At 47.9% G+C, this 59,442-nt stretch overlaps 1 protein-coding gene across 2 annotated transcripts; it reads right to left on the bottom strand.

Moving 5' to 3' along the window:
- Positions 1-4,739: 4,739 nt before the first annotated feature.
- On the bottom strand, positions 4,740-48,936 carry lgi3 (leucine-rich repeat LGI family, member 3). Of its 2 annotated transcripts, XM_060856609.1 has the most exons (11): positions 48,657-48,936; positions 45,448-45,529; positions 44,997-45,153; positions 33,738-33,904; positions 21,632-21,703; positions 18,320-18,391; positions 18,133-18,204; positions 13,733-13,804; positions 12,433-12,602; positions 11,578-11,742; positions 4,740-7,681 (listed from the first exon to the last, which is right to left on the bottom strand). In XM_060856609.1, exons 4-11 carry the CDS (start codon positions 33,809-33,811, stop codon positions 6,864-6,866), a joined length of 1,515 nt encoding a protein of 504 aa, XP_060712592.1. In that variant the 5' UTR covers positions 33,812-33,904; positions 44,997-45,153; positions 45,448-45,529; positions 48,657-48,936; the 3' UTR covers positions 4,740-6,863. The 2 variants fall into 2 exon arrangements, with proteins under 2 accessions (XP_060712592.1, XP_060712593.1); XM_060856610.1 differs by lacking the exons at positions 33,738-33,904; positions 44,997-45,153; positions 45,448-45,529; positions 48,657-48,936 and adding an exon at positions 29,162-29,423.
- Positions 48,937-59,442: the final 10,506 nt, after the last annotated feature.

The raw sequence follows: 59,442 nt of genomic DNA, 5'->3' as shown, positions 1-59,442 counted from the left end.
GGATTTTGTCGTCCCACCGACCAATCAGAACCACACCGCCCACCAGCCAATCGTCTCCGTCCGCTGACCAATCAGACTCACCGCCCCACCCATTGACCATTCGGAACCACCGTTTCCGCCCCCTGTCCAATTGGAACCACCGTCCCCGCCCATCGACCAACCAGAAATAGCGTTCCCACCCTCCGGCCAATCAAAACCACGTTCACCGCCTATTGACCAATCGGAACTAGCGTTCCCACACTACGACCAATCAAAAACCACAGCACCCACCCAGCAACCAATCACATCCGCCTTCTCCACGACTGACCAATCAGATATACCGCCCTGCTTACCGACCGTTCTTCTCGGCCCACCGTGCCTAGTAACCAATCAGATCCATCCACATCCGCATCCTGACCAATCGGAACCGCGGTTCCCGCCCTCCGCCGGACAGAACCGAGGGAGCGGGGGCCGTGGCCGCTGTGCCTGCATTTCGCGGGCATGGCCAGCAGAGGGGGACATTGTGGTCCTCAGCACGGTGAAAGATCCTTCGGCCCATCCAATCAGTCCTGACAAACACCTCATGAACTGAACCTCATCCCACTGCCCAGCGCGTGGACGGTTGCGCCTGCATCCGAATGGTTTCATTTTATGAGGATTTTGGCGTCACGGCCCCGAGGTGCATCAATGGAGCGGTGGTGGAGAGGGTCATGAGCGTCGGCTTCAGAGGAGTGACAATGCCTGACCATCTGTCCTGGACTGTCCACCTACGTGCGATGGTCAAGAAGGCACAGCAACACCCCCTTCTTCCTCAGGGATATCCGGCAAGTCCATAAGGACCCTCACCAACGTTTACAGATGCACCGTAGGGAGCATTCTACCTGGGTGCATCACGGCCTGGTCTGCCCACCACTGGAAGAGACTCCAGACAGTCGTGTCCACAGCCCAGACTGTCACACATGCTAACCTCCCAGTCGTGGACTCCGTTGACATTTCCCATTGCCACGCAGAGGCTGCCAACATCATCAAAGACCCTTCCCAACCGAGTTACACTCTCTTCCAACCTCTTCCGTCAGGCAGAAGACACAGACCGCGTGCACCGACGGGACCAAGCTGTGACGAGACTGCTGAATGGGCCCCTCTCATTTCAAATGTGATATGGTGGTCTTGCTTTGTGCACTTCCTGTCAGAGTCTAGACTCGAGTGGCGCTGGAAAAGCACAGCAGGTCAGGCAGCATCCAAGGAGCAGGAAAATCGACGTTTCGGGCAAAATCCCTTCCTCAGGGATAGAGGCAGAGTGACTGCAGGGTGGAGAGATAAATTCAGTTTCCACCATCTGCAGTCCTTGATTTTACTCACTTCCTGTCAGCCTGTCTGCGTTGCTCTGTCTAAGCATCCGATGAACTGTATGTTATGATCTGCCTGCACTTTTGACTGTATTTAGGTATGTGACAATAAATCAAAACTCCCATCTTTAACAGGTACTAAGTTTCAGATTCCCACCACCCTCTGTCTGATTAAAAACTCCTCACACGCACTCTCAGCCTCTTGCCCATTCCCTTTAATCTCTATTCCCCGGTCATCGGTTCCCTCACTGAAGAGAAGTCTTCCTTCCTGACTGCCTTGTCTGTGCCCCTCATTATTTTATCCATCTCAATCACGAGCCCCCTCAGTCTCCTCTGGTCTCAGGAAAAGATCCCTAGCCTGTCCAAGCTCTCTTCACAACCGAAACTCTCCAGCCCAGACAACATCCTCTGCCCCCTCTCCCCGTGTAATCACATCCTCCGAGAATGTGGATTCCTGAACTGCACACGATACTCGACATGTACCCAAGCCAACATTTTATACAGTTCTGACCAAGCCTCCTATTCTGAAACTCTGTGCCACAGGCTAATAAAGTCAAATGTTCCTTTTGCCTTCTTAAGCACTGAGAGTCACGGGGTTGTACAGCACGGAAACAAACCCTTTGGTCCAACCCGTCCATGCCGGCCAAATGTCCCAATCTAATCTAATCTAACCTACTGTCACCCGACCCATATCCCTCCAAACCCTTCCTCTTCATATACCCGTCCAGATGCCTTTTAAATGTTCCAATTGTACCAGCCTCCACCACTTCCTCTGGCAGCTCATTCCATACACGTACCACCCTCTGTGAGAAAACGTTGCCCCTTAGTTCTCTTTTATATCTTTCCCCCCTCACCCTAAACCTATGCCCCTCTCGTTCTGGACTCCCCCACCCCAGGGAAAAAAAACCTTGTCAATTTACCCTATCCATGCCCCCTCATGATTTTATAAGACTCTATAAGGTCACCTCTCAGCCTCAGATGCTCCAGGGAAAACAGGACCAGCCTGTTCAGCCTCTCCCTGCAGCTCAAATCCTCCAACCCTGGCAACATCCTTGTAAATCCTTTCTGAACCCTTTCAGGTTTCACAACATCCTTCCTGTAGGAGCGAGATCAGAATTGCACGCAACATTCCAACAATAGCTGAACCAATGTCCTGTACAGCCGTAACATGACCTCCCAACTCCTGGACTCAATACTCTGACCAATAAAGGAAAGCATACCAAACGCCTTCTTCACTATCCTATCTACCTGCGACTCCACTTTCAAGGAGCTGTGAACCTGCACTCAAAGGTCTCTTTGTTCAGCAACACTCCCTAGGACCTTACCATTAAGTGTATAAGTCCTGCTGAGATTTGTTTTCCCAAAATGCAGCACCTCGCATTTATCTGAATCAAACTCCATCTGCCACTTCTCAGCCCATTGGCCCATCTGGTCAAGATCCCGTTGCAATCGGAGTCACTTAATCCACTTTTCCTGATACCATCAGGTCTCCTCTGAATCTTCAGTGATTCCCAGAATCCGACCGCTCATCATGTATTCTCTCTCGCCTTGTTTGCCTTGCCCAAGTGGATCAACTCAACTCAATTGATTTTTTTCTCCCTGACCAGCCCAAGTGACCACCCTCCCGTAATCTCAGGCGGTCTACCTCACTAATCACCAGCCCCACAATGTTTTTGTCTCGTCAGTGAACCTACTGATCAACCCTCAAGTTTAAATCAGTGACAGAAACCACAAAGCAGAAAAGGCGTCAATCCAGTTGGTCAGACTATGACCTCCAAATCCCCAAGCGCAGAATAATCCTGTCTCTCAGAATTGCTTCCAGCACTGAGGTTCAACTGCCTGTTGGTTGCTGGAATATCAGTTGCATGCTGGAGCAGCTGCATTGACATACCTCCCTTTCACGTGCAGCCAATGGCAACCCATTCTGCCAACCCTGAGGGAATGTCAGAGTATGTGGCGGCCATTTTGCATCCACCAAGAGCTGACAATGAGGTCAATCTACAGCGGCTTTGATTTCCACCTAATTTTGCTGCCTCTGTGTCTGTGCTGATTGAGTGATGATTATTGTACAAGTCAGGATTAAGTGTCTTGTTTTGCTTTGAGATGGCATGCTCAGCTGAGGGTGCGTCTCGATCAAAACACTCATCTGAAAGATGGCACCGCTGACGGAGTGGCACTCCCTCAGCACCTTTGAAACCCATGACCTTGACCACCTCAGAGGGCAGGTCGGCAGGGAGGTGCAAAAACCCAGCCCGTGCTGGTGACCCCTCGCCATCCTGAGTCCATCAACGTCGCTGGGTCAGAATCTTGGGACTCGCTCCATCAGGGCACGGAGCGGGGGGTCCCTCCACCACATGGACTGCAGCAGTTCAAAATGGCAGCTCACCCCCACCTTCTCAAGGGGGCAAGTTGGGGGTAACAGGGCAATAGAAGCATGGGCCCAGCCAGCAATGGCCACATTATTGAGAGTAAATCTGTAATAAAAGGATGCTGACTTGATTTGGCTTCAACCACCTTACTTTGTAATTAGATCTCATAACTTGATGTTTACTCCTTGAAATTGAGGTGGGACTGAGAGTTTGTTGGTAGAAAATCTGGCTTGTGGGTGTGACAATGTTGCCATTTTAAACGTTTATTTTGTCCTGGTTTTAAATGTTTATTTTGTCCTGGTTTTTTTGGAAGAGAGTTTCTGAGGCAGAGGCTCCTGAAGACGACGTAAGTCGGACCTTGGTTTTGTTCCAAAGCTGAAACAATAGGAGTATCTTGAACGGGTGTGGCGAGCTCTCTCACATCCAGATTTCTCGGTTTTGATGTTTTTTCAGTGACATCAGAAGTCTTTCGGGTATCAAAAGAGTTAGCTGCTTCAGTGAATGTCTCCTGGCTGCTAGTGTCCCTGAATTTTGATTTCTTTTTCCCTCCTGGATTGGAAAACTGCGTATGAGAATCCATGTCTGAATTTATTAATGGGTGTGTTTGTGTGATGTGACCATATCAGAACAGTTGATAGTTGCTGGATCTTTTATTCCGTTAAGTTTTCCCAGAGTTAAGTTATTTTAAATGCCTCTTTCTGTTGTTTGTGTTTTAACTATACAGTGTTGCAATAAATTGTGTTTTGACCTATCGCATCTGGAACACAGCACTTCACATTTCCTTTGAATGTCAGAAAACGTTAGGTTCGAGGCTACCTTCTTAAAATACTTGAAGGGGGTCTGCTCTGGTCTCTAACAGTGGGACTAAACTGGCCTTAGCATTCAAAGATTCAGGACAGGTTACAGCTCTTTCTGATATTGTATGATGAGGTTACAATCTGATCTGAATCCACGGTCACTGACGTAGTTCCGCACGGTTTCACGTCACAATCCCAAAATGGAGGACATTGAGTCAACAGACGTGCAACAGTTTTTGTTTTGCTTCTGTTTATTCCAAGAATACCACAACTATGAAACATGACACGGCTTCCCTCGAAAATACGCAACACTGAACATGTCCGTATCTGAACAGGTGAACCACAGCACTCACAACCTGCAGCTCCGAAACACAGAAATGAAAGCCAGGTTCTGAAGGAAAAACAGGAAACTTAAATCTTCTGTACCCAGCAACATCCTGGTAAATCTCTTCCGAACCCTCCCTCCCTGAATAATATCCTTCCCGGAACAGAACTGGACACAGTGCATCAGAAAAGGCCTCACCCACACCCTGTATCACTACAACATAACGTCCCAACTCCCATACTCAAAGGACAGACCAGGGTAGGCAAGCATTCTAAATGCCTTTTTAATCTTTGTGGTGGATGCAAACTTCAAAGAGTTATGTCCCTGAACCCCTTGAAATGTGAGCTCCAGTTCCCTCTCCACAGATGCTGCTGAGTTTCTCCAGCTATTTCTGGTTCCCCTTCTCAAACAGAGAACCTGCTTTCTTTTTTGGTCAGCACATCTCTCATTTGGATCGAACCTCACTCAGGACACGACTGAGAAGGATTCCTGAAAGACTTGGACGAGTTGGCACCTGGCGATAGAAGCCAACCTCTACAGAAGTTGGAAAACTCAGCTGGAAACAGTGAACAGGAGCATCAGTGAACAGGCCACGTCGCCCAGACTGAGTGAAGACAGCAAACTCTGAAAGCGAGTGACGTTTGTCAAGGATTTAAAACGCACAGGGAGAGGAAGCATTGAAATGAGACTGTGACAAGGCACGATTATCTCCAGGGTGAAAAGAAAAAGCGACAGCCCTTGTCAAAAGACACAAGAACAAGGCTCTGCATTTGCGTAACGCCGGTCACCGTCCTGGGGGGGCACTCGAACGGACTGCACGACGAGGCGAAATCCCTTTGGGAATGAGACGACCTGTGGGTTCAGCTACGCTTGCCAGAGGGAGGGAGAGACGCTCCGAAACATCCCCAGTCCCCCACGAGGAATCCCACCGCACAATTCCGTCTGCGGGTGAGCTGCGAGGGCGGGCAAGGGGTGGACAGGGAGCGGGGTCAGTGCCCTGGGTGACGGTTTCGCAGGGGCGATCCAATTCGGTCCCAGGGCAAGCAGTGATGAAGAGTGAACAAGCACCGCAGTGGTCGTGCGAATGTTGGCGGAGCTGGCTTTGAGACGTTTCGTCCCCTGTCCAGGTGAGATCTTGAGTGCTTTGACAGCTCTTGGGAAGCGCTGCTGGACAGTGTCTTCAGGAATTTATTCGGTTCTGTTCCTGCTGCGTCCGGCTGCAGTGCTCAGTCGACTGGGTCCAGGACAATTTCTGGAAACATGGCACTCATCCACAGACTTCACCAATAATCATAGAGACCTGGACCCAACATACCGGCCACAACACCCAGAAGCAGCACAATGGACAGTAGCTCAGTGGTTCACACTGCTGTCTCACAGCACTAAGGACCCGGTTCGATTCCGACCTCGGGATGACCGTCTGTGTGGAGTTTGCATGTTCTCCCCATGGGTTTCCTCTGGGCGTTCCGGCTTCCTCCTAAGAATGGGCAGGTCAGGGTGAATTGGCCATGCTGAACTGCCGATAGTGTTGGGTGCGTCAGTCGGAGGGGAACGGGTCTGGGTGGGTTACCCTTCGGAGGGGTCGGCCTGGACTGGTTGGGCCGAAGGGCCTGTTTCCACACTGTCGGGAGTCGAATGGAAGACACAATAAACAGGGGGCTCCGAAGCTCTGAAGACGTCACCCAGACTGGAGACAAAACATCCGCAACTCAACCTCCGAGCTCGGCAAATAAACCCACAAACGGCACTCGAGCCACAAGTCTGCACACAAACTCAGCCCTGGAGGTGAGGTGTGTGAGTACTGAGAAGGCTGGACTCTTTCTGGAGGCTTTGATTCGACTGGAAGACTCGACAAATTCTGATCTTTCGTCTGACAAAGTGAGGAGGTGACAAACTTGGTGAACCTGGCGACCTCTCGGACTGAGTGAGGCCAAAAAAAAAAAACCGACAGCCGTTGCGACTCAGGTTAGTGCGGGAAACCGTCAGGGACCTCTGCCCGGGAAAGGTGAACGGGGGGCGGCGGTGCCCGCTCCCTTGGCTGGCGCCGCTAAGCGCTGGTGTCGACCACCAGGTGCCTGTAGACGACGGTGTCCCCTTTGAAGCTGGGCGCCAGCACCAGGTGCAGGCTGTGGATGGGCACCGCCTGAAAGGCCCGGGGCGCGCGTACGCCCCAGTCCTGGAAGCGGCCGAAGCGCAGCTTCCCGGTGTCCCAGAGGTAGACGTGCGAGAAGGAGTAGTCGCTCCCCAGGGCCAGGTACTGCCAGTGGGCCACGCGGAAGGGCTGGGCCACCATGGAGCCCCTGGAGGGCAGGGCCTGGATCTCGGTGAAGCGCTGGCCCTCCCACTTGACCAGCGTGGAGTCGCCGATGAAGCGGACCAAGCAGAGGTAGAGGGCCCTGCCGGCCTGGAAGTGCTTCACGGCGTGCACCTCCGCCATGTCGGGGATTTTGGTCAGGTAGGTGAACCGCCGTTGTGACTTGCTCCACTGGTAGACGACCGGGGTCTGAGTGCTGCTGGCGAGGATCAGCTTGGGTTTGTCGTCCGTCTCGATGAACTCAGCGTCTGTGTCCCGGTGCCAGGGGTGGAGGGAGTGGTGGGAATAGAATCCCACCTTGTTCCACTTGTACACGGTGGTGGAGCCAGCCTTCGAGCTGTCGGCAATCACAAAGTACCATTCGCCGTCGATGGTGAAGCTCTCGATGTCGTTGGGCTTCTGGATCTTGGCGGTGTCGATGTCCTGGACCTTGACGAACGTCCCCCCGTAGCCGTCCCACCGGTAGATGTGGGAGCCTCGGAACAACTGGGCCAGGACGACGTACAGCTGCCCCTCGATCACCAGCGGTTTGCAGTAGACCGCAGCGTGAGCTGTGTGGGGGGGGGGGGAAACAAAAGGCCGGTTAGCCCGGGGTTGGGCCTGGGCTGAGAGCCAGACCCGAACACGGCACAGGAAGTGACGCAACGCCGTGTGATCTCGCTCACCAGGAGGATGGTTCGGAAATGAAATCAACACCAGCCTGCGGAGGGTGAAAACATTTGTCTGCAGTGCAGCAGTATTGTACAGAGTCACCGAGTGAGAGAGACGGACAGCAGGGAAACAGACCCTTCGGTCCAACCTGGCCATGCCGACCCAGATATCCCAACCCAATCTAGTCCCACCTGCCAGCACCCGGCCCTTATCCCTCCAAACCCTTCCTATTCATGTCCTCATCCAAATGCCTCTTAAATGTTGCAATTGTACCAGCCTCTGAAATATACAGTTAAGAAAAGGCATCTCTTTATCCTGATTTAATTCCTCATCTGTTCACGCTCTCTTAAGGCGTGCTGTCCTGTGCCAATGAGCGTCTCTCCTTCCACAGAATGCGAATGAAATGACTCCAAAGGCTCTGACCAATTTTGAGAGATGCGGTTGAGAAAGCACCGATCCGGGTGCGTCACAATGCGCGACGGCAACTGCTCTTCAACCACCCCACAGAGAATGGTGAACACAGCCCAGCCCATCTCGCCAACCAGCCTTCCATCCACTGGCTCCACCTGTACGTCCCACTGCCTCAGGAAAGCAGCCAACGTGGGGCGGCACGGTGGCTCAGTGGTTAGCACTGCTGCCTCACAGCACCAAGGTCCCGGGTTCAAATCCCACCTCAGGTAAGTGTCTGTGTGGAGTTTGCACATTCTCCCAGTGTCTGCGTGGGTTTCCTCTGGGTGCTCCGGTTTCCTCCCACAGTCCAAAGATGTGCAGGTCAGGGTGAATTGGCCATGCTAAATTGCCCGTAGTGTTAGATGCATTAGTCAGAGGGATATGGGTCTGCGTGGGTTACTCTTCGGAGGGTCGGTGTGGACTGGTTGGGCCGAAGGGTCTGTTTCAACACTGTAGGGGAACCTATTCTGAATATAATCAAAGACCCTTCCCACCTCATTGGGCAGAACTTATAAAAGTTTGCACACACACACTAAAAGGGTCAAGGATAGCTTCTTCCCCGGTGTTGTTAGACCTATGAAAGGACCTCTGAAATGTTAAATTTAATGTAGATCTCCCTCGCTGTGCACCTTCTCAGCAGCAGTAACATTGTCTTCCTCGCTCTGTACTGTTACCCTAATGCACTTTGTAAAGGATGGTCGACCCCTTACTGCACGCAGAAATAAAACGTTTCACTCCACCTCAGTACACGTGACAAGAATAAATCAAATCCAATCTTGCCCATCTGAAGAAAAGCAAAACAGTGCAGATGCAAGAGATCTGAACCCCTGTCCTGGGAGTGTTGGATGGGGGGGATACTGGAGATAGAGTTTTACTCTGTATCTAACCCCATGCTGTCCCTGCCCTGGGAGTGTTTCATTGGGGGAACAGTGTAGAGAGAGCTTTACTCTGTATCTAACCCCGTGCTGTCCCTGTCCTGGGAGTGTGTGACGGGGGACAGTGTAGAGGGAGCTTTATTCTGTATCTAACCCCATGCTGTCCCTGTCCTGGGAGTGTGTGACGGGGGACAGTGTAGAGGAAGCTTTACTCTGTATCTAACCCCATGCTGTCCCTGTCCTGGAAGTGTTTGATGGGGGACAGTGTAGAGAGAGCTTTACTCTGTATCTAACCCAATGCTGTCCCTGTCCTGGGCCTGTTTGATGGGGGACAGTGTAGAGGGAGCTTTACTCTGTATCTAACCCTGTGCTGTCCCTGTCCTGGGAGTGTTTGATGGGGGACAGTGTAGACAGAGCTTTACTCTGTATCTAACCCAATGCTGTCCCTGTCCTGGGACTGTTTGATGGGGGACAGTGTAGAGGGAGCTTTACTCTGTATCTAACCCCGTGCTGTCCCTGTCCTGGGAGTGTGTGACGGGGGACAGTGTAGAGGGAGCTTTATTCTGTATCTAACCCTGTGCTGTCCCTGTCTTGGGAGTGTTTGATGGGGGGACAGTGTAGAGAGAGCTTTACTCTGTATCTAACCCCGTGCTGTCCCTGTCCTGGGAGTGTTTGATGGGGGGGGACAGTGTAGAGAGAGCTTTACTTTGTATCTAACCCCGTGCTGTCCCTGTCCTGGGAGTGTTTGATGGGGGAGAGTGTAGAGAGAGCTTTACTCTGTATCTAACCCAATGCTGTCCCTGTCCTGGGACTGTTTGATGGGGGACAGTGTAGAGGGAAATTTACTCTGTATCTAACCCCGTGCTGTCCCTGTCCTGGGAGTGTTTGATGGGGGGGACAGTGTAGAGGGAGCCTTACTCTGTATCTCACCCTGTGCTGTCCCTGTCCTGGGAGTGTTTGATGGGGGGGACAGTGTAGAGGGAGCTTTACTCTGTATCTAACCCTGTGCTGTCCCTGTCCTGGGAGTGTTTGATGGGGGGGACAGTGTAGAGGGAGCTTTACTCTGTATCTAACCCTGTGCTGTCCCTGTCCTGGGAGTGTTTGATGGGGGGACAGTGTAGAGAGAGCTTTACTCTGTATCTAACCCTGTGCTGTCCCTGTCCTGGGAGTATTTGATGGGGGGACAGTGTAGAGAGAGCTTTACTCTGTATCTAACCCCGTGCTGTCCCTGTCCTGGGAGTGTTTGATGGGGGAGAGTGTAGAGAGAGCTTTACTCTGTATCTAACCCCATGATGTCCCTGTCCTGGGAGTGTTTGATGGGGGACAGTGTAGAGGGAGCTTTACTCTGTATCTAACCCTGTGCTGTCCCTGTCCTGGGAGTGTTTGATGGGGGACAGTGTAGAGGGAGATTTACTCTGTATCTAACCCCGTGCTGTCCCTGTCCTGGGAGTATTTGATGGGGGACAGTGTAGAGAGAGCTTTACTCTGTATCGAACCCCGTGCTGTCCCTGTCCTGGGAGTGTTTGATGGGGGACAGTGTAGAGGGAAATTTACTCTGTATCTAACCCCGTGCTGTCCCTGTCCTGGGAGTGTTTGATGGGACAGCGTAGAGAGAGCTTTACTCTGTATCTAACCCCATGATGTCCCTGTCCTGGGAGTGTTTGATGGGGGGGACAGTGTAGAGAGAGCTTTACTTTGTATATAACCCCGTGCTGTCCCTGTCCTGGGAGTGTTTGATGGGGGGGACAGTGTAGAGGGAGCTTTACTCTGTATCTAACCCCATGATGTCCCTGTCCTGGGAGTGTTTGATGGGGGGACAGTGTAGAGAGAGCTTTACTCTGTATCTAACCCCGTGCTGTCCCTGTCCTGGGAGTGTTTGATGGGGGGACAGTGTAGAGAGAGCTTTACTCTGTATCTAACCCTGTGCTGACCCTGTCCTGGGAGTATTTGATGGGGGGGACAGTGTAGAGTGAGCTTTACTCTGTATCTAACCCTGTGCTGTCCCTGTCCTGGGAGTGTTTGATGGGGGGACAGTGTAGAGGGAGCTTTACTCTGTATCTAACCCCGTGCTGTCCCTGTCCTTGGAGTGTTTGATGGGGGGACAGTGTAGAGAGAGCTTTACTTTGTATCGAACCCTGTGCTGTCCCTGTCCTGGGAATGTTTGGCTGCACAAACTCAGCAGGTCTGGCAGCCTCATGAGAAAGAGAGAGACAGAGAGAGAAACCCACACAGTTACTGCCATCATTCCGATGAGGATTGAGTGTCCAAGAAAAATGGTATTGGAGTCAAACTCTGTTCCTCTGTTTCTCACCAGAGATGCTGGGAATGTTCGGGATATCAGGAACAGCCCTTGCATGCAGCAAGTTCACCTTCTGGGAACTGACACCCCATCATCCTGGAGATATGAGACGAGGTGGACCGTCAATTCCAGTCCACCTTCAGACAACTCGGTGAAGATTCCTGAGGCTTACCGGAGATATTGGCCGAAGTCCGGAAGACCATCTCGACGTGATCCCACACAAAGAAACTGCAGTTCCCATTGTTGGCCTGGGCAAAGGTTACAAAGAGGTCATCGGCGTGAACGAAGGACTCAACGGACACGGCGTGGAAAGGCAGGGTTTGGTAAACGCTGAATTCTGGAAAGATAAATAAAAAATACCAGGCAAATGTTGGTTGCAACATGTGATCAGAGCGTTACAATCCGAGAGGTCACCGTTATGTACCAAGAGTATGGACACAGCTTCAGACTCAGATATAACTCTTCTACAGCAGCAGGAGAAGGTCTCTGACATTCAAATATAACAATCTCTCTACACTGTCCCCCATCAAACACACCCAGGACAGGGACAGTACGGGGTTAGATACAGAGTAAAGCTCTCTCTACACTGTTCCCCCATCAAACACTCCCAGGACAGGGACAGGACAGGGTTAGATACAGAGTAAAGCTCTCTCTACACTGTCCCCATCAAACACTCCCAGGACAGGGACAGCACGGGGTTAGATACAGACTAAAGCTCTCTCTACACTGTCCCCCATCAAACACTCCCAGGTTAGGGACAGCACCAGGTTAGATACAAAGTAAAGCTCCCTCTACCCTGTCCCCACCAAATGCTTGAGGTGATTTTGAAAGCCTTCGATGCTGGCTGTGAATGGTGCCTGTTTCTGCATTCCCAGATTGAATTCATCAGAATGGCAGCCACGTTGCTGAATGGTTTAATCTTTCAGTGTGGAATTGTTGACGGCTGGAAGGCCATGGGTGAGTGAGAGAGAGCAGGGAATGACCGCTGAGTCTGGGAGTGTTTGTGGGCAGTGTGTTCAGTTCCGACCTGTCCTGATGCAGTCAAAGTCCTTCAATGGCAGGTGGTTCACCCGGACGTTCTGGTATTTCATCGGGCTGGAACAGTACACTGGAGGGACTGACATGTTGGTCACCTGCAGCCATTCCATCAGCCATTTCACCTTACAATCACAATGGAAAGCATTCCCACGGAGATCCCTACAAAGGAGCAAGAAGCACACGTCACACTGTACACCGAGTTCCCCTCAGTCCGAGTGAAGGAGCAGCTCCCTGCAGTGATGGGGAAACATGCTGGCGTGACAGGCCGATGAAGGTGTCTGGTGGGACAATGAACTTCATGGTGAGAGGGCTGGAGGACAGGAGCAGGGACATCTCACTGCAATTGGACTGAGGAGAGATCACACCTGGAGTTGTGCGTGTGTGTGTGTGCACGTTTAAGTGCACGCATGTGTGTTCATCTGAGTGAATGTATGTATGTGTGTCTGTCTGTGTGTAAATGTATGTATGTGTGTGTGTTTGCACACACGCATGTGTGTTTGCGTGGGTGTGTGTATATTTTGTGTGTGTGTGCATCTGAACCTTGTGTGTGTGTCTGTGTTTGCACGCATGTGTATTTGTGTTTATGTACCTGAACCTTGCTCTGTGTGTGTGTGTGTACCTGAACCTTGCTCTGCGTGTGTGTGTGTACCTGAACCTTGCTCTGCGTGCGTGTGTGTGTGTGTGTGTGTGTGTGAACGTGTGAGTACCTGAACCTTGCTCTGTGTGTGTTTGTGTGCGTGTGTGCGTGCACACGCTGTGTTCGGAGTCTCCTGATCTGAGGAACGTTGATGGAGGGTTGGGAGCAAAGGCTTCCCCAGACTGATTCCTGGGATGGCAGGACCAAGGAATGGAGAAAGACTGGATTGGGGTTGGATAATAATCACTGAGAAGAATTGTCAGGGGTGAGGGTGGGGTGGATTCTCACAGGAACCCACTGAATTCGAACAGGGACAAGACAGGGTAAACGTCACCAGGGAGAGTCCAGAACCAGGGAGTCACAGTCGAAGGATATGGGGGAGGACAGAGATAAGGAGAAATGTCTTTGCCCAGAGAGTGGGGGAGCCTGTGGAATTCTCTACCCCAGGACATATCCCGGTGGACAGAATCCTGAATATTTCAAGACGGAGTTCTGTGAGGTATAGGGATCAAAGGGAGCTCGCGGGAACAGGGAACAATGTTCGACTATCAGCCCATGATCAGAAGGCTCAAAGGGGAGATCTCCTACATTGCTGTTTTATAAAGGGAAGGACCGGTGTAATTTTCAAACTATGCAGAGACAAACCACTCACAAATGTGTCAGAACATGAAGATCCCTGAAGATGTCTCTCGGAAGTACCAGCAGATTGTTGTTTCCCAGTGATCTGGAGACCGAGGAGGTAATTAGAACAATCGTTAAACGCTGCACAATGAAAAAGTCAGGAAACAAGCAGGGCTGTGTGAGGCCGGGACCCCATCACCAGGTCACGATTTATTTATTTACACGTGGAGAGTCCTCAACACTGATCCAGCTCCTCAGAGTGAGCAGAACCTCGGACCCTCCTGTTTGTATCTGTCAGCCAGGGCTCCCTGATGGGACCAGATGAACAGCCCCAATCAGGGAACTCAGATTCTATCAGATCCAGCCGGCTGACCTTGTTACAATCGCGACACCACAACGGCCGATTTAATGGTCTGGGGATTGAATCGAACACAAAGTTTAGAAACGGCATGGTCTTCAACCGTGGCAAACTATCACAGAGTCAAAATACAGACAGACACAAGGCACACAGACTACGTACACAGACAGGCACTGATAGATACACATACACACACACACAGACAAATACAGACACACACACACACAAGCACACAGAATCACACCAACACAGACCACACTCAGGCAGGCAATGACAGCTACACACACAAACACAGGTAGACACTGACAGAGACAGATACACATACACACACTATCACACAAACACACAAACTACAAGCAAAGGTAGGCATTGACAGATAAACACACAACCACAGGTAAACACTGGCAGACACAGTTAAACACACAAAACCAGACACATACAGTCGCATAAATACACAGACAATACATAAAGGTAAAGACTGACAGATAAACACACATACACATAGACACTGACAGAGACAGATATAGACACACATGCACGTGCGCACATACACACACACACATGCACAGAGACAGGCACAGAAACAGAGAGAGAGAGAGACACACACACAGATGCACATACACAGTCTCACACACACACCACACAAACACAGACATACAAACCCAGCCAGGCACTGACAGTTACACACACAGACACAGGTAGACATTGACAGAGACAGATACACATACACACCCTATCACACAAACAGTGAGACTATAAACAAAGGTAGACGTTGACAGACACACAAACACTGACAGAGACAGATACACACAAAACCACACACATGCAGTCACATAAACACACAGACAATACATAAAGGTAAACACTGACAGATAAACGCACACACACACATTGACACTGACAGAGACAGACACAGCCACACACATACAGAGTCTCAGAAATACACAGAGGCAGATATTGACAGTGACAGATACACACACAAATGCACACATGTGACCACACAAACACACATACATCCAGTCTCTCTCTCTATCTCACACACACACACACACACACACACACACACACACACACACAGTTATGAAACCAGTCAGCCATCTGGCCCAGCAATAAACACATCTCTGTCAACCCTGCGAAGTCCTCCTCACAACACTGGGAGAGCTGTCTCCCAGACCCATCAAGCAACAGCCTGACCGAGTCACACTCAGGAAACCACACTTTACAGACTATGTGGCAGATACCACCATAACCATCCCTGGATGTGTCCTGTCCCCAGGGGAAGTACTCAGGGTGATGAGAGTGCAGTGTGTACTCTGGCTGGGGGATTTCAGTGCCCATCACCAAGAGTGGCTTGGTAGCAGGACTGCTGACCGAGCTGGTCAGATCCTAAAGGACACGGTAACTTGCCTGGATCTGCAGCAGGGAACCACCACGAGGGGAAAAACATACCTGACCTCATCCTTGCCAATCTGCCAGTTGCAGATGTATCTGTCCATGTCAGTATCTGGAAGGGTGATCACTGTACTGTCTTTGTGGAGACAAAGTCTTGCCTTCACATTGAGAACGTCCTCCATCACTTTGTGTGGCATGACGACACAAAATACAGAGGCACAGGATTGAGGGTGATTTAGTGATTTGGATCAGAAGTTGGTGAACTGAAAGAAGACAGAGGGTGGTGGCTGAGGAGAAATATTTCTCCTGGAGTTCAGTTACTGGTGGTAGGATCTGTTTTGGGGCCACTGCTGTTGGTCATTTTTATAAATAACCTGGATGCGGGCAGAGAGGGGTGGGTTAGCAAATTTGCAGATGATACTAAGGTCAGTGGAGTTGTGGACAGTGCAGAAGGACGTTGCTGGTTACAGAGGGACATAGATAAGGTGCAGAGCTGGGCTGAGAGGTGGCAAATGGAGTTTAATGCGGAAAAGTGTGAGGTGGTTCACTTTGGAAGGGGCAACTGGAATGCAGAGTACTGGGCGAAGGGCAAGATTCTTGGTAGTGAAGATGAACAGAGAGATCTCGGTGTCCATTTGCACAGATCCCTGAAAGTTGCCACCCGGCTTGGCAGGTTTGTTAAGAAGGCATACAGTGTGTCAGCTTTTATTGGGAGAGGGATTGAGTTTCGGAACCATGAGTTCGTGCTGCAGCTGTACAAAACTCTGGTGCGACCACACTTGGAGTATTGCGGACAGTTCTGGTCACCGCATTGTGGGAAGGACGTGGAAGCTTTGGAAAGGGTTCAGAGGAGATTTACTGGGGTGTTGCCTGGCATGGAGGGAAGGTCTTATGAGGAAAGGCTGAGGGACCTGAGGCTGTTTTCGTTGGAGAGAAGAAGGTTGAGAGGTGACTTAATTGAGACATATCAGATAATCAGAGGGTTAGGTAGGGTGAGAGCCTTTTTCCTCAGATGGTAATGGCTAGCACAAGGGGACATAGCTTTAAATTGAGGGGTGATAGATATCGGGGTAGTTTCTTTATTCAGAGAGGAGTAGGAGCGTGGAACGCACCACATGCAACAGTGGTAGACTCACCAACTTTACAGGCATTTTAATAGTTGTTGGATAGACATTTGGATGAGAATGGAATGGTGGAGGTTAAGTGGGCTTCAGATTGGTTTCACAGGTCAGCGCAACATCGAGGGCCGAAGGGCCCACACTGCGCGGTAACGTTCCATCACTGTGCTGAAGGGGACAGACTTTGACTTGATCTAACAACTCAAAACTGGGAACCCATGAGCCACTGTGGGCCATCAACAGCAACAAAATGATACTCCAGGACAGTATCAGCAATCGCACGGCCTCGCATATCCCCCACTCAACCATTACCATCAAAGCCAGGAGATCAGCTCTGGTTCAAGAGGGAGTGCACGAGGGCATGCCAGGTTGGCATCCCTGAAAATGAGGTGCCAACCTGGTCAAGCGGCCAAACGGGACTCCGTGCTATGCCAAACAGCATAAGCAGCAAATGGTAGACAGAGCGAAGCAATCCCATAATTCTTGCACTCCAGAACTTGCTGCTCCCTGAGCCAAGCTCTTCCAGTCCACAACATTGGCATCTAACCGCCTGAGACAACACATCCATCCTTGGACAAGCCAAACAAAGACACGCACCACAATTCCTAGAAGCATGGCATTCCAACCGGAACTCTATCTACAACCACATCGAGATTGACTCCTTGAGAAAAGGAACAGGAAGTGACTTCGCCACAGGAAATAACATCACCACAGGAAATGACATCACCAACCCAAAGAAACCCAAACATATCAATAGAAAGCAGGAATCAGCAGCAGTGCTTCGCCTGAGGCCCACTGAAGATGTTACCCAGTTGGGTAACGAAACGTCTGGAAATGAACCTTCCAGCTCAGCGAGCAACCCTACATCCAAAACGTGGAACATTGTTCAGGTCTGTCCTGTACACAAAAATCAGGAGAAATGCATCTCAGCCACTTATCATCCCAACAGCCGACTCTCGAGCATCTTGAAAGAGATGGAAGGTGCCATCAGCATTCAATGGTGTTACCATCACTGAATCCCCCCACGAGCTACGTCCTGGTGGTAGCTGTTGACGAGCAACTGAACTGGACTTCTATTTAAATCCAATGGGGACAAGGGCAGGTCAGGGGCTGGGAATCCTCCAATGAGGAAGTCACCTCTTTCCTCCCCAAAGCCTATGCATCATCTTCAAGGTGGAAGTCAAGAATGTGATGGAATACACCCATGTGCCCTGCATAGGGCAGCTCCAACAACACTCAAGAAGCTCAACACCATCCAGGGACAAAGCAACCCCTGCTCGACTGTCCCCACACCCACAAGCACCCACTCCCTCCACCCCACCGGCGCTCAGTAACAGCAGTGGGTACCATCTACAGGACACACTGCAGCAACTCACCGAAGCTCCTTCGAAGGAGACAAAGACAGACACAGAGAAATGCACAAGACAGAAAGGGAAACAGAAACAGTGGAACAGTCACAGATCGATAACAGTCACAGAGGTCCAGATAGATCCAGAGACAGAGAAACAGACAAACAGACACACAGACAGACAGAAAAATAGAGACACTCAGACAGAAACTTACAGATGGTTGAGAGACCGGAGGCCTCGGAATGTGTATTTGGAGAGCGACTGGATGTTGTTATTCTCTATGAATCTGTGAACAGACAGAGAGCAGGTTGGGTGGGGGGGTGAGGGGGAGCGAAGAGTTCAGCGTCAATCCTTTTCCTTCAAGCTGAGTAGAACAATGTAGAATAAAGTCAGGGACTTACAGATACTGGAGATGAGATAAACCATTGAACGCATCATTTTGGATCATGCTGAAGGTGTTTGAATTCAACAAGCTGGGGGGAGAAAGGACAGAAGATCATCAGCTGGCTCTCGTGATCGTGGTCCGGTTTGAAAATCCTGCTGCTGGCCGGGAGGGGGAATCTGTTCTCTGAGGCACACCCTCTCCCGTCAATAAGTTGCAGCTCTAATCTTTTGCTGCCTCTGTTAAGGGAGACTGGAAGTGAGTGTTTTGAGTCTATGAAAGACGTTCAATGTTTTGCGATTGAGGCCAAGGAGAAGCCTTTTTCAAACAGTGAGCGCATGCGGTCCGGAATGCATTGCCTGAGAGGGCGGTGGAGGCAGGTTTGGTGGAAGCTTTCAGAAGGGAAAGGCGTGCCCAAATTATGGGGGGAAATGGCACGACGGTGCGGACATGATGGGCTGACATGCTGCAACATGTCTTCAGCTCAGTGACGTTTGTGTGTGGAATGAACTGCTGGAGGAGGTGTTGGATGCAGGTCCAGTGACAACATTTGGATGGGTGCAGGAAGGGGGACTAGTTTAGTTTGGAAACATGGTTGGACCAAAAGGTGTGTCTCCACGTTGTATGACTCGATCAATACCGTTTGGTTTCAAGAAAGCCAGGCATGCTCCCATACTGTTCCTGTCTGCTCAGTGGGAGGTGGAGACAGAATCGATTGCACATGTATGGAGGCTCAGTTTACCCACAATCCTCAGCATGTGTGAAAGTGCTCCATAACTGAACCTCTGCAGGAGCGCATGGGGACAGACTGGGTTGAAACCAGACAGGAGCTGCAAAACCCAAATGCAATGAGCATGGAAATCTCCCTCTGCAGGTCCTGCACGGTCTGGTAAGAACTCGACCGACTTTGATCTGTTTTCCAAACCTTCACGCACCAGGACACACAGGTCTCTCTCTCTCTCTCTGCATCTCAGAGCTCTGCAATCTCTTACCATTCACATGATATGCTTTGTATTCCCTCTTCCCGCCTAAGTAGACAATTTCATCTGTTCGACATGGTGGCTGACTTGTCACATCATCAGTCACTCAGCTCACTCATCTATCATTGAGGGAGCCTCCTTATTATCCTCTTCACAACTCAAGTTCCGACCTATTCTTGTCCTGTTGGCGAAATCTGTGACCAGCCCTTCATCGAAGTCGTTCATATCAATCGTAAATGGTTGCAGACTTTGTGCCACAGCATTCAATCGCAACTGAAAATGACTCATTAATCCCTGCTTTCAGCTTCCCGTTCGCAAAAAGAAAACTGACATTGGTTTCGATATTTCTGGCCAGCCCTCTGCTGTACTCAAAATTTTCCTCTGGTTGTTAAATTTTTTGGTGATATTTTAGAAAACCATTCTATCCAATCTTTCAACCTGCTGCCTAACTTTGCACCATGATCTACTTTTTGGAGCCCAGGAGATTTACAGCATGGGAACAGTTCCTTCAGCCCAACTTGACAATTAACTTTTCACAATTATTCTCGTCCCACTTGCCTGTGTTTGGTCCATATCGCTCCATATCTATCCCATCTATGTACCTGCCCAAATGTTCCAGAAATTACTGCTTCTGACACCCTATTCCAGACACTTACCACCCTCTATCTGCCCCTCTATGTCTTCCTGTATTTCTCCCCTCTCATCTTAAACCTGTGCCCTCTCGTTTTAGACCCTGGGGAAAATCTGTCGGCTACCTACCTTATCCTTCACCTCCCTTGGTTTTATGGACCTCTGTAAGGTCACCCCTCAGTTCCTACACTCCAGCGAACATAATCTCAGCCTATTCAGCCTCTCGCTAGAACTCAAACCTTCCGATCCAGGGAGCATCCGACAAAATCTTTTCTTTCGACGATATTATCGTCAACATTTCTGGCCAGCTGCAGATGGTGGAATGTTTCTCCTGAGTTGGGATGTCATGATGAAATATTCCTTGATGAGTCTGCAACTGCATCTCTATTGACCGATCCTTTAACCTCACTTGCAAATTCACTTCACCGGTTCTATCCTCATGTCCTTATAATTTGCCTTATTTATATTATGCTAAAAAGTGGCTTGGACTCATCCCTTTCTCCCTCAAACTGAAATTAAAATTCGGTCATGTTATGATCGCTCGTGCCTAAACCTGCCTCCACAGTGACTATTGAATGCTATCTTACTGCTCAAGACCAGATCTAATATATCTTGCCCTCTGAACAGCTCCTTGCTCTCAGAAACTACCCTGAAACTATTCGATGGAATCCTCATTTATCAGCCTTGTCCAGTTTATTTGGAGATGAAATCTCCAACGATTTTTTGCCATGCCTCATGGACAAGTCTCCAATATTTCTTGCTTTATGCCTGATCCAATTATGTGACGACTCAGTGGAGGTCTGCACATCACTCCCAAAAATGGGTCCTTCCATGTGTAATTTCTCATTGACCAAACTGTTTCCCACACTTTGAACAGAGATCATCCCTCTTTATTATGACACTGCTATCATTAACTCACACAGCCATTCCACCATTTTTTCCGAATTCCCTGTCAATCCTCAAGTAACAACATTCCAGCCTTTTTATATGAAGGTTGGAGCTGTACACTCCACCTCTCTGGATCGGAAGAGATGGTTAAAAGTGACAAAATCAAACCTGAAATCGGATGAAGCGCAAACCAACAGAAGCAATTTGCCCAACTTCCAGGTTGCAAATCACAGCATCACACTTTGCAATCATTATTACTAAAGATTTTTTAAAAAAAAGTTCAGGTATTGGGTAAATTAATCTGAATTGATGACTAATTTCCCTTGTTCGAAATCTGAGGGATGTGGACTTGGAAAGATCGTTTTCATTGAAAGGGTGTGTTCAAAACCAGGCAGCCATGATAATAGAATCTCAACAGTGTGTAAACGGGCTATTCGGCCCATCACGTCCACACTGACCCTCCAAAGAGCATCCCGCTCAGACCCATTCCCTCTCCCTATCCCTGTAACCCTGCCGTTATGGCTCACATAGCCAGCCAGGACACTCCAGGCAATTTTGCATGGACAATCCACCTAATCTGCGGAAACCTCTGGAACTGAAGGAAACCCACGCAGACATGGAGAGAATGTGCAAATTCCCACACAGACGGTCGCCTAAGGCTGGAATCGAACCCGGGTCCACGGTGCTGTTAAGACAGCAGTGTTAAACACTGAGCCAGTGTGAGGTATGCACAGAGAGATGGAGAAATGTAAGATTGCATTTCCAAAACACAAAGGTGAAAGGTTGGACAGACATCTAGTCCAAAAACAGAACTTTCCCCAGGCTGTACTCACAGGAATTGGAGAGCAGGGAGGTGAGCAAAGGCATATTCGGAAATACGGCTGAATTTTGCTTTTACGAAAGTTCTGCAAGACAAAAAAACATTGTTGAATCATTAATAGCTGAGTCCAAGTGCTTTTTCCAGACACAATATAATGGTATTCATGAAGCAGCAGCAAAAGAAAGGCTTTAAGTTTCAAATTATATCACTCTCATTGTTCGGCCTCATGTGCTGGGTTCAAGTCTTAGTCTTGGGATTCAACACATCAGCCAGTTAATACTGCAGTGTGGTATGTAGGGGTGCCACATTGTCAGGGATAGCATTCTGTTGTTAGAATATACTGGACCATTAATTACCCCTTCTGCAATATCACTGATAAAACCTACCTGGTCATCTGAGAGAGCACACTGCGAGATACAGACTAAAGCTTCATCGACACTGTTCCCCCATTAAACACCCCCAGGACATGGGCAGCATGGGGTGAGATACAGAGTAAAGCTCTCTCTGCACTGTCCCCCCCAATCACACACTCCCAGGACAGGGATAGCACGGGGTTAGATATAGAGTAAAGCTCTCTCTTCACTGTCCCCCATCAAACACTTCCAGGACAGGGACAGCACGGGGTTCGGTACAGAGTAAAGCTCCCTCCACACTGTTCCCCATCAAACACTCCCAGGACAGGGACAGCACAGGGTTAGATACAGAGTAAAGCTCTCTCTACACTGTCCCCCCCAATCACACACTCCCAGGACAGGGATAGCACGGGGTGAGATACAGAGTAAAGCTCTCTCTACACTGTCCCCCATCAAACACTCCCAGGATAGGGACAGCACAGAGTTAGATACAGAGTAAAGCTCTCTCTACACTGTCCCCCATCAAACACTCCCAGGATAGGGACAGCACAGGGTTAGATACAGAGTAAAGCTCTCTCTACACTGTTCCCCATCAAACACTCCCATGACAGGGACAGCACCAGGTTAGATACAGAGTAAAGCTCCCTTTGCAAAGACCCCACGAAACATGGGGTTAGAAACAAAGTATCTCTTCTGAAGTGAGAGTGAAGTGTCCTCCATCCCATCAAACATTTCCAGGAGATGTACAGTCGAGGATTGGATACAGACTAAAGCACTCTCTGTTCTTTTAAACTGAGAGCAAAGCCTACTCATCACTGTCCCATTCAAACACTCTCATGACAGACCCAACACAGGATTACATAAACAGTTAAGCACACTCAACCCATTGAAACTGAGAATAAAGCTGTCTGTACAATGTCTCACCACACCATCCAGGGAAAGGTACAAAATAGGGTAAGTTACAGATGAAAGTTCGCCATGAGTAAAGCTTCAATTCCAGTGTACCCATGAAATACAAAGGCTCACATTTTCATTCACCAGCAACACGATACCAACTGCTGTGAAAGGCTGTCCATATTTTTTCTCATGGCTGGAAGTTCGGAAGGGTCTCTCCACAGCCATTGCGAAGGCAGTCAGGGTGCTGGATGGGAATGAGATTGAGACAGAGCTCAAGAGAACAGCTCAAACACTGCAGCTGTATGTGTCAGATGATCAGAAATATCCAGTAACATGGAGCCTTATTATTTCATACGTACAGCAGTGCCACACACAGTAACACGAGGCATGACTATTTAATACGTACGGGAATGACAAGTCCCGTAACACGGGGCATTATTATATACCATGTACACGAGTGATGTACCCAGGAACACGGTGTGCTATTATTTACTATGTACGGGAGTGACATACCCAGTAACACGGGGCGTTATTATTTAATATGTACGGGAGTGACATACCCAGTAACACGGGGCGTTATTATTTAATATGTACGGGAGTGATATACCCAGTAACACGGGGCGTTATTATTTAATATGTACAGGAGTGACACACCCAGTAACACGGGGCGTTATTATTTAATATGTGTGGGAGTGACATACCCAGTAACACGGGGCGTTATTATTTAATATGTACGGGAGTGATATACCCAGTAACATGGGGTGTTCTTATTTAATATGTGTGGGAGTGATATCCCAGTAACACGGGGCGTTATTATTTAATATGTACGGGAGTGATATACCCAGTAACACGGGGCGTTAATATTTAATATGTACGGGAGTGATATACCCAGTAACACGGGGCGTTATTATTTAATATGTACGGGAGTGATATACCCAGTAACACGGGGCGTTAATATTTAATATGTACAGGAGTGACATACCCAGTAACATGGGGTGTTATGATTTAATATGTACGGGAGTGACACACCCAGGAACACGGGACGTTATTATTTAATATGTACGGGAGTGATATACCCAGTAACACGGGGTGTTTAACACGGGGTGTTATTATTTAATATGTACGTGAGTGACATACCCAGTAACACGGGGTGTTATTATTTAATATGTAGGGGAGTGATATACCCAGTAACACGGGGAGTTATTATTTAATATGTACGGGAGTGATATACCCAGTAACACGCGGCGTTATTATTTAATATGTACGGGAGTGATATACCCAGTAACACGGGGTGTTATTATTTAATATGTACGTGAGTGACATACCCAGTAACACGGGGCGTTATTATTTAATATGTACGGGAGTGACATACCCAGGAACACGGGACGTTATTATTTCATATGCATGGGAGTGACATACCCAGTAACACGGGGCGTTATTATTTAATATGTATGGGAGTGATATACCCAGTAACACGGGGCGTTATTATTTAATATGTGTGGGAGTGATATACCCAGTAACACGGGACGTTATTATTTAATATGTACGGGACTGACATACCCAGTAACACGGGGCGTTATTATTTAATATGTACGGGCGTGACATACCCAGTAACACGGGGCGTTATTATTTAATATGTGTGGGACTGACATACCCAGCAACACGGGGCGTTATTATTTAATATGTACGGGAGGGACATACCCAGTAACACGGAGCGTTATTATTTAATATGTGTGGGAGTGACATTGGCATTAACACGGGGTGTTATTATTTAATATGTACGGGAGTGATATACCCAGTAACACGGAGTGTTATTATTTAATATGTACGGGAGTGACATACCCAGTAACACAGGGCATTATTATTTAATATGTACGGGAGTGACATACCCAGTAACACGGGGCGTTATTATTTAATATGTACGGGGGTGACATACCCAGTAACACGGGGCGTTATTATTTAATATGTACGGGAGTGACATACCCAGTAACACGCGACGTTATTACTTAATATGTACGGGAGTGACATACCCAGTAACACGGGGTGTTATTATTTAATATGTACGGGAGTGACATACCCAGAAACACGGGGCGTTAATATTTAATATGTGTGGGACTGACATACCCAGTAAGACGGGGCATTATTATTTAATATGTATGGGAGTTATATACCCAGTAACATGGGGCGTTATTATTTAATATGTACGGGAGTGATATAACCAGTAACACGGGGAGTTATTATTTAATATGTATGGGAGTGACATACCCAGTAACACGGGACGTTATTATTTAATATGTACGGGAGTGATATACCCAGTAACACGGGGTGTTATTATTTAATATGTACGGGAGTGATATACCTAGTAACACAGGGCCTTATTATTTAATATGTACGGGAGTGACATACCCAGTAAGACGGGGTGTTATTATTTAATATGTGCGGGAGTGACATGCCTTGTAACACAGAGCGTTATTATTTAATATGTACGGGAGTGACATACCCAGTAACACGGGACGTTATTATTTAATATGTACGGGAGTGACATAGCCAGTAACACCTGGTGTTATTATTTAATATGTGTGGGAGTGACATACCCAGTAACACAGGGCGTTATTATTTAATATGTGTGGGAGTGACATACCCAGTAACACGGGGCGTTATTATTTAATATGTACGGGAGTGACATACCCAGTAAGACGGGGCGTTATTATTTAATATGTATGGGAGTGATATACCCAGTAACACGGGGAGTTATTATTTAATATGTACGGGAGTGATATACCCAGTAACACGCGGCGTTAATGTTTAATATGTACGGGAGTGATATACCCAGTAAGACGGGGCGTTATTATTTAATATGTGTGGGAGTGACATACCCAGGAACACGGGGCGTTATTATTTAACATGTGTGGGAGTGACATACCCAGTAATACAAGGTGTTATTATTTAATATGTACGGGAGTGACATACCCAGTAACACGGAGCGTTATTATTTAATATGTACGGGAGTGATATACCCAGTAACACGGGGCATTATTATTTAATATGTATGGGAGTGATATACCCAGTAATACGGGGCGTTATTATTTAATATGTACGGGAGTGATATACCCAGTAACACAGGGGGGTTATTATTTAATATGTGTGGGAGTGATATACCCAGTAACACGGGGCCTTATTATTTAATATGTACAGGAGTGACATACCCAGTAACACGGGGCGTTATTATTTAATATGTACAGGAGTGACATACCCAGTAACATGGGGCGTTATTATTTAATATGTACGGGAGTGACATACCCAGTAACACGGGGCGTTATTATTTAATATGTACGGGAGTGATATAACCAGTAACACAGGGCATTATTATTTAATATGTGTGGGACTGACACACCAGTAACACGGGGCGTTATTATTTAATATGTACGGGAGTGACATACCCAGGAACCCGGGGCGTTATTATTTAACATGTGTGGGAGTGACATACCCAGTAATATAAGTTGTTATTATTTAATATGTACGGGAGTGACATACCCAGGAACACGGGGCGTTATTATTTAACATGTGTGGGAGTGACATACCCAGTAATATAAGTTGTTATTATTTAATATGTACGGTAGTGATAAACCCAGTAACACGGGGCATCATTATTTAATATGTACGGGAGTGACATACCCAGGAACACGGGGCGTTATTATTTAATATGTACGGGAGTGACATACCCAGTAACACGGGGCGTTATTATTTAATATGTATGGGAGTGATATACCCAGTAACACGGGGAGTTATTATTTAATATGTACGGGAGTGATATACCCAGTAACACGCGGCGTTAATGTTTAATATGTACGGGAGTGACATACCCAGGAACACGGGACGTTATTATTTCATATGCATGGGAGTGACATACCCAGTAACACGGGGCGTTATTATTTAATATGCGTAGGACTGACATACCCAGTAACACGGGGCGTTATTATTTAATATGTACGGGAGTGACATACCCAGTAACACGGGGCGTTATTATTTAATATGTGTGGGACTGACATACCCAGTAACACGGGGCGTTATTATTTAATATGTGTGGGAGTGACATTGGCAGTAACACGGGGCATTATTATTTAATATGTACGGGAGTGACATACCCAGTAACACGGGGCGTTATTATTTAATATGTGTGGGACTGACATACCCAGTAACACGGGGCGTTATTATTTAATATGTACGGGAGTGATATACCCAGTAACACAGGGCGTTATTATTTAATATGTACGGGAGTGACATACATATTAATTAATAACATCCCATTTTACTGGGTAAGGGAATCTTTATCCCTAATGGTATTATATAATTGGTACTGGATTGTCACACCCAGTAACTCCCAGAGATATTATACAATCGAGTCAGACATATTGTACCCTCCTTCTGCAAAAACTTACATGGTGAAAATCACTTCAGTTGCTATTCACCAGGTACCTGCATCGTTGCCTTTTCTCTGGTACATTGGTTTTTAAATCAGAGGTACTGAGAATAAAAACTGAAGTGGGGTACCGTGTCCTATGATCAGTTCAGGAGTTTGAGAATTGGTATGACCTTCTTTTCAGCAACTTCTCATGGTTAGAGAAAATAAATCCATGACACTGACTTTAAAACCAACAAGTAATAACTTAGTTATCTAACTCTAACAATGAACTAATTCACTCAACTACTAACTAACGGTATAAATCCATTCTAACGATTAACTATTACCAAATACAAGATTCTAATGGTATGCTATTCCAATACATATGAATCCCACTCATATAACAAAAAAAAATAGAATTTAGTCTCTTAAAGGTACAGCCAGGTGGCTTCCGGAAAGTTCTGTGCCTTCTCCGTTGATTCTTGTGTCAGGTCCACCTTCTGTGTTGATTCTCCTGAAGGTATTTCGATGGTTCCTGCTCTAAGACATTAAGGATGCTGTGAGAGCCAGCGATTCTCTTTGGAGAGCAAGGGGTCGTTAGCTCCAGCTCATGACAGTGTTCTCTGCATCTCTGCTCAACCACCCCCTTCTTTTATACCCACGATGACGCAGCAATATTTCGTGTCATAGGATTGGTCCTCAGTTGTCAAAACCATCAGATTTAAATTTAATAGCTTTTTGGCACCGAAGCCACTGGTTCAAATCGATTGGCGAAATTCCAAAACCTGTTGGCCTGGTTAAAACCGCTGTTTGGCGTGCTAAATGTGTGGCCTTTTGAAACAAGTGTTTCAGCTCGGGTGCTGTCTGTGTCCTTGCAAACCCCCCTCCCCACACCGCTGCTCAGAGACAGCCATTTTAAGTTGATATAAATCTTTGGAGCTGATCAAAAGAAAAATTAAGAAGGCTTTATTTTCTAATTGAAGTTTATATGGTAATTATTTGACACTTTCCCACACAAAATCTTTGGGTCAGGCCGAATTGTTCTCTGCGCGTTCAATGAAGAAGAGACGTGGCCAGTCCTGACCTCCACAGTGAGGTTTCTCACAGTCGAGCAGCTGACGCTGTACTCAGTGCAGAGTGACACATGAGACATGTTGATTTGAGTACCAGCCCTTGCAGTCCCTTCACAAAAGACACAAAACTCGACAGCAAACGCAAATGCTTCATTCCAGTCACCATTCTTCTGCTGAAATCACAGCCTGAGTAAGGCCACTGGATTATCCAGTCATGGAGATGTACAGCATGGACACAGACCCTTCGGTCCAACCCGTCCATGCTGACCAGACATCCCAACCCAATCTCGTCCCAGCAGCCAACACCCGGCCCATGTCCCTCCAAACCTTTCCTGTTCATCTCCCCATCCAAATGCCTCTTAAATGTTGCAATTGTACCACCCTCCACCACATCCTCTGGCAGCTCATTCCATACACGTACCACCCTCTGTGTGAAAAAGTTGCCCCTCAGGTCTCTTTTATATCTTTCCCCTCTCACCCTAAACCTATGCCCCTCTAGTTCTGGACTCCCCCACCCCAGGGAAAAGACCTTGCCTATCCATGCCCCTCATAATTTTATAAACCTCTATAAGGTCACCCCTCAGCCTCCGACGCTCCAGGGAAAACAGCTCCAGCCTGTTCAGCCTCTCCCTGTAGCTGAAATCCTCCAACGCTGGCAACATCCTTGTAAATCATTTCTGAACCCTTTCAAGTTTCACAACACCTTTCCGATAGGAAGGAGACCAGAATTGCACGCAACATCCCAACAGTGGCATCCCATCTCTTTGGCCCCCACCCCCCACACAACTTGTTCCCACCCTCCGAGCTGGCTTACTTACAAGGAAAGCAGGTTCCCCGCGAATGTTTGTGGGATGGATTTCGACGCCACGCAAAAAGCGCTGTCTTTGGTGCAGGAGCAGGACGGAGGACACTTGGGATCTTTGGGCCACTTCTTTGCTCCCACCGAGAGTGACGGGCCGAGGATCCAAAGCAAGAAAGTCACAACCAGCACCCATCGCTTGGAAATACTCCTCTGAGGCACGCTCATCCTGTGAAGCCGCTGCGCCACTGAAGACTGCAGCCCGAGCTTTGGGTATGGATTCAGTTTCGGACCCTTTGCAGTCTTCGAGGGAGGTGGGTGTCTTTGCTGACTGCGAGCCACTTAACATTCAGTCGCAGAGGTCCTCTTGAATGTCAACGCCTCGCTGGCAAACGTTAAGACTTTCACATCGCTCCGAGCTTGGGCTCACCGATCCAAAAGCCAGGGGAGTGAAGCGATGGGAGCTTTTATGCTGATGTCAGGCTCTCAATAAGAGCAATTGTTTCGCTAAGTGTGGTCCTGTGCCAGGGACTGAAGGCCAAGGAGCTGACAGTGCTGAACTGTTCCACTGCCTGTTCAAGCACAAACAAGGCAAGCCTGTGTTGTACTGCTTCACATACCCTCTGCCATTTCGTCATCAACTCCTGAAATTACTCCTTTTAAAACAAAGTGAAAGTCAGACTGTGAATGCCCCTTGTTGGCGCACTTGAACAAACACTGTACAATCGCTGAAAATGTCTGAACAGACCCCATTCCCTCAGCTCAAGTGGGAGACAATTGTCTCAGACTGCAGTGGGACTCTACGCTCAGTCCTTACCTCCACACCAGCACCTCAAGCACTTGCGTGTCTTTTTAGATTAGATTAGGTTCCCTTCAGTCTGGAAACAGGCCCTTCAGCCCAACAAGTCCACACTGACTCCCCGAAGAGTAACCCACCCAGATCCATTCCCCTTCTCGATATTTACCCCTGACTCATGCACCTAACACGATGGAGGACAATGGGAGGAAACCGGAGCACCCGGAGGAAACCCACACAGACACGGGGAGAATGTGCAAACTCCACACAGACAGTCACCCGAGGCTGGGTAATCAAACCCGGGTCCCTAGTGCTGTGAGGCAGCAGCGCTAACCACTGAGCCACCATGCCACCCCACCATCTTGCTGTTAACGTCTGTCCAACTTCAGGCTTTCAGTCGTCTCTGCACTCGCGTGTTGCCCAAGACCCCACCTCTTCTTCAAAGCTCTGCTCATAAGAAAGCACAACAGATGAGCAGATCGTCACTGCTGGTTTTCGTCCAATCCACCTGGAATCAGTCACTCGAGACACAGAGAATCGATGCGCCTCTTTCTCGGGCTCCAGGGTCTAAGATCGGTCGGCAGGTTGCTTTTCGTTCGGAATAACCCCGTTGCAATGCTGCTCAGTCACAAAACGGCTCCTGGTCCAAAAGAGCTGCATCCCGCCTGGATTGGAGTCCGCTGATGCCGTGGAAACACTCCCTCAATCCTTGCTGGGGTGACACTTTCACTCATCATTTGTTGTTTGGTCTCAGCCCTGCCCTGGTTCGGTTTATTGATCACACCGTCCCTCCCTCTGTCCCTTCTCCACGTTAACTTTATGCTTTCTGAGTGGCTTTGCGCCCACTCTCATCATTCCTCTGACCAGCCACCTCACGAATCGTTTTGCCCTCTTGATTTCCCTCTTGAGTATGCCCCGACTGGCCTTACACTCTTGCAGGGATTCACTCGATCCCAGCTGTCTACACCTGACATACCAGCTTCCTTCTTCCCCTTGACCAGAGCCCTCAATTTTTCCAGTCATCCAGTGCGCCCTACACCCACTAGCCTTGCTCTTCATCCGAACAGGAACTAGAGTCTCATTTTGATAAAGCCTCCCATTTTCCAGCCACCCCACTGACCCGCTCAGAGCCTGCCCCAGTCAATGTCTGAAAGTTCTTGCCTAATCCTGTCAAAATCGGCCTTCCTCCAGCTGAGAATCTTCACCTTTGGATCAGGTCTCTCCTGGGCGCAGAGCGACTGCACCTCCCCGTTGCGTCTGTGAGATGTTTGGGCGCCTCGTCTTCCAGGACAGCTTTTTTTGGTGGCCCCCTGAATCAACTGGGTTTTCCTCTGTCGCGCCCACCCCCCTCCCCCTGTGCATTGTCCAAGTCGGGAGGTCAAGGGTTCAAGTCCCCACTGCTGCAGACACACTGAGGCTGACAGAGTGGGTGCAATCCAGAGGCTGTGCTGCACTGTCTGGGGTGCCGTGTGTTTTGCTTTGGAGGGGATGTTGAATCAAAGGACCTCTTGGGTGGGCGTGGATGCAAACGCCACCCCGACCCCTCCCGACCCCACCGTTGAAAAGGGGCTATTCGAACAACATTCCAATCAAATCATACTAGCATTGCTGGAGAAACTCAGCAGGTCTGGCAGCCTCTGCGCAGAGAGAAACAGAGATAAACAACCTTCCCACACCGAGTCAAGTCCCCTCAGGATCTTATGCATATTAATCTCATGAAGCAACCTGTCCATTTGAGTCCAGGAACTGGTGTCATAGTGCAGCTTTTGGAATACTGTGTCTAATTTTGGTCTTAAATTCGAAGAATGCAGTTAAACTTGAAAGGATGTAAAATGTTTTAAAAGAATGTTGCTGGGGTGGATTGGGGGGGAGGTTTGAGTTAGAGGGAGAGGGTGGGGCTGTTTGCCCTGGAGTGTCGGAGGCTGAGGGGGGGCTTTATAGAGGTTTATCAAATCATGAAGGGCACGGATGGGGTGAATAGCCAGAACATTTCTCCAATGCCAAAGGTAGAGGGTATAGGTTTCAGGTGAGAGGGGAAAGATTTAAATAGGACGAGAGAGGTAACTTTATCACGCAGAGGGTGGTACATGTATGAAACGAGCTGCCAGAGGAAATGGTGGAGGTTGGGACAGTTGCAAAGTGTAAAAGGCATCTGGATGGGTGTATGAATAAGAAGGGTTTAGGGGGATATGGGCCGGGTGCTGGCCAAATGGGACGAGGTCAGATTGGGATATCTGGTTGGCGTGAACGAGTTGGACTAAAAGACCTGTTTCCGTGCTGTATGACTCGAGGACTCTAATTGCTCTTGGAATGCCCGGGTGGATGGGACTATTTCCTCGTCCTTTCGCCACTGAGTGCCGGAATTCATTCTCCAACACCATCTCGTCAGGGCAACTCGGAATAGGCAATAAATGCAGCCCCATTAACCGAGAACAGATTTCCGGAACACTTGTTTCCGGAATTTTTTTTTAACAGAGAGCTACCTTATCCTGGGGTGTCGATGTGGCCATCACGCGTGAAACCTGCCAAGGTTTAGGTTCGTGAGTCGCATTCTGCTGGGGGTTCAGAGGCCACAGTCATTCTCTCGGCTGTTGTTGGAAAGGCAGAAGGTGAGTCCATTCCGAGGAGGTGCACAGTGCCCACTGTGCGCGCACATGGCGCTTTGAATCTCACAAGTGTCCAGCAGCCCTGATACAGACCAGGCGCAGTCCTGCACAGCACCAACAATGATGGTCCGATCCAATGGAAGCCTTCAAAATGGCAGATGGAGTTTAATTCAGAGAAATGCGAGGTGCTGCATTTTGGGAAAGCAAATCTCAGCAGGACTTATCCACTTCGTGGTAAGGTCCTGGGGAGTTTTGCTGAACAAAGAGACCTTGGAGTGCAGGTTCATAGCTCCTTGAAAGTGGAGTCGCAGGTAGACAGGATAGTGAAGGTGGTGTTTGGTATGCTTCCCCTTCTTGGTCAGAGTATTGAGTACAGGAGTTGGGAGGTCATGTTGCGGCTGTACAGGACATTGGTTAGGCCACTGTTGGAATAATACGTGCAATTCTGGTCTCCTTCCTATCGGAAAGATGTTGTGAAACTCGGAAGGGTTCAGAAAAAATTTGCAAGGATGTTGCCAGGGTTGGAGGGTTTGAGCTACAGGGAGAGGCTGAACAGGCTGGGGCTGTTTTCCCTGGAGCGTCAGAGGCTGAGGGCTGACCTTACAGAGGTTTACAAAATTATGAGGGGCATGGATAGGGTAAATCGGCAATGTCTTTTCCCTGGGGTCGGGGAGTCCCGAACTAGAGGGTCATGGGTTTAGGGTGAGAGGGGAAAGATATAAAAGAGACCTGAGGGGCAACTTTCTCACACAGAGGGTGGTGTGTGTATGGAATGAGCTGCCAGAGGATGTGGTGGAGGCAGGTACAATTGCAACAGTTAAGAGGCTGGTACAATTGCAACAGTTAAGAGGCATCTGGATGGGTATATGAATAGGAAGGGTTTGGAGGGGTATGCGCAGGGTGCTGGCAAATGGGACTCTGTCTCCTCTCTCTGTGACTGTAACAAGGTGTTCATGCACTCTGTTCTGGTCTGGCACGCAGACGACAACAATAAATCAATCAATCATTTATTATCACCATAGCCTGGTGAAACTGTGATGAACAGGGACTCCTTCGTCCCAAGAAAACAGCAACTCGAAGGTTTTACCCACATTGAAATGGGTCAGTCCTGTGACGCATTCTAATCTGAAAATAATCTCAGACGTTAATGTCAATCTTAGACTGCACTTCAGGGTGATAGATTCAGACCATACCTCATTGAATTCTGTGCTATCTTTGAACTCTCCCTCTGGACTGTGTGTCCTGTCACGACACTCCGAAGCCACATTTCTTTACAAAGATGGAGAACCGTGCTCAATTCCCAAGCATCCAAGACTTCATCATGTCGACTTGTGGAAAACTGTGTTCAATTCCGGTCTCCCTGCAAGACAGAAGCTGTTGTCAAACTTGAAAGGGTGTGAAAAAAAAACATTGACAAGGATGTTGCCAGGGTTGGAGGGTTTGAGCTACAGGGAGAGGCTGAACAGGCTGGGGCTGTTTCCCGTGGCGCGTCGGAGGCTGAGGGGTGACCTTATAGAGGTTTACAAAATCATGAGGGGCATGGATATGATCAATAGGCAAAGTCTTTTCCCTGGGGTAGGGGATTCCAGAACGAGAGGGCACAGGTTTAAGGTGAGAGGGGAAAGATATAAAGGACAGCTGAGGGGCAATGTTTTCATGCAGAGGATGGTACGTGTATGGAATGAGCTGCCAGAGGAAGTGGAGGGAGCTGGTAAAATTGCGGCATTTAGGAGGCATTTGGATGGGTATATGAACAGGAAGGGTTTGGAGGGATATGGGCCGGGTGCTGGCAGGTGGGACTAGATTGGGTTGGGATATTTGGTTGGCATGGACGGGTTGGTCCGAAGGGTCTGTTTCTGTGCTGTGCATCTCTAGGAATCTGTGACCGAAGAAGCAACTTTTTCACACAGAGGGTGGTACATGTATGGAATGAGCTGCCAGAGGAAGGGGTGGAGGCTGGTACAATTGCAACATTTAAGAGGCATTTGGATGGGTATATGAACAGGAAGGGTTTAGAGGGATATGGGCCAAGTGCTGGCAAACGGGACTAGGCCAGATTGGGATATCTTGTCGACAAGGACGAGTTAGACTGAAGGGCCTGTTTCCATCTGCAAACCTCTGTAACTCTAATATAGCTTCAAGGGCACAGGTAGGTAAAGTGAAATGCCAACCTTGAAGAAGGAAAAGTCTTTTTGGGTTGACTGCATTTGCTGAGTGGTTGTAAAATGTTTGAATCTGGAGTTGGAGGAAGCCATTCAACCCCTGGAGCCCGTTCTGCTATGCAATGAGATTAATATGTGCCATTGGTTCAATCCAGCTCCATATCCCTTTGTCAGGAGACTGGTTGGATCCGACTGCGGGGCTGTGCACAAACCATTTCACCCTGGGGCCTCAAAGTCGATACAGCACAGTGCAGGCAACTAGACTTCAGGAGCTTTGTCAACAATGGGCCCAACACTGTCTCTCCCTCAGAACGGATCAGACCCCCCCACTCCATGATACTGGCACAATCAGAGCTGGTGGGATTGAACAGATAAGATCAGCACTGGGTCGGAAATTGGCTGAGAGACCGGAGCAGAGAGAGAGAGGGAGAGGGAAAGGTATAAAGTGGAAATCCTGAAGGGTTAGAAGCAGGCCCATGCTTCTCTTGGTCTCTTAACGATTGAGACTGGGTGGTGTCGGGGCACTATTTTACAGTGGGAAGAGTGAGCAAGTACTGTGGGAGGTTATTGGTAAAGCTGAAGACGACACAAAGAGGCTGGGTGAAACACAAAAGATGCAGTTTAATCGAGAAACCCGTGAAGTGACTTTTTTTGTCAGAAGAGCCGGGGGGGCAGCATAAAGAGTGCCATTCCAAAGGGGGTGCAAGGGCAGAGGGACTTTGGGGTACTTGTGAACAACTGATTGAAGGTTATCGAGCAGGTTGACCAATTGTGGGCGGCACAGGGGTTAGCACTGCTGCCTCACAGCGCCAGAGACCCGGGTTCAATTCCCACCTCAGGCTACTAACTGTGTGGAGTTTGCACATTCTCCCCGTGTCTGCGTGGGTTTCCTCCGGGTGCTCCGGTTTCCTCCCACAGTCCAAAGATGTGCAGGTCAGGTGAATTGGCCATGCTAAATTGCCCGTAGTGTTAGGTAAGGGGTAAATGTAGGGGTATGGGTGGGTTGCGCTTCAGCGGGTCGGTGTGGACTTGTTGGGCCGAAGGGCCTGTTTCCACACTGTAAGTAATCTAATCTAATCTAATAATCTAAAGATGGTGTAAGTAATCTAATGGTTAAAACGGTCTGGAATCCTGGACTTGAAAACTAGATGCGCAAGCGTCTCAAACGTCACCCTGTGGAGAATGCAATCTAGTTCCTACAGAGTTAAAAATCACACAACGCCAGGTTAGAGTCCAGCAGGTTTGTTTGGAAGCACGGGTTTTCAGAGTACTGCCCCTTCATCGTAAGACACGGAGGCCTGGATTGTTTGTTAAACCTCTCATTTTTCGAATGACCATGTTGGTATCAGTTCTTCCACGTGTAAATCCCAGAACCTTTTTGAGAGTGTAACTTTACCCCAGTCAGTGAAGGGGTACGACAGAACCATACCACCGCCATCCCCTGGTCAGTGCGAGTACTGCAGCAAACACCTTCAAATCTTCAGGTCAGTGATCCATAAAACCTGAAGAAATAGGAACAGGAGGGGGCCATTCAATGGGACCTGAGCTCATCCAACATTCCTAAAAGCCACTCTCCCGTATTTTCTCCATAACTCTTGATTCCTCTCCTGATCGTTTGATTATCTCAGCCTTGATTAGACAAAAGATCTCTGTCCCCACAGCTGTCTGTGGCCAGGCGTTCCAAAGACTCTCAACTCTCTGGGAGAAGAAATTCCTCCTCAGTTCACTCGTAAACTGGCACACCGCTATTCTGAGACTATTCCCTCTGGTCCGACACTCTCCCGTGAGCGGAAACATCCCCTCAGCGTTGACCCTGTCAAGCCCCTCAAAAAATCCATCATGTGTCAATGAGATCACCTCTCATTATTCGAAACTTCAGGGAGGAGAGTCCCAACCTGTTTCCACTTTGTTCATGAGATAATCCCTCCCTCGTGGGGATTATGCCAGTGAAGCTGCTACGAACTACCTCCAATGAAATCACTCCTGAAATGAAGGGACCAAAACTGCTCTCAGTGCTCCAGATGTGTTCTCACCAGCACTTAGACCTCCCTACTCTTATACTCCAACCCCCTTGAAATAAGGGCCCACGTTTCATGAGCCTTCCTCATGACCTGCTGTGCCTATGTGCTCACTTTTCATGTTTAGTGCATGAGTCAGGTCACTCTGTGTTGTGCTTTCCCACTTTGAAGTAATACTCTGTTCTTTGGCTCCTCGTTCCAAAAATGAATAACTTTGCATTTTCCCACATTGTATTCCATTTGCCCACTGACTTAACCTATCAATATCTCTCTGTAAATTGCTTGTCTCTCTCTTGCCCATTAGCCCATTCTTCATCCATGCCAAATACTCCCTCCAACACCCAGGGCTCTTAGGACATAGCCTTTTGTGAGCTGCTTTGTCTGGAAATCCAAAGACAGCACATCTACTGGTTCCCCTCTGTCTACTCTGGTCAAGACTTTTTGGAAAAACTTTCATAAATTAGTCAGACATCATTTCCCTGTCATGAAGCCCGGGTGACTCTGCCTCATGAGATTATGATTTTCCAAATGTCCTGCTACTGCCTCCTTAATAACGGATTCTCAAGATTTTCCAATACATGCTCAGCTAATTGGTCGATTTCCTTCCTTTCTGAAAGGGATGTTCACCGTCGCAGCTTTCCAATCCTCCAGAATCGAAGGAGTTTTGGAAAATTGCACTAATTCCTCTTGTAGGATCCTGGGATGTAAGCCATCAGGGCCAGGTGACCGACGTGGAGAGAGGGAGGACGGCAGATGCTGGAGATCAGCATCGAGAGTGTGGTGCTGGAAAAGCACAGCAGGTCAGGCAGCATCCGAGGAGCAGGAGAATCGACGTTTCGGGCAATTCCTGATGAAGGGCTTAAGCCTGAAACGTCGACTCTCCTGCTCCTCAGATGCTGCCTGACTTGCTGTGCTTTTCCAGCACCACCCTATCGACTATTATTAATGGAGAGATTTACCAGGAATGAACTGGGTACTGAATTATAAATAAAGGCTGGGTAGTCTGGGACTTGTCTCAATGGAGTGTTGGAGGTTGAGACGTGTCCTGATAGAGGTGTATAAAATCATGTGAGGTATAAATAGAGTAATGGTAGGTGTATTTTCCCGAGGTTGGGGGATATCAAGGCGAGGGGCATATTTTAAGGTGAGAGGAGAGAGATTGAGAAAAGACGTAGGGACAACTTTTTCTCCACAGACGGTGGTTCGTGTGTGGGATGAATTGCCAGAGGAAGTCATATGGTGGATATGGACACTGTTTCGTTTAAAAGACACTTTGGTAAATATGTGAACATGAAATGTTTCAAGGAATATTGGTCAGGAGCAGGCAGATCGGTCTAGTTTAGTTTGGGATTATGTTCAGCATGGACTGAAAGGTCTGCTCCTCTGATCAGTGACATGTGACTCAGTGGTCAGCATTGCTGTCTCACAGCACCAGGGTCCCAGGTTTGATTCCAGCCTCGGGTGACTGTCTGTGTGGAGTTTGCACATTCTCCCCGTGTCTGTGTGGGCTTTGTCCGGGTGCTCCGGTTTCCTCCCGCAGTCCAAAGATGTGCAGGTTAGGGTGGATTGGCCATGCGAAATTGCCCATAGTGTTAGTCAGAGGGAAATGGGTCTGGGTGGGTTACTCTTTGGAGGGTTGGTGTGGGCCTAAGGGGCAGTTTCCACACTGTAGGGAATATAAAAAAAATCCAGAAATTGTGCCTCTCCAAAATGACAGCGACTGGGAGAGAAAGAACATGACCCACAGAAACACCTACTGCAACTGCACTGTCTACATCCATACCCTGTATATGAACGTCAAATGTATGTCTAACTGCAGGGAGGAAGTGTACAGTCACACACATTATAGTCTCAAGGTAGAATTGTTTAAAATGATTAAGACGACCCAGAACTCAGGCAGCATGAACTGTTGCAATGAATCATTGTAATTCACGTCGTCTATTTCCTATTGGTTTTTTATTTGTTTTGATTTTGAATTTTATCCCAGTCAACCTCTTCAACATGAAAATCCTGCTGATCTGTTTGTTGTTGGTGGGTCCAACCAGGGCAGGACTTACACAGTCAGTGGGAGGGCCCTGGGGAGTATTAGAGAACAAAGAGAGGTACAAGTTCATAGCTCCTTGAAAACAGACTCAGAGAGAGACAGGGTGGTGAAGGAGGCTTTCGACATGATTGCTTTCATCAGTAAGAGCATTGAGTATCAGAGTCAGGATGTCTTATTGCAGCCACACTATACTTTGGTATGTCCACATTTGGAGGACTGCTTGCAGTTTGGTCACCTATTATAGGAAGAGTGCAGAAAAGATTTACTTGGATGATACTTGGACTTCCAAGGACAGGTTGGGATAAGCTGGAGCTTTTTTTTCCCTGGAGCATAGGACACTGAGGGGTGATCTTTTCGAACAAAAGAACAAAGAAAATTTACAGCCCAGGAACGGGCCCTTCGGCCCTCCAAGCCTGAGCCTCTCCCAAATGTACTGTCCAAACCTGTTGGTCAATTCCTAAGCATTTGTATCCCTCTGCTCCCCAATGACACATGCATTTATCCAGACGGATCTGAAATGAATGTACTGTGCCTGCCTCTACCACCTCTGCTGGCAAAATGTTCCAGACGCCCACCACCCTCTGTATGAAGTACTTACCAAGTGTATCCCCCTTAAACTTTCCACCTCTCACCTTGAAAGCGTGACCTCTCGTTACTGAATCCTTCACCCTGGGAAAAAGTTTGTCTCTATCCACCCTGTCTATACCCTTCATGATGTTGTAAACCTCAATCAGGTCCCCCCACAATCTCCTTTTTTCTAATGAAAACAAACTTAACCTACTCAACCTCTCTTCATAGCTCGCACCTTCCATCCCAGGCAACATCCTCGTAAACCGTCTCTGTACCCTCTCCAAAGTGTCCACATCCTTTTGGTAATGTGGCGCCCAGAACTGTACACTGTATACTAAATGCAGCCGAACCAATGTCTTGTACAATGTTAACATGACTTGCCAGCTCTTATACTCAATACCCCGTCCAATGAAGGTAAGTATCCCATATGCCTTCTTGACCACTCTATCCACCTGTGCAGCAACCTTCAGGGTACAATGGTCCTGCACTCCCAGATCTCTCTGCCCATCAACTTTTCCCAAGGTTTTTCCATTCATTGTATAATTCGCTCTAGAATTAGACTTGCCAAAATGCATCACCTCACATTTGTCTGGATTGAAAGCCATCTGCCACTCTTCCGCCCAACTCTCCAGTCTATCTATATCCTCCTGTATTCTCTGACAGTCCCTTATGCTTTCAGCTACTCCACCAATCTTCGTGTCATCTGCAAACTTGCTGATCTCACCGACAGTGCCCTCTTCCAGATCATTTGTGGATATTACAAACAACAGTGGCCCCAGCACTGACCCCTGTGGAACACCCACTGGTCACCTTTCTCCATTTCGAGAAACTCCCTTCAACTACTATTCTCTGTCTCCTGTTGTTCAACCAGTTCTTTATCCACCGAGCTAGAACACCCTGCACACCATGTGACTCCACTTTCTCCACAACTCTGCCATGGGGAACCGGATCAAATGCCCTCCTAAAGTCCATATATATGACATCAACAGCCCTTCCTTCATCTAGCAACTTGGTATCTTCCTCAAAGAACTCGATAGAGAAAATCATGAGAGGCATTGATAAAGTTGATTACGGACATGGTAGGGGATTCTGAAACTAGAGGGGTTAGGTTTAAGGTGAGAGAGGATGCAAAAGGGTCCCGAGGGGCAATTTTTTCACACAGAATGTGTGAGTGACCAGAAGAGGCTGCCAGAGGCAGTGGTAGAGGCGAGTACAATTTTGTCATGTAAAAAACATTCAGACAGGTCCATGGATGGGACAGATATGGAGGAATATGAACCAAATGCAGGCAGATGGGACTGGATTAATTGTGAAAACTGGGTGGAATGGACAAGTTGGGTCGAAAGGCCTGTTTCCACAGAAGCTGTTAGATTTCTACACTCGATAACGTGACAAACTGGCAAGGGGACCCAGGAAATCGGGTCAAACGATTGTTTATTTTCCTGCATCTGCATGGAGAGTCGGTTTTATCACCGTCGAGTGGAAAACAATTGATGGCGGGTTGCACGCATCGCCGCGCTTTGAAGAAATCGTGACAACATCATCTCCCAGATGGACACTTGCTCCTGTCCTCCTGGCCTGCCTTTGCATACCTGACACTCCTCTTGACTTTTACACGACGAAAATTGAAAATGTCACGCTTTCGCAAAGTGATTCACTGTTCTCTGGAAGCGCCAGAGGCTTTCGGACCCCTGTCCCACTTCATTCGCCCACGCTCAGGCCACCCAGTGTTCCCTGTGTGGAAAGGACTTCAAAGACACGCCCATAGGTCCATGTCAGAGTGCGCATTTGATGTGCGCTCCTCATCTGCTGACTGAGCTTCAGCGCCAGTGGACGCCTGTAGATTGTGCTGTGTTACAAGTTCAGCAAACAAAGAGTCTCTTAGTTCAGCAAACAAAGAGGCACGGATGGCTTGCTGCAACGGTACAGGGCAGACGACACGCAGGAAGCTGGAAGAACACAGCAAGCCAGGCAGCATCAGGAGGTGGAAAAGTCAACATTTCGGGGGTAACCCTCTTTTCGGACCGGGTGTGAGTGTTGGGGGGAAGCTGCAGATAAATGGGGACAGAGTGGTGAAGTGGGGATAGGTGAAGACAGGTAGAGGGTCCGACCTAGTTGATACATAACTAGAAAGAGAGAAGGTCAATCAAGTATGGAACCCTTGGGAGATGCAACTGGGGAGTTAGTAAAGTGGAACAAGGAAAGGGTAGATAACGTCAACCAGTATTTTGCATTGTCCTTCCCAGTGAAGGGCACTATAAACATCTCAAAGATGAAGACTTGAATGCTGAATACAGGATTAAAGACAGGATTCTTGGCAGTATGGAGGAACAGAGGGATCTTGGTGTTCAAGTACATAGATCCCTCAAAGTTGCCACCTGTTGGGGATAATCTGCTATCGGGGTACCTACATTGGGGCTAGGGAGGGGAGCACCATTATTAAAACAGACACTGTCAGGTACCAGCTAAAACACAGCCATGTAAAGTAAACCCAGCCACTGCAGGCCACATTCCTTGGGGATTAGAACATGTCCGTCAGTTTCAGATCATCCTGTTACAATCTCATTGTTAATAAAGGAAACCGGTAACTATCGGATAGTGTAAATCGCACCGATACTACACTTGATTGATAAAGTACTTGCTAATGCCTCCGCTGACGTCAAACTCATTCGGGTCCTATGTTAAATGATAATACCTGTATATTCAACTATGGAGAACTATTGTGAGCGCCCAGACAGCCAGACGCATGGCAATGAGGAAACCCTTCCAAACAATAAACTTTTAATTTACAAGATCGGAAACTGCTGAACCCAGGATGTCTACCCATTGTTCAGCACAGCAGGAGCTGGACAGGTATCTCGGGGCAGCCAATAGAGACACTAATCCCTTCACAGACAGGTGAACCGACCAATGAGAGAACCGAACGAGGGAAAACTGACCGGGAACTTGAGGAAGCGAGAAGTATAACTGCACCAGATCCGAAGGGAAAGACAGAACGCCTTCTCCAACGAATTTGCATGCTTTTGAATTCGTTGTATAGTTTGCCAGTCTTGATTCTGTAATAAACGGTGTTTTTGCTCCAAACTCTAGCCGGTTTGATCTCTCCTTCCAACGAACACGTGGAGACGAGACCATTCGGTTTCCGTCTCAACACACCCAAGTGGATAGGGTTGTTAAGAGAGCATCTGCTGTTTTGGCTTTCATTGACAGGGGGATCGAGTTTTAGAGCTGTGAGGTTTTGCTGCAGCTCTACAAGTCCCTGGTGAGACCACACTTGGAACATTGTGTCCGGTTCTGGTCGCCCGACTATAGGAAAGATACAGAGGCTTTGGAGAGGGTGCAAAGAAGGTTTACCAGGATGCTGGAGGGCTTGTCTTATGAAGAGAGGTTGAATAAGCTCGGACTTTTCTCTCTGTAGAGAAGGAGGAAGAGAGGAGACCGGATCGATGCGGACAAAATAATGAGAGGAATAGATAGAGTCAACAGCCAGAGACTTTTCCCCAGGGCAGGATTGACTGGCACGAGGGGTCATAGTTTGAAGATATTAGGAGGAAGGTATAGAGGAGATGTCAGAGGTAGGTTCTTTACACAGAGAGTTGTGAATGCATGGAATGTGTTGCCAGCTGTGGTGGTGCAAGCAGAGTCACTGGGGACGTTTAAGCGACTGCTGGACCTGCACATGGATAGCAGGGAGTTGAGGGGTGTGGAGGTTAAGTGACGATATTTTACATTAGGATTAAATCATCGTGGGCTAAAGGGCCTGTTCTGTGCTGTACTTTTCTATGTTCTATGTTCTATGAGAAGCAAGGTGCTCATGGGAGGAAAGATCTCGTCACGGTCTCTATCATGAGGGATTTGACAAACGAATGGGACTAAAGGCAGAGAGGTCACTTGGGCCTGATGGTCTATATTCAAGAGTTTTAAAGGAAATGGGTGTGGAGATAGTGGGGGCATGAACTTGATTTGATGTATTGCAGTCACTTGTCCTGAACGACAGTGAGAAGCTTGGTTTGCGAGCAGTACAGGCAGATCATAGGGTGCTGAGACAGAGTGAGGCACACACGTTACAGCAGCACAGGAGACGCACTGTCAGGGCAGAGGGGATGACCTGGGGAGGGGTGCAGTGAGAGACAGACTTCCTTGTAGAGAGAAGAGAAGAACTTCTTCAAGGTAGGCACCCTTGCAAGAGGATTCGCAGTAGGTTAAGATCAACTCGGAGAAAGTGAGGACTGCAGATGCTGGAGATCAAAGTCGAGAGTGTGGGTGCTGGAGCAGGAGAATCGCTGTTTCTGGCATAAGCCCTTCATCAGGTATTGCCCGAAATGTCGATTCTCCTGCTCCTCGGATGCTGCCTGACCTGATGTGCTTTTCCAGCGCCACACTCTCAAAACAAATATTTGAATATCCCAAAGGTGTCTCCTACACATATAGGACTATATTTCCATGCATTGAGGCACTAGGAGGGTCCAATAACGAAACAGACCCCAATTAACTTCAGCAGGAAGATCTCCGACAGGTACTTTTCCCATCTGCACCTTGGCAGCAGCTGCCCCAACCTTTACTGTGCCCATCAGCACATAGTCCTGGACTTTGGAATGGGCCAGTCTGCGACTGTAACTATAAGTGAAGTACCCAAGTAACTGTGCGCCCAAGATGGCGCTGTAAGAGGTGACTTTCTGCTTTTCACTGGACTCATTTGATCACATGTGACAATAAAGCCAATTCAATTCAATGTCTGCCATTTTCCTACTTTTCATTACACTATTTACTGGACATTTTTCAAAACCCACCTTTCTCTGTATCATAGAGGTGGACAGCGAGGAAACAGATCCTCTGGTCCAATCCGTCCATGCCGACCAGATATCCCAATCCAATTTAGTCCCACCTGCCAGCACCCGGCCCATATTCCCCCAAACCCTTCCTATTCATATACACATCCAAATGCCTCTTAAATGTTGCAATTGTACCAGCCTCCACCACATCCTCTGGCAGCTCATTCCATACACGTACCACCCTCTGGGTGAAAAAGTTGCCCCTTAGGTCTTTGTTATATCTTTCCCCTCTCACCCTAAACCTGTGCCCCTCTAGTTCTGGACTCCCCCACCCCAGGGAGAAAAGACTTTGCCTATTTACCCGATCCATGCCCGTCATAATTTTGTAAACCTCTATAAGGTCACCCCTCAGCCTCCGACGCTCCAGGGAAAACAGCCCCAGCCTGTCCTGCCTCTCCCTATAGCTCAAACCCTCCAACCCTGGCAACATCCTTGTAAATCTTTTCTGAACCCTTTCAAGTTTCACAACATCTTTACGATAGGAAGGAGACCAGAATTCAGTGTCTACTTCTATTGACAATAGACAATAAGTGCAGGAGTAGGCCATTCGGCCCTTTGAGTCAGCACCACCATTCATTATGATCATGGCTGATCATCCTCAATCAGTTTCCTGTTCCTGCCTTATCCCCACAACCCTTGATTCCATTTTCTCAAAGAGCTCTATCCATCTATTTCTTCAAAGTATCCAGAGACTTGGCCTCCACAGCCTTCTGGGGCACAGCATTCCACACACCCACCACTCTCTGGGTGAAGACGGTTCTCCTCAACTCTGTTCGAAATGGCCTCCCCCTTGCTTTCAAACTGTGTCCTCTGGTTCGGGACTCACCCATCAGCGGGAACACGCTTCCTGCCTGCAGAGTGTCCAATCCTTGAATGATCTTACTGGCAGGGAGTTCGAGTCGCGGATTCCCCGTGATGGGAACATCATCACCAAAGGAACTGCGCAGCTCACCACCATCTTCCGACATCTGACTTCCCCAAATCTAAAGAATAGATTAATTTTAAAATGTTCATTTCAAATGGATACACGGAGAAATAAAAGGCTTAACATATATAAGGAAAGTCTGAGGAATCTGGGACTATACTTCACGGAATTGAGAAGGATGAAGAGGAAGCTGATTGAAACTTATGGAATACTAAAATGGCCTGGACAGGGTGGATGTTGGAAAGATGTTTTTATTAGTAGGAGAAACAAAGACATGAGGGTACAGCCGTTGAGTAAAAGGAAGACCTTTTAGAACAGAGATAATGTTATGAAAGTGTCAGGGGTACTGTACCTTTAAGAAAGTTGAAAGCTAGCAAGGACTCACAGAGGCACACAGGGTTTTGCTTCAGAACAGCTAGCACTGGCTGGGTTGCCTGGAGACAAAAACAAATTCAAATTTGGCCAATCAGTTCATATTATACCCCAAAATATCAACCTCCAATCAAGTTTGAATTTAGGATATTGACAATATTAAAAACCAATGAAATGATCCAATACTTTGGGGTAGAAGATTGGAGAAAATTGAACAGTTGGGGAAGAGAACTGCCAAGCCACCAACATACGCAGACTGCCCATAGAATAGCTCTCTTATAGGTACCTTTATCCATCAATGACCTGTGAAAATTCGACAGCCGGCTAGTTTCAAAATTTGAATCTTTGGTAAATCATAATCGGGGTGGGGGGGCGGATTATTGGACTAGTATGGTAGAGGGAAAGGTAAAAGATAGGTGAGAGAAAGGAGTTGTAAATAGTTGTGAATTAATTATTCTCTGTTAAACTTTGAAAAATGAAGCTGTTCATTTTGACTTTAAGTAGTGACCTTTGGGATAGTTCTTGGCCTCTCAAATTTTAACAGATTACCGCACGGGGTAAATCTTTTCTGTGTTGCTGGCTTAAATTAGCAGGAGGGGTTATCCCGCGTCATAACAATAAGGAGAGACTTAGAGAGAGAGAGAGAGAGTCGTGAATCTATGGAATTCATTACCACAGAAGGCAGTGGAAGCCAGGTCATTGAGTATATTTAAGACAAATAGATTGGCTCTTGATTTCTAAGGGGATCAAAGGTTATGGGGAGAAAGCAGGAAAACGGGGTTGAAAAACCTATCGGCCATGATTGAATGGGAGAGTAGAGTTGATGGGCCGATTGGCCGAATTTCTGTTCCTTTGTCTTATGGTCTAAATGTGAAATTAACTTGCAAAAAACATTTGATTCAAATGTTTATCATAGTGCACTGTATTCCTGAAAGTTAATCTAATCTTAACAAGGAATTAAAGATGAATATAGATGAGAAATGGCATTCAGTCAACTTTCCCCATCTCATCCTATCGAGAAACCCACCCCATGCTCCTTGTCATTTCTCCATCAGTTATATCTCTGTGGCTCTGATTATGGACAGCTCCCTAGTGTAACTGCGACGTGGCAACTTTTGGAAGCCCTTCCGAAAGAAAATAAGACAAAGTTGGCCTTTTCACTCTTGGAGCATTCAACCACCAAACTAGTTATGTCAGTTTAACAAGTAATTAGGAAGGCAAATGGAATTTTGGCACTTATTGCTAACGGAATGAAAGTTGGGAAGTGTTGCAGCACCGGGACAAGACGTTAGTGAGGCTGCACGTGGAGTTTTAGAAATAGAATCCCAACAGCGTGCAAACAGGTTCACTCTGACCCTACAAAGAGTAACCCACCCAGACTCATTCCCCTACCCTATATTTGCCTCTTGCACCTGACCTACACATCCCATGGGGCAATTGAGCGTGGCTAATTCACCCTGACTGTGGCAGGAAACCCACCCAGACACGGGGAGAATGTGTAAACTCCGCACAGACAGTCGCCCAAGGTTGGAATCGAACCAGGGCTGTGAGGCAGCAGTGCTAACCACTGAGCCACCGTGCTGGCACCATTTTGTGTGCAACTTTCATCCCCTGACCTGAGGATGGAGTTACAACGGAGGCAGTTCAGAGGAGGCTTGTTCGATCGATTCCAGAGTTGAGGAGTTTGCCTTATGACCAGTGATTGTGCAGTTTCAGCCTGTACTTTCTGTGAAGAATGAGAGGAATTCTAACTGAGGTTTTTACGATGTACAAGGGGATTCACAACATAGATGCAGAGAGAATGTTTCCTCTTGTGTGCGGTCATCTAGAGGTGAGAGGTCATCGTTTTAGGATTGGGGGGCAGATTTCTGCAGAGATAAGGAGAAATCATTTCTCTGAAATAGTCATGAATCCATGAAATTCACTCCCAGAGTGCAGTGGATGCCAGATCATTGAGTAAATTTTAGGAAGAGTCGTAGAGTCATAGAGATGTACAGCATGGAAACAGACCCTTCGGTCCAACTCGTCCATGCCGACCCAGATATCCCAAACCGATCTAGTCCCACCTGGCAGCACCCAGTCCATATCCTTCCAAACCCTTCCTATTCACATGCCCATCCAGATGCCTTTTAAATGTTGCAATTGTGCTAGTCTCCACCACTCCCTCTGGCAGCCCATTCCACACACGCACCACCCTCCACGAGAAAAAGTTGCCCCTTAGGTCTCTTTTACATCTTTCCCCTCTCGCCTTAAAGCTATGCCCTCTAGTTCTGGACTCCCCCACCCCAGGAAAAAGATTGTGTCTATTTACCCTATCCATGCCCTTCATGATTTGCTAAACCTCTATAAAGTCACACCTTAGCGTCCGACACTCCAGGGAATACAGCCCCAGCCTATTCAACCTCTCCCTATAGCTTAAATCCTCCAACCCTGGCAACATCCTTGTAAATCTCTTCTGAACGCTTTCAAGTTTCACAACATTCTTCCGATAGGAAGGAGACCAGAATTGCACGCAATATTCCAACAGTGGCCTAACCAATGTTCTGTACAGCTGCAACAGGACCTCCCAACTTCTGTGCTCAGAATTCTGCCCAATAAAGGAAAGCATACCAAACATTTTCTTCACTATCCGATCTACCTGCGACGCTACTTTCAAGGAGTTATGAACCTGCACTCCAAGGTCTCTTTGTTCAGCAACACTCCCTCGGACCTTACCAGTAAAGTGTTGAAGTCCTGCTAAGATGTGCTTTCCCTTAATGCACCACCTCGCATTTATCTAAACTAAACTCCACTTGCCACTTCTCAGCCCATTGGCCCATCTGATCAAGATCCTGTTGTAAATCGAGGTCACCTTCTTTGCTGGCCACTACGCCTCTAATTTTGGTGTCATCTGCAAACTTACTAACTGTACCTCTTATGCTCACATCCAAATCATTTGTATAAATGATGAAAAATCGTGGGCCCAGCACCGATCCTTGTGGCACTCCACTGGTCACAAGGCCTCCAGTCTGAAAAACAACCCTCCACCACCACCCTCTGTCCTCTACCTTGGAGCCAGTTCTGTATCCAAATGGCTAGTTCTCCCTGTATCCATTGTTTGAAGATAAACTGCATTCATCAGCCATGATCATATTAAATGATGAAGCAGGCTGAATCTTATGCTCACTTCTGGATCTTATGCTCACCTACCATCAATTGCAACAACTTTGCAATGCCTGTTTTCTCAAGCAGCACTTGTCAGCAAATGGATCAGTCCAAGGCAAGGCCATAGTTTCGAGCAGGAATTGTCAGCGAATCAAGACTGGCTCCTTCAAGCAGAAGTGTTACAGCTCAAAGCTAACATGGTCTTTCCAGTCAAACATTGGCAACACATTCCTTTTGTTCTTTGCAAAGTTCTTCCTCCTGAAAGTTGACCCCCTGGTGACCTACGGTAGGTGCGTGGTCTCAGAACACCTCGCTCACTCGATGCTCTCAGCCTCACAGCGTGGTCCGTCCACCCCCGGGAGCTGCTCAGTCACCGGGACTATAGTGTCGATAGGGCACTTTCTTAACCGCTGCGAATGCTGGGAACAGCTCGGCGCCATTGACATTTCTCCCTGGGAATTCTGACCCAAACCACAAATTGCACCGATCGCACGGCAGATCAGGTGGCATCGTCAACATCTTTACAAATGCTATTTCGCGCATTTTCTTTTTTCCTTCAACAGCGAGCAGTCGGACGGACTGATCAACTTTTTTTTACAATCACAACGAATATAATACAGTATCCTTCCATAAATCAAGCACAATTTATGTCATCTGCTTATTTCATCTCGAGATAAAGTTATTTACATTTTCTCCATGGACACGAAATAAATCAAATGCAACTCCGGGATACTTATATACTCCCTCCTTTTGAGGTTGTACCAGCCATCTCTCCATGACACACAGGCAGTACTCAGACCTAGGAAGCCACACAATGGGAACTATTGTTCCAATCTATCCTGCTTACTTGGCACAGTGTTCACTGCTCTTGAGTTTTATTCATTTCTTTCCAAAGTCATCCAACACTGAGTTCATGAAGATACATTTCTGACAGTAGCAGCACACTTGAATACACAATAATCTTGAGGCAGATACTTGAGAAAACACCTCATTCATCATCACAAGACATTTGCTTTGTAATTTTAACAGCGAGCACTCTTTGGGGTGGCTCCAGAGGGCTTTGAAATGGCATTGATCATCACAGGCTGATCTTTATTGAAGAGAAGCCCATATTTTGTGCACTGAAGGCATATGCCGAGTGTTCCCAAAGACAGTTCCAGGATTTTGACCCAACATCAAAGAGGGAAATGGTTTCATATACTTGCAAAGCAGAATGCTGTGTCACTGGCAGATCTGCTGCTTTGGTCTTTTGGGCTGGAGAGATTGTGAGTTTGCAAAGTGTTGTCAAATGAGGCTTAGTGAGTTGCTTTGTTGCATCTCCTCAACAGTGCTGCCTCTCTGTATTGGTGGTGGTGGGACTGAATGTTCACAGTGGTGCCAATCAAGTGAGCGACTTTGTCCTGAGTTAGATCAAGCTTCCTGAGTGTTGTTGGAACCATACAAAGGCATCACACTCCTGACTTGTGCCTTGCAGATGGTGGAAAGGTTTTGGGAGCAGAGTTACTTACCACAGATTTCTCAGCTTCTGACCTGCTATTGTGGCCGTGGATTTCACATCGTTCTGAGTGAAAGACTTTTTAAAATGTTTTTAATGGCCTTTTGTAATTTATTTGAAAATGTAATGCTCCAAAATGCAGAAAGCCTCATGAAAGGGGTGGCAGGGTGGCTCAGTGGTTAGCACTGATGCCTCACAGTGCCAGGGACCCCGGTTCGATTCCTGCCTTGGCCAACTGTCTGTGTGGAGTTTGCACATTCTCCCCGTGTCTGTGTAGGTTTCCTCCGGGTGCTCCGGTTTCCTCCCAAGATGTGTAAGTCAGGTGAACTGGCCAGGCTAAATTGCCCACAGTGATAGGTGCATTAGTCAGGGAATAGGTCTGGGTGGGCTACTCTTCGGAGGGTCGGTGTAGACTTGTTGGGCCGAAGGGCCTGTTTCCACACCGTAGGGAATCGAACCTAATCTAATCACTAAGCCCTGAGGTTGCCAAGAGGTAAAACATTCAAATGAAGCCAGTTTTCACACCTCATAACAAAAGAAAGACACACTCTCAGACTCAGAGAGACCAGAAAAGCGAGAGATGTTGCTGATGTACACAGGAGCTTAGTGATTCTTGTCCTCAACCAAAAAAAATGCTGGTGAGCATGAATTCCCTGCTTCAAGAGATCAGGCCTGCAGAGATTGCGAGACCAGTGGGGACCTCGCTGTTGGATATCAGATCAATGACACTCAGAAGACTGAATAAAGGAACTTTAACGGTGGTACTGGAAGAGTTATCCTGTTGTGACCAAGGGAAGGGATGCAACTGGAATGCTGGCTGGGAATTAAGGATTTAATCTACAAGGTAACATGTCCACTGGCAGTGTGATGTGATAAACACAGCAGAAAGCATTTTCAGTACATCATACAGTTAAAAGGAAAGTACCTTTCCTGTAGTTTAGTTTACTAGTTAACCATTAAGTTGTTTTTTTACTCATTCACAGGATGAGGGCATCACTGGCTAGGGTAGCATTTATTGCCCCGCCCTCCCTGTCCAGAATCAAGTTGCTTCAAGACTTGTTTTCCATGACACTGGCGACCTCTGGTGGAGGCCGAGAGGAATTGTCCCCTCGGCACTTCTGGCTGAAGATTGTTCCAAATGCCTTTGGCTTTGTCCCGTGGGCTGGGGTCTGCCTTTGTCCAGGATATGGATGTCACACCAAGATCCCAGCTTCAGCCCTCATCACTCTCCGCCACTGTCCACAGCTGGATGGGGCAAGACTGTTGAGATTCCATCTGATCTGCTGGCCAGGGGATTGCTGAGTTTTGTCGACAGCATGTTGGTGTCATCTGGATTCGCCATGTGGGGTACCTGCACCAGGTTTGCATCTCGCTTTCACCCACCCAGTGCTGCTCCCAGCGTGTCAGTGAACCAAGGTCGATTGTCCATTGGAGGGAAAGAAATGCAGCCCGCACGATTACAGCTGACGTTTAAATTCAGTTCTGCTGCTGATGGCCCACAGTGTCTCTTGAACACTCGATTTTTAATCTGCTCAATTGGTCTAGAATCCCTCCTACTCAGCGATAGTGGGAGTCCTTCAACAAGTCATTTGGTGGGAATGAAGTCAAATGGGTTTTTCCTCAGCGTCATTTCTTTGGTGAGTTTTGAGAAGATTTGGAGCTCAGGTTGAGGTTTTGGACGTAGGTTTGCTCGCTGAGCTGGAAGGTGCATTTCCAGACGTTTCGTCACCACACTTCAGTGGGCCTCAGGCGAAGCAGTGCTGAAAATTTCTGCTTTCTATTTCGATGTTTGGGTTGGTGACAGCATTTCCTGTGGTGATGTCATTTCCTGTGGCGAAGTCACTTCCTGTTTTTTTTCTTAGGGGATGGTAGATGCGGTCTAACTCGATGGGGTCTAACTTCATTTCTTTGGTGTCCAAGGCCGGGTTTGATCGGTCCGTCCTTGGGGACTCTGGTCAAAGTCCTACTTGGTGACAGACATTGAAGTGCCCCACCAAACACAACGTGAGGTCCTTGGCATTTTCAGTGCTTCTTCCAAACAGTGTTCAATATGGAATACGGAGTGTTCAATATGCCATGAGCCCTCATGTGGTCTGGGGACAATGTTGAGGAAAATCATGAAGGATAAGGTGAATAACAAGGGTTTTCTCCCTCAGGTTTGAGGAAGGGGGGGTCAAATGTAGGAAGCCTATTTTTAAGATGAGAGGAGAAACATTTTTTTTACAAAAAGAGCAGTTTGTGTGTGAATTACCAGAGAAAGAATGCGGATGTTGTTATATTGTTTAAAAGACATTTTGGTAAGTTCATGAATAAGAAATGTTTGGAGGGATATGGGCCCAGCACTGGCCGGTGGGACTGGTTTAGTTTGGGAACATGTTTGGCATGGACTGGTTGGACCGAAGGCATGCTGTATGACTCTACGACTCCCAGTCAAGATTAGAAAAGCACAGCAGGCCAGGCAGCATCCAACAAGCAGGAAAATTTTGCCCGAAACATCGATTTTCCTGCTCCTCACATGCTGCCTGACCTGCTGTGCTTTTCCAGCACCACTCTGATCGTGACTCTGATCTCCAGCATCTGCAGTCCTCACTTTCAGCTCTCTGACTCCCAGGGCAACTCCCTCCCAACTGTATACCCTTGCATCAGCACCTCTGCAGAGTGAGTCAAGAAACAACCAGGGATGGTACTGGAGAAATTGGGGGACATTATCTGAAGAAAATGAATCTGTGAGTGTGTCAGGCTGTTGCTTGACTAGTCTGAGGGACAACATGCTTAATTTTGGCAGCATTCATGGGCCAGCATTTATTACCTGACTCCTTCAGAAGGAGGTGATGAGCTAACTTCATGAACTGGATTAGTGGTGCTGGAAGAGCACAGCAGTTCAGGCAGCCTCTGAGGAGCAGTAAAGACGATGTTTCGGGCGAAAGCCCTTCATCAGGAATACAGGCAGAGTGCCTGAAGGGTGGAGAGATAAGTGAGAGGAGGGTGAGGGTGGGGAGAAAGTAGCATGGAGTACAATAGGTGAGTGGGGGAGAGGATGAAGGTGATAGGTCGGGGAGGAGGGTGGAGTGGATAGGTGGAAAAGAAGATAGGCAGGTAGGACAAGTCATGGGGACAGTGCTGAGCTGGAAGTTTGGGAAGGGGTGAAGTGGGGGAAGGGGAAATGAGGAAACTGTTCAAGTCCACATTGATGCCCTGGGGTTGAAGTGTTCCGAGGTGGAAGATGAGGCGTTCTTCCTCCAGGCGTCTGGTGGTGAGGGAGCGGTGGTGAAGGAGGCCCAGGATCTCCATGTCCTTGGCAGAGTGGGAGCGGAAGTTGAAATGCTGGGCCACGGGGCGGTGTGGTTGATTGGTGCGGGTGTCCCGGAGATGTTCCCTAAAGTGCTCTGCTAGGAGGCGTCCAGTCTCCTCAATGTAGAGGAGACCGCATCGGGAGCAACGGATACAATAAATGATATTGGTGGATGTGCAGGTAAAACTTTGATGGATGTGTAACTTCATGAACTGTTGCAGTCCACCTGCTGTAGGTTGACTCACAATGCTTTTGGGGAGGGAGTTCCCCAGGATTCTGACCCAGTGACATTGAAGGAACGCTGACATATTTCCAAGTCAAGACGGTGAGTGGCTCGGAGGGGAACCTTGTTGGAGATGGTGTTCTTGTGTATCAGCTGCCTTTGACCTTCTCTGTGTAAGTTGTCATGGGTCTGGAAGGTGCTGTTTAAGGATCTTTGGTTAATCTGCCACTCAGATTGTGGGATGGAAGGGTTTGGGTGCACCTTTGACGAGGTCAGTGTTTGCTCACCATCCACCCCCGAATAACCACAGGTTTAACCAATTCTCCACAATTACTCTGAAGACAGCGCTCTCTCTTGACAGTTCACATATTTGAGCACAGATGAACAATCTGTATGCCGTACGTTTGGGAGTCCATGTTATTTATTTTCAAATCTGTTCCTTGCTAACCACCTTCAAAGTCGCATGTTAATGAGTAACCCGGCATTTCACACAAACATTTATGTGGTCAGCATTTCCTTGAAAAGACAACTTGAAATTCTGACCAAAAAAAAAGTGGATGAGGCTGAATTCACGAAGAGAATTTTCCATGCAGCCCTGCACATTGTTGCACTTGAACTTGCAAACTGACATTTGATTCATGTTTGCCAAGGTTGAACTCTGATCAAATGTGTCCTGCCCGCTCTCTGGTGTTGCTGTGTCCCGGCTCACAGTGTTTCACTTGGCTGGCTTCATCCGCCATGACAAAGGGGGCAGGAATGGACTCCGAAACACCTTCAGAATGCGCAAAGGTGGTCTAATCTTATCAGCAGGCAGCCAGGAATCAGCTACTCAGCTCAGACTGGAACTGGGCTCCCCAGCTTATCAAGTCGGTACGACAGGAAGACGACAGGTCAGTGGACGTGAGCATCTGATATGGTGCAAATGCTGTGTTGTTATTTTTGATTCCTGCTGTCTCTTCCGATCCTCCTCGCCTTTCTCTCGGAACTCAATGGGCACAATTCAGCACTGCTTGCTGACTCCCCACCCGGGTGGTCAATTCCTGAGCCAGGAATAACTGGCACATCCACGGGCATGAATACATTCCGTCAGAGATCACTGATAGCGAGGGCGAGACTTTGGGTGGGTCCCACGCTGCTTTGCAAAGACTGATGTCGCTGATAGAAATATCTTTTCACAAGAGCCAATTGTGAGCTTGTCGGAAACACTTTGTTTGGTTGGTTTGTCATGACTTACAGTGGCTGAAAGTACCAGAGACTAAAAAGTGGAAATAGATTGCAAAGGTATTTCAGTTCAGAACTTCAATGTTATGTTCACCATTTTGGTTACTCACAACAGACAATCAGTGAGAAGCATTTTGTGTTGACAGTCAAGTACTGAAGGCAGAGATACACAACTATACCTGAACAACAAACCTATCAGAGCCAACATGCAATAACCAAACTGGACTTGAGAACTAGGGGCTGCAGTGCAATCACGGCTGACCTCACCTCGGCCTCATCGCCACTTTCCTACCCACTCTCTGGAACTCTCTAGCCCGTTAGGAATTAAAAATCTCCTCCCATTCTTCTCAAATTCAGAGAGTATAGACGTAAACTATTCATTCTCCTCAAAAGCACAACAAATCCTTCCCTCACCTCTGGAATCAATCGAGTGAACCTCCTCTGAACTGCCTCCAATTCCATCCCCTTCTCAAGGCAGAGTGCGAAAACAGGACACACAACACTTTGTGTGTGGTCTCGCCAATGCCTGATCCAGTTACAATAACCCTTCCCTACTTTAACACTCTGTTCCTTTCACAATAAATGCCAGAGTTCAATTTCTTAAAATGTTCCCACTCATGGGACTTGGGCATATCGAGCTAGGCGAGCATTTATTACCCATTCCTAATTCCGCAGATGGTAGTCAGTGGCATGGTGGCACAGTGATTAGCACTGCCGTCACACAGTGCTACAGACCTGGGTTCAATTCCCACCTCAGGCGACTGTCTGTGTGGAGTTAGCACATTCTCCCCGTGTCTGTGTGGGTTTCCTCCCACAGTCCAAAAATGTGCAGGTTAGGTGAATTGGCTAAATTGCCCATAGTGTTAGGTGAAGGGGTAAATGTAGGGGGGTGGGTTGCTCTTCGGAGGGTCGGTTTGGACTTGTTGGGCCGAAGGGTCTGTTTCCACACTGTAGAGAATCTAATCTAATCTCGTCAAGAATTGACCACATTTTGAGTCACGTGGGAGCCCGACCAGGTCAGGATGGCTGTTTCCTTCCCTAAAGGCCATAGTGAACTAGATAGGTGTTTCCAACAATGGATTCATGGTCATTATTAAACTCTCAATACAAGATTATTTATTGAATCCAAATTCCACCATCTGCAAGGGCAGGATTTGAACCTCGGTCCCCAGAACATTACCTGAGTTTCTGCCTTAGCAGTCTGGTGATAATAAGAGGCGATAACTTTCCTTATTACTTATTAAACCTGCTAACTAGTTTTCCGCTAATGCTGTCATAATCACTCAGGCATACCCAAACTGTAATAACTCATCTCTTGGGTAAACAGGTACAGAGAGGGTGGGGGTTGAAAGGTCTGGAATAGAGGAATGACCTCTGGCTAATATTTGTCCCTCCACAATGGGGGCCTGATACTGAAGCAAAGAATTCCTGTCCCCGATCACGGTACCCGGTTTGGTTTAACGATCGGTTAATCATGGACTGCAGCATCGATCCTCTAACTGCCACTTTTGACAGAAGTCCTGGCGAAGGATCCGAACGGACAAGCAGCACTTTTCTGACTGACCGCGAAGCGAGGGGGAGGGGGAGCTGAAGATGTTTTGCCAGAAGTATGTCACAAGTGTTTGAGATCGTGACTTTTTGCACACCGTTTACCTCTTTTTGTTCTGGGGAAAAAATGCCCAGCTGCTTTGAAGTCTCAGTACTTGAACTCGTTTCTCCCCCCCCCACCCCCTGACTGTGATCGTGAGGGATATTGTCCTGGGAGAGAGAGATGGATTGCTCTCGACATACCTGAGAAAGCTGCAAGACACGATATATTTCACCCTGCAGCCAATCAAATCTCCGGGCAGTATTCAGTTCTTAAAAGTCAGAACGTCACTGTGTTCTTGTTAATTGAACAGGCCAAGCAATGTGACTCGATGGACTAAAACTGGTATTGATTGATTGAGCAAAAATGTCCAAGGGCCAGAGTTTGACTGGGATCCCAGAGGAAAGAACAAAGTCTGTTCTCTGTGAATCTATAACCCAGCAGCAAGCAGACTGATGGCTCAGAGACCACACTCCAATTCGGTACAATTGAGGCTCTGTTCTGGAATGCCTTACAAAGGCTGGAGAGGAAGATTAAAATGTCATGTAGTGCAATTGGAAACTTGCTTTGGCAGTGTGAGGTGGCAGTCATAGAATCGATTCAAAGGGGTCCAGAAAAATCCAGCGCACTGAAGTCAACCATGTGTTGTATGTCTGTTGGATGAGACGCAGGAGATTTCAGATCTATTGTGTAATCGGTGGAACCGGGATAATCATTGCCGCTATCATAGACTCACTATTAGCATGCTGGCCTTCATAACAAGAGGGATTGAGTGTAGAAGCAAAGAGGTGCTTCTGCAGCTGTACAGGGCCCTGGTGAGACCACACCTGGAGTACTGTGTGCAGTTCTGGTCGCCAAATTTGAGGAAAGACTTTCTGGCTATTGAGGGAGTGCAGCGTAGGTTCACAAGGTCAATTCCTGGAATGGAGGGATTACCTTACACTGAAAGACTGAAGCGACTGGGCTTGTATACCCTGGAGTTTAGAAGACTGAGAGGGGATCTGATTGAGACGTATAAGATTATGAAAGGATTGGACACTCTGGCAGCAGGAAACATGTTTCCGCTGCTGGGCGAGTGCCGAACCAGAGGACACAGCTTAAAAATACGGGGTAGACCATCTAGGACAGAGATGAGGAGAAACTTCTTCACCCAGAGAGTGGTGGCTGTGTGGAATGCTCTGCCCCAGAGGGCAGTGGAGGCCCAGTCTCTGGATTCATTTAAGAAAGAGTTGGATAGAGCTCTCAAAGATAATGGAATCAAGGGTTATGGAGATAAGGCAGGAACAGGATACTGATTAAGGATGATCAGCCATGATCATATTGAAGGGCGGTGCAGGCTCGAAGGGCTGAATGGCCTACTCCTGCACCTATTGTCTATTGTCTGTTAGATTAGATTCCCTACAATGTGGAAGCAGGCCTTTCGGCCCAACAAGTCCACACTGACCCTCTGATGGTAACCCACCCAGACTAGAGTGGTGCTGGAAAAGCACAGCGGGTCAGGCAGCATCCGAGGAGCAGGAAACATTGATTTTCCTGCCCCTCAGATGCTGCCTGACCTGCTGTGCCTTTTCCAGCACCGCTCTCGTCTGGGCTCTGATCTCCAGTCCTCACGTTTGCTCTTTTCACCCACCCAGACCCCAACCCTACCTTTACCCCTGACTGATGCACCCAGCGGTAGAGGCAATTAAGCATGGGCAATCCACCCTGACCTGCACATCTTTGTGATTCTGGGAGGAAACCCACACAGATATTGGGAGAATGCGAAAACTCCACACAGACAGTCGCCCGAGGCTGGACTCGAACCCGGGTCTCTGGCGCTGGGAGGCAGCAGTGCTAACCACTGAGCCACCGTGCCGACCCAACTTCAGCCAGCATCCCAACCCATTCCCCATGGACCTGCAAACTTTCCTTTCTCAGTTGTTATGCAAGTCCCAAACTGCCCGTAATCCTTTCACCCAGCACATTCTCGATCAGCGTAAGACACAGGAGCATAAGTGGGCCATTCAGCCCATCGAAACTGTTCCAGCATTCAATGACTGATCTGATCATCCTCAACTCCATTGTCCTGCCTTTTCCCCAACCCTCGATTCCTCTTCTTGATGAGACATTGACCTTAGCCGGACAGCTCACCACTGACAGAACATTACTGCACTATTCCCACTTGTTGTTTTTGATGGTGGTTCTCAATCCTCTTAATTGCGTGTCACCTTATTTCTGCTGCAAAACAACGTGACAATGGTTATACAGCGCAGTCCATCTGGCAAAGTAGTTGAACGTTGGGGTCAGGAATAATGGGTCACGACAAACGGCTTTGTCCTCTTCGGTGAGAAACCCAGGCATGCCTTTTGCTACTAACCGCAGCTGAGGGCCTCTGGTTCAGGCAGTGCCAGCAGCGTTGACCCAGCAAGATGTCAAACCCAGTGGATATTACACACCAGAAATCCAAGTCGGCGAAGGATACAACCAGAGCCAATCTTTACACACTTCCATTGACTTTTGTTTGCAGGGATATAAACACGTACTTCCTAATCCCACCACCATAGTTTTAGTCTGTTCTGATTGATAGGAGCCCCGATGAATCCCAGTTCATACCCACTTCCTGCTCGCCATGAAACACGCAATTGGCAACAACGTACGATGAACAAGAATAAATATTTCGCATTGTGCGCAAGTTTTCTCCCCCCTGAGAGAAAAGAACTTTCAGTTAAGTACACGAGTCATTGCAGTGAACAAGAGAACATGACCAAGGTGACACCTCACAAAGATTCATAAACACAGTCAAATGGAGATTAGGTTAGATTAGATTTGATTACCTACAGTGTGGAAACAGACCATTCGGCCCAACAAGTCCACACCGACCCTCCAAAGAGCAACCCATCCAGACCCATTCCCCTACACCTAACACTACGGACAATTTGGCATGACCAATCCACCCTAACCTGCACATCTTTGGACTGTGGGAGGAAACCGGAGCACCCGGAGGAAACCCACACACAGACACGGGGAGAACGT

This window comes from Hemiscyllium ocellatum, chromosome 48 (genome assembly GCF_020745735.1).
Source record: "Hemiscyllium ocellatum isolate sHemOce1 chromosome 48, sHemOce1.pat.X.cur, whole genome shotgun sequence".
NCBI lineage: Eukaryota > Metazoa > Chordata > Chondrichthyes > Orectolobiformes > Hemiscylliidae > Hemiscyllium > Hemiscyllium ocellatum.
The sequence above is the reverse complement of the archived record's forward strand: the minus strand, read 5'-3'. Positions and strand labels throughout refer to the sequence as shown.

Coding starts and splice junctions, on each gene's coding strand:
- lgi3 (XM_060856610.1), bottom strand. CDS start 29,370: ATGAGCGTGCCTCAGAGGAGTATTTCCAAGCGATGGGTGCTGGTTGTG. Junction 13,805..18,132: donor CTCCGGTCTCTCAACCATCT/GTAAGTTTCTGT, acceptor CTCGGTCTCCAG/ATCACTGGGAAACAACAATC. Junction 7,682..11,577: donor GACTTCGGCCAATATCTCCG/GTAAGCCTCAGG, acceptor CCCCCCACACAG/CTCACGCTGCGGTCTACTGC.